This window comes from Haemaphysalis longicornis, unplaced genomic scaffold (assembly GCF_048455015.1).
Source record: "Haemaphysalis longicornis isolate Haplotype H1 unplaced genomic scaffold, Haemaphysalis longicornis Haplotype H1 scaffold_10, whole genome shotgun sequence".
Taxonomy (NCBI): domain Eukaryota; kingdom Metazoa; phylum Arthropoda; class Arachnida; order Ixodida; family Ixodidae; genus Haemaphysalis; species Haemaphysalis longicornis.
This window is the reverse complement of record NW_027526204.1, coordinates 108,133,043-108,202,584: the sequence shown is the minus strand read 5'-3', so window position 1 is coordinate 108,202,584 and position 69,542 is coordinate 108,133,043. Positions and strand designations below refer to the sequence as shown.

Here is a 69,542-nt window from a genome sequence, read left to right as displayed (position 1 = left end):
TTGAGACGGGCGGAGTAGACCAAGACTAACATTTACCTGGGCGAGACGATTAACGAGATGGAGGTTACAATTATAACAGAATGCGACACTGAAGTGAATCTTAAGACACAAAATTCGGCTAGGGCGGGAAAAGTAGCACGTGCAAGTTTAGTTAAAAAAAGAAACCGGTAATTGAAGAAACGTCTCACGTGCTGTGGACACTTGATGCGGACCGTTTAAAGGCCAACTGCACTCAAAATTTCGACTTCTTGAAAACCCTATTTCCGTATAGTCTGCTTAAAAAGAAAGCAACATGCAAAATACAACAGCTGAAATACGCACGTGGACGCCGCAAGCGGCCAGCAAAAATCGGCGATTTTGAAACCGAAACCGAGGAGAGCGCGGCCATTGCAGTGACGTTGCAGCCGTCCAGCGAGCGGCCGGACGGTCACCAGTTCGGGAGAATGTCTGCGCGCAAGCTCTACGCGCGCACGGGGCAGCAGAGCTCGACCGGTTCTCCCGCTGCGTGGCTGGCCAGAGGAAAAAGCCACCGTCGGCTGGAACGTCACAGGCGCGTCATGGCTGTTTACGCGATCCGCCGGCAGGTGCACAGTGGTCTGCGGCGGAGCCTTTTTAAACGCTTCTGACTGATTAATTAGGCGTTTCACAGGGCTACCACTTGTGTCTCAGCTTATTTGGGGGTACTTACTACGCATTAAAAACAAATTTGGCCGTGGTGAAATTTGAGTGCAGTTGGCCTTTAAACATCCTCGTTGCGGCGGCTGTTGGTAGCTCGGCACGGTATGACCACGTTGTCCAGTCGAGGCCGGCGATTCCAATGCACGGCCGTCGAGCAGCAAGTACATGTGGCTGGCGCTGTAACCTGGCTCCCGGCGTGCTCAACGACGGCCTCGACAGACCACGCAACCGCAGCTTGCGGGCAGCCCTAGGAAGCCTTGCTCCTCTGATTACGCTTCAGTTTATCCCAGGCACGATCTCCTCTTCCTCCCTCGTTTTCCCCCCGTTTTTCCCCCTCGGGCTATTCTGCTGGTTCCCTTGAGGTGACACCTGTCCGGCACATACCCACAAAAGGCGATTGTCCACGGTCTGCCGTGTCATCATCATCACTTCATCGTCGTCGACGCCTTTTTCCAACGCACACACCGCCTTTGTCACAATGTCATCTCACCACAGATGTTATCACGGGCCCATGTGATGTGGAATAGGGATGCGTGAGGGGCAGAACAATGTGGGCATAGAGATAATATATATGTGGGCATGCGGCAACGTAGGTGTCGGGAAAGATCGCAGACATGATGGCAGGGGTGGGGAACGAGCCGGTCTGGAGCTGCCGATTGATGACCGCCAGGGATCTGGATAGAGATGGGTGAGGAGGGGGAAAATGGTACGCTTCAAACAGTAACGGGCGAGAATGCCCTCGGTACGTGTGCAGCCTGTCCCGTAAAGTGAATATCTCCCTATCAATGGCGGCTCCATCGAGCCCTCGGAAGACCAAAGCTCGAGCAGCTTCGTGGGCCGCTGAGTTTCCAGGTAGTGCGGTATGGGCGGGAGCACAGACGGGAGTTAAAGAGCGGGATGGAATGTTCTGTGAATTCAAAAGGACTGATAAAGTTGCTGAGGAAGCTCTTCCGTAGAGAAAATTTAGGATGGCTGATTTAGGGTCACTGATAATAGTTGTTTGAAGGTGGGGACTGTGAAACATAGCTAACGCGATGGCGATCTCTTAATTTGCCTGCCGTTGGGGATGTCGTAGGTAAGGAGGCGGATGCGAGCGGGGCTTGTGTCGAGTCAACCACAGCGGCTAGCCTACAGCAGCCTCTCTGGTAGGATAAGTTGCTGCATCTGCGTATAGCGTGGGGGAGCCTGGAGGGTACGCCTTTTCAAGGACTTTCGTGCGAACCAGTCTGCGACCCTCATTGTGTACGGGGTGCATATTTCGCGGAAGAGGTTTGATTCGGAGCGTCTGGCGGATCGAAGGGGGAATGTTTACCAATTGCTGATAGTTGAATGTGGGGAGTGAAAGGCCTAAGGAAGTAAGCAGGTGCCGACCGGTGTGACTCTTAGTGAGTCTTTCTAATTGTGCGGTGCGTTGCGCCTCCACTATCTCGGCAAGGGAGTTGTGGACACCCAGAGCAAGGAGCTGGTCGTTGGAGGTGAGGGAGCGGTCCGAGGGCTACCCTGAAACATTTACGTATCATATGCCATCAATTTTGATTCGTTCGCTTAGTTTCATGGTTAGAAAGGGGGTCGAGTATGCTATTCGGGACAGGACAAAGGCTTGTTTGAGTCGAATGAGGTTGCCCTCCTTGACACCCTTATGCTTCGAAGCTATTCGAGATTATTAGTCTGGTAGTTTGGTCCCACGTTCGAGTTCTCGGATAGTGTCCAGGTTGTGTTCCTTGCTATGAAGGCGCAGACCAAGGACCCTGATGGTGTCGACGGTCGGTATGATGTTGCCTGATTGGGTGGTAATCGAGATGTTGGGGAGGGGTGTCATGTGTGTTGGGCCGAAAGAGGAAAAGCTCGGACTTTTGTGGAGAACAGAAGAGGCCGCGGCTAGATGTGTATATTTAGATTATTTGGGTAGCTGTTTGGAGGGTGTCCTGAATGTGTTTGTACGCACCCTTGCAGATCCAAAGAGTGATGCCATCTGCGTAAATGGAATGGCGGAGGTCCGGTAGGGTCGATAGTAAAGGAGGAAGGTCTTTCATGGCGATATTGAAAAGAGAGAGTGTTAGCACCGAGCCCCTGGGAGTGCCAGTGTTTCCCAAACTAATTGAAGACGTTTTAATGGGACCCAGGTGCAGAGGACTGCTAAAACTCTTTAGTGTGAGCTTCCTTCATTTCTTTTTTTGCTGTAATAGGACTTTTTTGCCCGCTCAGTGAACTTCATCATAATGTGCACACGCTCGAATTGCGGACCTGTTGTTACTCGCAGCGGTTCAAAGCGAAGTCTGTCGTTAGAGAGTTTTAGCAGTCCGTCTGTTCCATCGTTTACGTTGTTACCATGTTTACCGGGACCCGACTGCGCCTGCGCGCGCGGAACGGCGAGGAGGAAGGGCGAGGAGACGCACCTCACCGTGCCGAATGCACGGGCAAGGCGAGGGCCGGCCGCGGAACGAACCCACCCTACCGCGACGAATGCGCAAGTGCCCAGACTGGCCCCGGTCAACACGGTAACCACGTACAAAACGGAGAATAAGGAGTGCTAAAACTCTCTATTTTCTCGTCAGGCGCGACAAAAACTCCATCCTCGTCTTCGGTTTCAAGGCAGACGCAATATGTTGTCTCTATTTTCATTATCGCGTCCAGACGCAATGGCTGTCAGCCAGGCGGAGGCCTGCAATAATTAGGCATTGTCAGTTGGAATTTCAGCGAAGCGATCGATGGTCGACAGCCGCTTTGCAATGGTCTTAAGTGATTTAATCTGACCGTCAGCAGCTCCGTGCACGTCATTGACACGTTTCATATCAGTTAACATCGGGGCGGGATCGGCCGATTCTACCTTATCTAGTTTCCAGCGCCAGAGCGAAGACATCATTCCCGGGTTTGATGAAGCGTCGTCGCGAAAGCATAGGCAGCGTATTCAGAGCGCAGGGGGAAATCAGGTTAAAGGCTAAACCACGCAGTGGGCCAGGCGCATGCGCGGAGAGCGACGTGTTTCCGAACGCGTTTTTCCCCTCTGCTAAAACTTGTCCGGCAACGGTCGGAAATTGAAGGCTGCCGGACCAGTTTTAGGAGAGAGAAGACGCGTGCGGAGAGTCGCGTCGCTCTCCGCGCATGCACCTGCCCTTTATATCATCATTGCATCATTCCATTATATCATTTGCGTCTATTGTTCGAAACTGTAAGTTTCGAACAATAGACGCAAATGTACTAATAGGGGATTTATTGTAAGCAGTTTTTTCCCTTGGATTGGATTGTACTTTTCCGCATGATTCTGAACTTTGCATTCTGACACTGTTGTTTTGACTACTCGGAATTGAATTTTTTTTCTTCTTTTCTTGGATTGTGTCTGTGCCTTTCTGTACGTGACATCGTTGTTTGTATACCCCATGTACCACTCCTGCTTGGACCGAGAAGGTCTGCAGTATACTGAAATAAATTAACAAAAATCGTCATCACCAGCCTCCCTACGCCCACTGCAGGACAAAGGCCTCTCCCATTAATCTCCAATTATCCCGGTCCTGTGCTAACGGAGACCAATTTATCCCCGCAAACTTCCTGATCTCATCTGCCCTTCTAACTTTCTGCCGCCCTCTGTCACGCTTGCCTTCTCTAGGGATCAACTCTGTTACCCTTAATGACCAACGGTTATCTTGCCTTCGCATTACATGTCCTGCCCACGTCCATTTCTTCGTCTTAATTTCTCCGAATATGTCCTTAACACGCGTTTGCTCTCTGTCCCACTCCGCTCTCTTCTTGTCCCTTAATGTTACACTTATCATCTTCCGTTCCATTGCGCGCTGAGTCGTCCTCAATTTAAGTGGAACCCTCTTAGTGAGCGTCCAAGTTTCTGCCCCGTAGGTGAGTACCGGTAAGATGCAGCTGTCATACACTTTCTTCTTCAGGAACAATGGTATACGCTAGCTGCCATTCATTATCTGAGAAAGCCTTCCGAATGAACTCTACCCCATTCTTATCCTTCGAATTATATCTGCCTCGTGGTTGGGATGCGGGGTCACAACTTGGCCTAAGTAGATATATTCGCTTACCACTTCCACTGCCTCGCCACCTATCTCAAACCGCTGTGCTGTCCCGAGGTTACTGATCATTACTTTAGTTTTCCGCATATTGATTTTCAGGCCCGCGGTTTTACTCTGTTTGTCCAGTGCGGTAAGCACGCTTTGCAATTCGTCCCCTGATTTACATAGCACGACAACGTCATCAGCAAATCTGAGGTTATGAGGTATTCTCCATTAACCCTTACTCCCACCTGTTCCCAATCCAATGTTCTGAGTACTTCTTGCAAACGTGCTGTGAATAACATCGGAGAGATTTTCGGCCCTTTTCGACCACGTGATTCGGCCCTTTATATACGGGCTATCAAATATTCACTACAATGCATCACAACAATTTTGCCAGAGAAACAAAAATTGCGCCACGTGGTGTACTCGCACGGGTGTTATTGTATGGGTCCAAGAATCAGCAGCGAAACATCGGGCTATGGAGGAGGTATCGGTTCGAGCACTTGGAGGCTGCCCATCACGCCCTCTCCACGGGGCTCAACGCTGACGGGACTCTTGTTAGATGCGACGCTCAGAGCATCTCTTGTCGGCGGCCCTGTCCTTCCTGCGTACGTCCGTTGTTGTCCGCAACCACTCTCCCCTGTCCTCTCCGATAGCGAACACTCTCTCGCGAGGGGCATTGGATTGGATTCGATTGGCTTGGCTTAGATTGGATTGGATTGGATTAAAGTGGATTGTGTTGGATTGTGTTGCGTCATAGCCGCGGCACTCTCTCCGAGGTCTCCTCACCTTCGGGCGCGCTGCGCATATAACCGGTGTGCCGCTCTCCGGCGGCCTTTCGGTCGACGGTTGCCCTTCGCTTGCGCTTGAACCCCCCTCAGCGTCGCATCAACCAGGGTTCCCGCGAGGGGAGGTGGGCGTAATTTTATTCTTTTCTTTTTTTTTTGAGCGGGGAGGGGGGGGGGGAGGCTGAGCACGTTGAAGCTACCCCAGGGCAATGAGGCGCCCGTAGTAGAGGGCTGCATATTAATTCCAGCCACCTGGGGATCTTTATCATGCGCCGAAATCTTGCTAGTGATGGTGCAATACAAGCCACGTCGAACCAAGGTGTCTCGTATCGCCAGAAAAATCAGAAGTACCGCTGTATCAGGCGAACGAGGGGAGGAGCAAATTTCCCATAAATCTCCGCGAATAGAACTACAAGCAAAAGGTGGGCGTATACCAATAGTGCCGATCATCAAAGTCCTGGGACTACGAATTTAAGCAAATGGACTTAACACCGAAGCCACCAGGACACTAGAAAAAAGCGTGCTCTAAACGACCAGATTGATTTCCAGAGTCGCCAATAGACACCACGGAATCAAAGAAGCCAATCTAATCAGACTGATTCAGGCATTCGTCCTCAGTAGGGTGGTCTACGTAGCACCATTCCTCTCACTCAAGACAGACGAAAGAACAAAGATCAAAAATATGATTCGAAAAGTATACAAGCAAGCCTTAGACATACCCATAACAACGCCGACCAACAAATTCGATGCATTAGGGCTGCACAATTCGCTCGACGAGCTAACCGAAGCTGAACAAACCTCCTAGTTTGAGCGGCTCACGAAAAGTCAGGCTGGAAGATGCATGTGCTGCGATCCCTAAGCATTCATTATGATTCGCAGCATGGAAATATAGTTGGCGTTCCCCTCCGAAGCACGAGCACATTTGCACATTCCTCCTTTACCCAGGAACATGCACCCAGTGCATAACCAAGAGCGCAGGCAAGAAAGAGCCAAAACTATCCCCAAGCCCTTTGAAAAAATCAGGCAGGCGATATACGTCGACGCTGCTGAATACTGAGACCGCGCTGCCATGGCAATAACGGCGGTTGACCAGCACGGCCACCTGATAACCTTAGACTTATAATCTCTCAACTTGATAATCGAGATTATCTCAACTCGACCTTTAACCAGTGCACTCAGCTAAGCTAAAAAAAGACCCACAGAGTCACGTTCCGAGTCTACGCGAAAAGCAAGTCACATAGAGCCCTTCTTCCACGACCCTGAAGCGTGACCTAAACGAGAAACGTGCACCACGAATTGGAAACAATTTTATCTTTCGCCATCGCGCGCAGAAAATAATCAGCGGGGATAAGAGCCACATATCTCGCTGTTTGTCGCGAAATGTTGCCACAATCGCAACTCTGTGGGAAGAAAACACGCCGTTAGCCGTTATTTTCTCGTCCCTCGTCTCGTTTTTCTGTGCCATAACGAAAAGTGAAAAAAAAAGAAAAATCAAACGTCCCTTCGCCTAGCGACGACGATGGTTGAAACGCTCAGCTGTCTCGAGAGGGATTCGTTCGCTCTCGTTGGAGTTTGAGGAGTTCACAGAGTTCCGGTGACAAGATGGTCGTCATCAGTGAGACCAGGAAAGCTTCGCTTTAAATCTCAGCTGCTTCGACCGTGTTGGAACCATTTTTTTTAACCTCCTTGGTTGAAACCCCCTTGCCCGACGAAGTCCATTTTTCGGAAGCAGGCGGCGTTGGTACTGAGCATTTATGCAGCGCATAGTGACCCACCAGAATGGCTGCATCTGTTGGACGCGTGCGTCTGCTTGCCGGAGTTTCAAGGACGGCGTATTTTTGCTGCAGTGATGTGCATCTTCTTGGATGACTCATAGTTTTTGTAGGCTGTAATAAGTGCAGTTTTCCATGCAGTAAAGAATAAAATGTGTCAGAATGACGCAGTTGTGTAGACGTCGGTTTTATAACGCGAGGGCCCAGGTTCGATTTTGACCACGGGAAGCGTTTTTAGATGCGACTGCATCTCATTCACTCGCCTTGTCCATGCAGCGTCGGCGTTGTTGTTGTCCGTCCACACCCCTCCCCCATTCTCCTCGCCGCGCGAGCTGCGCTCTCCGCCGCTCACCCCCTCTCCTCTCCGATGCCCCTCTCTCGTCCACACCCCCACACCCCCCCCCCCCTAAACAATAAAAAAATGATAGTTAGCGGTGCCCGGTTCGGATCCCACGACCCTGTGGGCGGAACACGAGGTACATGGTGCTCTTCCCACTGCGCCACAAAACCGAGACAGAATGAAATGCTACGAACGCGCCTTATATCATTGACTCATTCAAACTACGTCAAGAAGCTACTGATACAACGCATGATGGGGCAATGATTAACACTTGGAATAAAATAAAAGAAGCTCCCACTTACAGCAACAATGATGGAGTAAAGGTCGTTGCGACAGCGAAGCCCCAAGCATACCACTTAGAGAGATTGACCAAGATTGGCCAATAAAACATAATAATAATCATAAAAAATAATAATCATACGCGTTCCCGACACGTTTCACGCGATTTCAGAATCAATCCAACGGAAACACCAAGTGAACCCCACGATGCGTCGCATCTACACAGGGTTCCCCTCGCGGGGAGGTGGGCGCAATTTTTTCTTGGGGCGCTTTACGTGCCTCCGCTGTATGTATGTATGTATGTATGTATGTATGTATGTATGTATGTATGTATGTATGTATGTATGTATGTATGTATGTATGTATGTATGTATGTATGTATGCATCTATGTATATGTGCATGTATGTATGGCACGTGTACATGTATGCATGTATGTATATATGTATGTATGCACGTAGGCATGTGTGCATATGTGCGTATGTATGTATGTATGTATGCATCTATGTAGTTATGTATGCATGCATGCATGTATGTATGTATGTATGTATGTATGCATGTGTGCATGTATGTATGCATGTATGTATGGATGTATGTATGTATGTATGTAAGTATGTATGCATGTATGTATGTATGCATGTGTGCATGTATGTATGCATGCATGTATGGATGGATGTATGTATGTATGATTGATTGTAGGGCTTAACGTGCCGACGCACCGCAGGCGATGAGGTGCGCCGTAGTGGAAGGCTGCGGATTAATTTTGACCACCTGGGAATCTTTGACGTGCACCGAAATGTAGAACACACGGGCGTTTTTGCTTTTCGACTCATCATAAAAGCGACCGCCGCGGCCGGGAATCAAACCCGCGCCCCTTGGCTCAGCAGCACGACGCCATAGCCTCTGAACCACCGCGGCGGGTATGTATGTATGTATGTATGTATGTATGTATGTATGTATGTATGTATGTATGTATGTATGTATGTATGTATGTATGTATGTATGTATGTACAGTATTTGTCAAAATTTTTCAGGCCAACCCTAAAGTACACAGGCCGCAAAAAATTCAATGTACAAGCTTACGTAATGAACGAAAATGAAACGTTTTATGCCGGAAAGCTAGAGGAAACACTGCTTTCTTACTGTCATAAAATATTTTGGTTAAATTTGAAGGTACAGCTTATTCGTTGAATTCTTTGTGGGCAAGAAGGCTCAGGATTGGCCTAGAAAATTTTGACAAAGAGTGTACGTACTGGCTCACGCGTCAGCTTTGTACGTACAAACGCCATACACCAAGAATTCAGCAATCGCGACAACAGCTGACAAGCAAGGGATCCGCTTTGCGGGTCTTTGACCAGAATAATAACAAATCGTTCTGATAAACCCGCTCGTGTACTTGCGCACCAAGTACAGCAACATGTTGTCGACACCGGCTTATCCCACCCGAGCGCATTTCACTGAGCCATCAGAGGGAGATCCTTTCAGAATGTTAAAAAGGAAGAAAAAAGAAACGTTCACAGCCGTGCACACAACTGTACATTCGCCTCATCAGCAAAGTAAAAGAAGGAAAATACTACTGACGATCACAGTGCAGCGTCGAGGGGCCATGCTCCTTTTTGTTTACGGAGTACCGTTCAGCCTTTGTTCTGCCAACTCCCACGTCAGCGAAGCCTAGGTTATTATTATTATTATAATTCTTTATTTCTACTCAAGGATGCGGGAAGCAGTAAAGGAGGTGAAGGCGTCTGCATCCTTGTTCGTATCCCGGTGGTACTTGCGAACGTGCACAGGGACATGACAGTCTCTTTTGGATGAGTCCCGCCCAGAGGAGGCGATGCCCCCTCCTGGAGGGTCTTGATGTTCGGCGGAAGATGGGCTCTTCTCTCCGCCGCGAGCACCGAGCACTCCCACAGCATGTGCTGCATTGTGGGCCTCGTTGACGCGTGACACGAGGAGCAGGTCACGGTTGTCGTTTCCCGGCAGTTCTCGGGGGGTTCTCTCAGGTGTTTGAGCGGCGGGAAACGTACGCCCGACACTTTGCCGGCACGTCAGAGTTCTGACTGTAGGGGCTACGGTGCCTTGATGCTCGCGTGCTCCGCTCGAGGTGCTCTAGTAAAGGAGCCACTGAAAGCCCCTAACGGTGCGTTACGAAAGCAGTCACGGTTCGCTACGGCCGCTTTCCCAGCGAGCGAGGCGAAAGCCTTGAGCATCAGCCATATATATATATATATATATATATATATATATATATATATATATATATATATATCAAGGTTGCAGTCGTCATTGCCAGTGCTATTCGGCTTTTTTTCGAAATATATAATAGGGCCGAATGACGTGTGCTTGTCACGTTTCTTTGATTCATTGATAAATAAGCGAAAATATAAGTCGAGAAAAAATCCGCCGTTTTCCGGGAGCGGGACTCGAACCCACATCTCCGCATAACCGGTGCGGTGCGTTAACCAATTACGCTATCCCCACAGCGGCTTCTCTCTCGACTTAAAGCGGGGGTTTATATTTACAAGAGCTCTGAGGCCGGTCAACTAGCGCCGCCCCTCGACTACCGCGGGAGACGTAGAACGTCTTCTTTCCCAGCGGCCGCCACGTAGAACGTGGTCGGAGGTCGGGGTTAGCAATTGGCATATCCGAACTGCTGGAGCCAGTGCCTCGTAATGCATGTAGCAGAACAGAGAGATACGGGACGAGGGACTCGGTAAAGATACATATCAAGGTTGCAGTCGTCATTGCCAGTGCTATTCGGCTTTTTTTCGAAATATATAATAGGGCCGAATGACGTGTGCTTGTCACGTTTCTTTGATTCATTGATAAATAAGCGAAAATATAAGTCGAGAAAAAATCCGCCGTTTTCCGGGAGCGGGACTCGAACCCACATCTCCGCATAACCGGTGCGGTGCGTTAACCAATTACGCTATCCCCACAGCGGCTTCTCTCTCGACTTAAAGCGGGGGTTTATATTTACAAGAGCTCTGAGGCCGGTCAACTAGCGCCGCCCCTCGACTACCGCGGGAGACGTAGAACGTCTTCTTTCCCAGCGGCCGCCACGTAGAACGTGGTCGGAGGTCGGGGTTAGCAATTGGCATATCCGAACTGCTGGAGCCAGTGCCTCGTAATGCATGTAGCAGAACAGAGAGATACGGGACGAGGGACTCGGTAAAGATACATATCAAGGTTGCAGTCGTCATTGCCAGTGCTATTCGGCTTTTTTTCGAAATATATAATAGGGCCGAATGACGTGTGCTTGTCACGTTTCTTTGATTCATTGATAAATAAGCGAAAATATAAGTCGAGAAAAAATCCGCCGTTTTCCGGGAGCGGGACTCGAACCCACATCTCCGCATAACCGGTGCGGTGCGTTAAATTGGTTAACGCACCGCACCGGTTATGCGGAGATGTGGGTTCGAGTCCCGCTCCCGGAAAACGGCGGATTTTTTCTCGACTTATATTTTCGCTTATTTATCAATGAATCAAAGAAACGTGACAAGCACACGTCATTCGGCCCTATTATATATTTCGAAAAAAAGCCGAATAGCACTGGCAATGACGACTGCAACCTTGATATGTATCTTTACCGAGTCCCTCGTCCCGTATCTCTCTGTTCTGCTATATATATATATATATATATATATATATATATATATATATATATATATATATATATATATATATATATATATATATATATACCCACGACCTCCGGAAGGAGGTGGTGGAGGTCCTGGGTTCTGGAGGTCGTGGGTTCGGATCCCACCTGGCGGGCATTTTTTCTTCGCTTTCTTTCTTTCCAAATTCTTTATCTGTTTCAATGACCTACCATATCCTCCCCTTTGCTTCCCGAGGTTTTCTTGACTGCCAAACTTTATTTCTGTCTTATATATATCTATATATATATATATATATATATATATATATATATATATATATATATATATATATATATATATATATATATTGAGAGAGAGAGAGAGAGAGAGAGAGAGAGAGAACGTTAATTGTGAGTTAGCAGTACTCTGGTGCGAGTTAGTTGGCTTGTGTTCATGAAAAGACGGTACAGCGCGAACGTAGCAAGACCGAGGAATGGAAACACGTAGTACACAACTGTTTAGGATGTTCTTGTCGGAGTGGTTTCCTCCTCAAAGGAATGCGTGAGCCGCCTCAGCATCGACCGCTCTCCCGGTGAGAGCAGGAGCTGATCCGAGAAGCAGGGGCAGCAGCAGCAGCCAGCGGCGATAAACCGCGGCAGAAACTCGGCGCTCCGCCATAATGGAACAAGAATTAGCCTGGAGCGCGCGCCCTGACAGGTGCACGTGGCGGCACGTGCGCAGGACGGGTGCACGCGAGAGAGAGAGAGAGAGAGAGAGAGAGAGAGAGAGAGAGAGAGAGAGAGAGAGAGAGAGAGAGAGAGAGAGAGAGAGAACTTTTATTGCCGCAAGGGCTAATTCGGGGGAGCGGTCGTGACCGAGGGAGGGAGGGTCCCCGGTGACTTTGGCAGCCCGGGTGACGATGGCATCTTGCACCCCCGAATCCGAGATGCCCAACGCCCTCGCCCAGTGCTCACCATCTCGATATGGGGGGAATGGGTTGTGGGGGCATTGCCCCAGGAGGTGATCCATGGTTCGGAACACCCCAAAAGCGGGTCAGTGGGGTAAATAGTACAGACCGGGGAACATGCGGTGCACGCGGGAGAGGCAAGGAAGTGTGTACGTTTGCACTAAGCGCCATCTTCGGCGTGAGAGAGCGTCACGTGCGCCTCACGCGGAAGGGAGCTGGGACTGCAGAGAGGCTGCCGTTTGAATTTCGGCCACTCTGCCGCCTGTCGGAGTAACTCGCGTCGAAAGGCGAAAAAACGAAGGCGAAGGAAGACACGCAAACAGGACGTAGCAGCAAAGAAGCCTTTAATCATCGCTCGAATTTCGCCAATCCAATTTTTGGGTCAAAATGTTGTTTTCAACTGGTATTTTTTGTGTTCTATAGCAAATATCAAGCACACGTTTATTTTTAATTAAAAGAGCACTGGCTATACCAGTTGTGCATTGACGTCTTGCCTCGAATATGTATAGTATTTTCTTTTTGCTCAACAATGTGAGAAGTATGTTTCCACATTTAGTGGTTCGGAAAGGGTTTGGCTGTGTAAACTTCTCGCTCAAGAATTGTCGGAAATTTTGGCAGACAGACAGACAGACAGACAGACAGACAGACAGACAGACAGACAGACAGACAGACAGACAGACAGACAGACAGACAGACAGACAGACAGACAGACAGACAGACAGACAGACAGATATTTTTGGGTTTAATTAGACGAAGAAAGACTGTCGTATTTCAAAACAAACACGACGCGTTGTATGTGGTCGTATACATTGAAGTCAGGGAGGCAACAGTGCAATAAGCTTGGCAGGATGAGGTTTAGAGCTGGGAGAAGAAGGGCTGTTTGCGTTGCAATATGTTTGTATTGCACCAAGGGGTCAAAAGAGTACAAACACTCGACGGGTTGCAGGGCAAGCACGATAGACCTGTGATTTCTGCTCCCTCCAGTTCCCCAGTTTTTCTTTCACCTCGTGTGCAACCTGTAAAGCAATGCAAACATGAGAGACGTGTGTTGACATTGTTTATAAAAATCATATTAACAACTGCTATTAAAAGAAGTTTCGAGTGACGGCTCAACAACCACCATTTGCTCTATTAAACTTACATTCTCTCTCTCGACGACAAAGTTAATTTTTTTAAATAATGATACGTACGTAGTTCTAAGCAGAAATTTGTCCCGGTGTTTTAAAATGTAACCTATGAAGTTTTAAAATATGTATACTACGAGATGAGCGGTTACAATTACTTTTACGCGAAAACCTAAGGAAGGCGTTGCATGTACTGCCACAGAACCGTGAGTACTGAAGGGCTATTTTTTTTTTTTCAACGTAATGAGATAGGGAATAATGACATCAGAAATACAAGAGAAACAGGAAACTGACTCCATAAGTCTTTTTCTGGTTGGCTCAAACATTTGTAATGTGTTTCTTGCTAATAAGCGTTTGAACAAGGAGAACCGGAAGCACGTACGTAACGATTATTGCGCCCACACAGAAAACACACGTGACCGCAGTTGCCTATTTCTCTCAAGGTGGCCAGGAGCTACGAAATTGTGGGGATCGTGCACTAGAGAGGTGGGCAGGCTCAGACTGCGGCTTCAGTGGCCCTGGTATACCGATTTTACGAAAGATGTGGCTGTGTGCGTACCAGAAAGTTATGTTGCGTGTTTCGTGAAAGATCTGTACTTGCGTGAATTTGTGCGTGGCTTTACACGTCTCCGCCGTGCGACCATGATTTTTTTTCCAGGGAACTTCGCTAGTGAAGCACTCAACAGGACGCGTTAACTGCGCATGCGCAACTCTGTCCAGATTCATGCTCGATTCCCGTTGAATTCACATCAGCAATATCGTATATCCGCCAACAAAGCACTCGGTTTTCTAAGACGTTACCTTCAGCATGGTGCGGAGCATGTTAAACTACTTGCCTTTCAATCACTCGTTCGATCCAAACTGCATGATTATACGAAACCCACGTCAGACATACTTCAGCGACGCATTAAAGTCCATTCAGAATCATCCCGCGAGTTTCATTCATTCGTCATAATCGCACCACGACAGCGTACCCTAAAATTAAAATCCTGTCTTCCCTGCTTTCTTCCGGGTCGTCACATTGACAGTATCCGCTTCTTTCACAAATTTTAATATGGTAACCCGCATTAGATCGTTCCTCCGGCACGCACTTTCTATCATTATCAATTCGCAAGAAGACCTGTGGCGTCTCCTTCAGACGAACACATTAATTCCGCTATACGCCACCGAATCCACTCTTCATAATACCCTTCCCCAGAATCCTGCATGTAACGCCCCCGTCACCCTCCCCCCTTTTTGGGGGGGGATGTCCTAGAGATTTCTGTCCCCTGATTTTCTGTGCTGAACAGTGGGCAGCTCAGACCTAGAAGTACAAACCTCCTTGGTCACCACAGCTGCCGATGTCATCACCCGGCACAAGCCAGCGCACACGACTGCCCCTGAGCCACATAAAACACAATAAAATAATGTTCTCTCTCTCTCTCTCTCTCTCTCGTCGCCGGCCCCTACAACGTTTCCGCTTCTCTCTTTCCTCAAACAGCTCGTGACCGGAATGGCCTTCCCCAAGATGTCGTATCTTTATCTTGTCCCATGAAATTTTCAGCCCAACTGAATACTTGCTTTTAAAATTGTTAGCTTGCTCGCACCCGATGAATTTTTGACCCACCCCCAATGCAGTAACCCACATGCAACCTGAAGTGATCTGAAGGTATAATTCAAAACAGCGCTAGCAAACGGGACAATTTGCTGATCGCGGAGTTTGTGCTGCTGAGCTCAAGGTCAAGAGTTCGATCCCTGCCTCGGTGGCCGCTTTTCTGATGGAGGCGAAAAGCGAAAGCTCCCGTGTGTCGAGATTTCGGCGCACGTTAAAGATCCCGAGGTGGTCGAAATTAATCCGGAGCCCTCCACTACGGCTCGCCTCATATTCCAGGTGCAGCTTGGGCGCGTTAACCCCACAATCAATCAATTGATTGCGAAATACCAGCTAGCCCAACTCGGCACCTTGGCTCAGTGTATATTAAAGCATACATCGGAGCTCAACATGCTCATACGTTGTCAACTAAAGGAAGATCTGCGTCGCGCCACACGCGCTCTCATCCCACCGTGTGTAACAGACCTTCACAGTGGGCTCGCTCGCTGGGAGGAGGTCCTGCTGCGTAGACTGCGAGTTGGGGTGGCCCTCTCTCCTGCGGTTACCCGGGCGTGGCCACCGCGATACCATGCCCCGTTTTCCACGACCTGCCCCTTCTGTACGGTTCCTGCCGAAGACGCCGATACCAAACACCTGCTATGGACGTGCCCTTCCCTGAGTGTAGCGAGATCCAGACACCTTCGCGGAACAGGCCTGCATCCTGGGAGACCCCCTGATCTCCAACGATGGCTGTGGGGGCCCCACCACCGCTGTCTTCTGGATTTCCTCCGGGAAACGGGTGCCAACTTGTACCTATAGGACTTTATTCCAAAGGGCATACTATCGCAAAAAAACAAAAAAAAAAACATGCTCATACATGGAAGTTTCAAGAATTGGAGCTACGGTGCGTGTTTGTTTATTCAGCATCACCTCCCTCACCCTCAAACCACACACAAAAAGTAGATGCTGCGAATCCAGCGGTACCACTATAGGCAGTCAACCAAGAACCAAGAACCAACAAAAATACAGTGTAAGCGAATCCATAGCTTCGCGGCAATACGTTAACCTCCCCAACTTCCTCCCAGAACTCCGATCCGTTTTTATCGACGAACGGGGCTGTAAAACAGGGCGCGGTGGGAGGGGGGTGCTTTAATATTGCAAGAATCGTGTAAGAAGACAGCGAATGTCGTTTTGTGAACCCGGTGAACATATGCCGAGGCAAGCGTCCCCTTCACGCTAAGCGAGTAATGCCCATTTTCTCATCTCTTCGTGTTGCAATAACTGGCCCCGACGCAAAGGGATCCGTACTTGTGTCGACGAGCGACTTTTTACGGAGCCCCTACCGTCGCGGACCGCTTTTGCGGCACGGGGAGAGGGCAGAAAGCAGGATTTTAAAACTCCGTTGACACTTCCCGCACCAACAGTTATTGCATAAGCAGCGCAGGAAAGCCGTAACTTTGACGTATCCTCGGTCACGCGAGCGCGACAGCCGGACGAGGGACGCGCACGTCCTCTATGAAAACAGGGTGGCGTCGATGCGAGCCGGGGAACGTCACACGCGATCTGTCTGGAAAGCTCCCAGAGGAAAGAAAAATGATCGTCGCCGGAACGCGGGGGGATTGCACCAACTTTGCCAAAGCGGAGCAGGTGAGCGCAATTCCGAGCTGCATACCACCCGGCGAAACGTCAGCCCAGCGGAGCGGAAAAGACGCTGTTACATTAGGGGTGTCGTCCGTCGTTCCGTCCGCACGTCCCGCGACTGACGCGTGTGCATTTCTAAAAATACGAGCGTGCAACATCAACATCTTCCTTCATTCGCGTCCTCTTACGCCCAGTCAGCTGAGCTAGCGAGGAGGAACAAACAACGGAACTTCACCTTCGGTGTTTACTTGCGAAAGCCGAGTGGCGGCGATGACGTTTCCCCCTCCACGCTGTCGCGTGGACAAGAGCAGAAGCAACAGCGGCAGTGTCGGTTAGATCGACCTTCGCGAGCGAGGCACCTGTACGGACTGTCATTGAGTGGCAGTGACCTGTTTTACCGGCGCTAACCGCTCGACGGCGGATCTCGTTCGACGCTGACGGAAGGAGCGCGCGTGGTCGACCCGCTTACATCACTCTCATGCCCAATCTAGAAGGACGGGAACGATCCGGCTCGCGCGATCTCTTTTCGGGGGCCCGGTAGGAGCGGAATCCCTGTCATCTTCACGTCGTGGTCAACCGTGCATTGCGACCCCGCGCGGTTGAATCATCTGTGCGTGCGGTGCCCTGTACTTCGACGCCGGTGGGTTGGACGACGGGGAAGAGCAGCTACCGATATTCACACGTGACCTGATATCTTCCGAGGCTGAGTCAATCGCCGGCTCTGCAACGGTAAAACCGTTGCGAGGAGGGGGTGCCGATAGCGAGTGCGGTTATCGATGCCCTTTTTCGAATCGGTTCGCTCGCCTGCGGGCGCTGGGAAAAGAAAGCGGCTGCTTCAACGCCCCACGCTCCAGCTCGACTGCCGTCGGAGGGAAAGCATGTCTACGACAAAGGTACGCTCGCTTGCCTGACTTCTCTAAACATGTTGCGCGTCGAAATGATTGCTTGCAGGTGCGCTTTGTAAAGGGGTAGTTGCATTCTTTGCAGTCTATATAAATGTGCTGCCAATGATAGTCGCGCTCAAAACTATTGCGTCAGTACCGCGCTGTACGCAAATTGCTTCACTTCGCTTCATTTTGCGACGAATTCTGCCGCCAGTGAACACCAAGTTAACCAACTTAGCGATTGTTTCAGTCTAGTGTAAGCTTTGGAAACCATCCCCGCGGCGCACTTGCACTAAAACGTTAACGACTTTCAGCAGGTGCATTGCAGTAAGGGTTTCTCAAAGCGGTTTCATGTTTTCTGGGTCATCCCTCACAGCATAACAGGTACCGAACTCGTCGCCCTTAAGTTGCGACTTCAGAGTCTTGCAGAATCATATATATATATATATATATATATATATATATATATATATATATTATCGTCATCAACAACAACAGCTTACTGAGGTCCACTGCAGGACGAAGGCCTTTGACCTCCAACCGCTCCTGTCCTGCGCAGCTAAAGTCCATTCTTTGCCCCCGAATTTCCTTATTACCCATAAATTATAAATACGTGTACCAGAGGTCTTTACAACGGTTAAGAACTGCCGTAGTTCGCGTGGGTTCAGCAAATATTTTGTTCGTACGATTTACTGCGTAGCCAAATGCCAAGCAGAATCGTTTAGCACTGCGGGAGAGTTGTTCACGAGGCAAGATTACCGGCAGGGTTATCGGAGTGCTACAAGTGAAAAATCGTAGCCTCTCGTTTTTCTGGGTGTTGTCCGTAACATACTGCCATATTTTTAACCTGCTTCTTTTTTTCTTTGCCTTGAGCGTTAACGTGGAGGATAGAGGTGCTCACACCCAAAACCTATTCAAGCCGCAATCTTATCTACCAAGCACGAGTTCATACGACGACGGAAGTTTCGCTTCATCTCATGCTCGACTATTTCTCCTGTTTGTTTTTACTTTTGCGACTCGAACGAAGGAAGAGTCGGAAAGATGGTCGACCTTATACAGTTGCCACTAGTACTTACAAGCTGCGCGAAGAGCATGATAAGAGGCTATCGACCGCATGGCTTGGCTTGACCTAGATATGGTTTGACTTTGTCCAAAACTTTTACGCAGCGAAAGGACATGGAGGAGTAATGTTTATAATAATCCTTAACATTTGCATTATGAAAACAGGTATTGATAGTTACCCGTGTTTATGTTCTTTTTTATAGACGTTGGTGAAACAATAGCAACGAAAATTTCATACCGGGCGACAACAGCCATGAAGTTGCTTTAAGCCTTTCAGTTACCGTGCCTCCATATGGAGACGCGACTTTCTTCGTCGTTTTCCTAGTGAAAACGAAAAGGGTTCATGCTGCAGGGCTGTGCGGCTGATGTTCGAGACCTATGGAAGTGAAAGGTAGCACCGTGTGATGTGGAATGGTGGAACCGTACTCATAAACATCGTTTCAAAATGGACGCCACCAAGTTTTGTGGGAGCTCCGGTGTGTTGCCGTCCTAAGTTCTCTTTTACTGTGGCGTAAATCATTTATAAAGGCTAAAAACACCTCTTTAATGTGCAGAAATTATTATTTCACCTTCTTGTTTGTAAACTGCCTCAGGATATTTAATATTTTTATAGGGAAAAGCAGGATTGAGTAATAGTGTCTCCGTATGAGGACACGACGCCATTTGCGTAGTAAGTATTCTAGAGAGACTGAACCTTTTTTTTCTTACCTCTAGACACTTGACACTAGCAAACCTCCAGGTATGAAATTTTTCTGCAGTGAATATAATGATTCGTGACTGAAAGGGTTAAGGGGACAGATAACCGATATTTGTCGAGCATATTTTCTTTATCCCCAATGAAGAGCCATCACTTAAGACACCTTATCCTGAAACGGTTTTGGTGATAGCACCGTAGCACTTTTTAAATCGGAATTTTTAGATGTATCGGCCATACGTGTTCGCAACCCTCCTCGACTCCACGTCTGCTTTCTATTTAAACGCGCCGTTTTATTTCGTACAAACCAGTTCTTGGTCACTAACTTTCTTGTTTGTCATGTAATTTGTGAACGGTGAAGTGGGTAATAAGAGTTTTCTTTTTTTTTTGTAAAAAAAAAACACAATCTGTGCAGCCATATGCCCGTTTCGATCCTACGCAACCTGGTTCCAGAACTACCCATCATTCCCATGCATCGACGCGTAAGCGCCGTCTCGGTGTTCGCGTTGACACTAGCGCCAGTTCCTCCTCTAGTTATTATTGTATGAAACTCTATGGGTAGCCGTGACGTTCACTTCAAATGGCCGAAGACGCCGCCAGGACACAAGGGCTCCTGACCGCCGTTTAAGAAGGAAGGACTCGTGAAGTCTCCCACCCATCTCCTTCCTTGCTTCATTTTGGTCACAAAGTCTCTCTCTCTCTCTCTCTCTCTCTCTCTCTCTCTCTCTCTCTCTCTCTCTCTCTCTCTCTCTCTCTCTCCGACCTTAGGATGTGCCAGGCAACGTCAGGCTGAATGTACGTCAGGATGCAGGTACCACTTCAGAGCTCAAATTAAGCGTAGTATTCAGCCCGACATCAGGCCGGAACAGAACATATTCACGCTCGCATTGCCATTCGCCGCCTGTTGGGGCCGCGCCGTATGATGGCAAGTTTTAGTGGATGCTGCGTGATCTCGCTACTGTTGTACGCCAATCAAAGAAAGCATTTAAAGGAAGCGTGTCCGACTGCTCGTCTAAATGTTACCTCAAGTTGCTCGTGCTGCAGGCCGCAGTACAGGTCTCCATTACACGTTTAAGTCGAAGGCCGGAATTCGCAACTGGCAAGCGCGCTTCCATCGCTTTCACAAAGCGTCGTGTGTCAAATTATGGGCTCACCGTTGCAGGCTGCACTGCCCCCTATGTTCCGCAGCACAAGTTCTTGGGAGGGATATTTGCCGGGTCACTGACTTGGTCACAGCACGTCCGCCATCTTTTTTTAATAAGGCACGCTCGATTCCTTCGCCAACATCTTCCACATGCTATCTGGTAACGCCGGCGGATGTGCAGTCCCGTCCATTCTTCGGCTGCATGATGTGCGGTGCGTTGGATTTCTACGTCATCATCGTCATCACCAGCCTAGCTCTCCCGAAAGGAAATGCGAGAGTTCTGCAAAGTATGCAAGCACATGTTCTGAGGGTGTGCATTGGAGTGCCAAAGACGTACCACATCCACAGGGAACGCTAGAGGAGTGTCGACGACTGGCACCTCCTGCCCTTGGCGCGCAGGAGCTCATTCTTGCGCGACTGCGCTTTGTAGCACGGCAGCAAGGTCGCACCTTAGCGCTCAGCTCATTCACTGAAGTGCGAGACCTTCTACCGTTGTACTAGCAGCACCCTGATACGACCCTGCAACCGCCTTGGATGTTACCTCCCATGCAAATTACAACCGGAGTGCCCGGCATTACCGGCAAACAGGATATCCCTTAATGTACTTCGCCTTGGAAGTGATCTCTCAAAAATGCAGGACAGACACCCATCTATACATGGATGGATCTGTGACAGCCACCTCATCTGCATCAGCAATCCGGTTTCCGTCCTCCCGTACCGCTTTCAGCGCAACGCTTAGCGACGGGAAAACATCCACGGTTACCGAACTTGCCGCTCTGCGCGTTCCTTTCACCTACATCTTCGAGCAATCAGCATGTCAATTGGCAACTTATTCACGGGTTCTCGGGCGGCGCTTCAGCGCTTAACACGGTACCCGGAAGATGAGCTTGTTTTCGACATTAATGTCTTGCACTTGCAAGCTCTAAAAGCGCACCATCATGTAGAGCTTCAGTGGATTGCAGCCCACTGTGGTATAACTGCGAGCGTCAAGGCGGACACCGCGGCATCAGTCGCGCAAGATCCACACGGGTCAGTGTTACCTATACGATTCATTAGGCAAGATAGTTCTGCTGTTGCGTCAAAGGTTGCCTGCAATTTTCAGCGGTCTACGTGAGCACCAGCCCCGCGAAATTACTCAGCAGCTTCACTCCATAAATCAGCACAGAACTAGGAGGCGTCACGGACTGTCCAAGCATGACGAAGCGGTTCTTCACAGCGCACAATGTCCCTTACACAAGTCATTTTCCCTTCAAACTGCAAGAGGCCACTTCCCCCCTCTGCACTCTTTGTGGCGTGCGCGAGTACTTGAATCACGTAAAATTTGAATGTGCGCGGTACGCAGTACCTAGGACGTCCCTCCTAGGGCCCCTGGGCCAGCCACTTTCTAGAGGACTAATGCTAGGTGGGCGAATTAGTGAGCGAATCATCGTCCTTATAGAGAAAATCATCATCAATTTCATGTCCACTCATGCAGCTGGTGTAGCAGGTTAGGCTCCTTTGCCAGGGTAACCTTATGAGTAACATTAAAGACCCCCATCTCTCTCTCTCTCTCTCTCTCTCTCTCTCTCTCTCTCTCTCTCTCTCTCTCTCTCTCTCTTTCTCTCTTCGGTCAATCGTGCGACACTTCCATAGGCTAAGCAATCCAATCAGCGCAGAAATATCGTAGAGACCAGAACAGTTCTTCATCACTGGCAAGTATAGAGAGAGAACGATCTTTAATGAGTCTGGCGATGTCAGCCGAGCTAAACCACCTGGCTTGCTACGCCAAATGAATGCTGTGACAATGATGATTATAATGATGAAGAGGAACACATGATTTGAACTACTTACAAAGTCTGATCAAGGCTTGTGGCTTTTAGATAGGCCAGTATAGCTTTTGTGGCATGAAAGGCACGTTTGGAAGAATTCTAGGGACCTAATACGTCTCTCAGTTCTAGCCCTACGGCAACGTTTTTAGATTAGGTCAGTTTGCAAACTGCGCCTCGAGAGGCGGTACCATTTTGTCGCCATTCCGACAGGTGGCGCTGGCGTTGCGTTGAGATCTAGTTTGAGGAGCGAGGCTCGCCCCGGCCATGTGTTTTCGCTGTGCTGTTGGTGCTCGCCTGCTCGTCACGTCTGTATTAACGTATTAGCTCTGTGCTGTCATCGTGCATACATATTTTAGTGGATCTCTGAAGTGTCGGTGCGGTTTGTTGACGTCCTGCGCGCCAGGCTGCCGTTCGGGGTATGCTTCGGAAGCGGCCAAGTCCGTGCAGCGGCATCTCTTCAAAGCGCCGAAGGGTCCTGACGGATTGAAGGCGTGGGAAATCGCGATTCCGCGGAAAAACTTCTAGGTTACGCCATAAACATACGTTTGTGACATTCATTGTGAGCCTTCAGACGTCGTCAACTGTTACGAACACGTCGTGAACGGTCAAAATGTAAGGATATCGTAAGGCAGGTGGACTCTGAGAGACCGCGCGGCGCCCCGTATTTTCCCTGACATACCTGAGCATCTTTCGCCACCAAAGACGTCAAAGTCATGCCGAAAACCATCCAAATAGATGACAGTGGTTCCCACCTATGTTGCGTCCTGCCAAAATGATGGGCCTTTGCGCGAGGAAACTGGCGTAAGTGGCGCGAGTGGTGTAGAAAGCGCCGATGTCAGCACGTACGTTGGGAACTGCATGAGTTGTGGTTCGCAGTTATGCAGGATGCAGGAATTCAGCAAATGTCCGACATTTCAATCGTAGAATGTGAAGGCTTCGTCTAGCCAGGTTATCTTCTACAAGCTCGAACATTCTGGGTGCAATTGTGCTGATTGAGAATGGGTGCAGTAGTCGGGCAAAACTTGTCGGATGAAGTTAATTCAAGAGGTTTACTTGTACCGCCGTGTAGCTACAGCGATAAAAATGGGAATATTCAGCCTCAGCTGTCAAGGCAGGATAATGTAGCAACATTTATTCGCTACATTGTTGCCTTAAAGATCAGCCCTTGGAACAAATGTTACCTGTTTCCAGACGTTTCATCCGCAACAACTGCCGTGAAAGGGCATGAAGCGTGTGTGGCACATTCACGGTGCTGTCAGATCAGATCCCTACCCGGCGCGGTGGCTAAGGCGCCGTGCTGCTGGGCGCAAGGACTCGGGTTCGATTCCCGGCCACGGCGGCCGCTATTCTGATAGAGGCGGAAAGCGAAAACACCCGTGCGTTCGAGATTTCAGCGCATGTTAAAGATCCCCTACGTGGTCAAAATGATTCCGGAGCCTTCCACTACGGCACGCCTCATCACCTGTGAAGCGTCGGCGCGTTAAACCTCTTATAAATAAATTAATCTGACTAGTCAAAACTGAGAAGTGTTGCCTATCTGTAGATTGCAAAAAGAAACGAGCAGGAAAAATCAACGCAGAAGACAGCATAAGCGATGGCTCAGCGGAAAAACTACCAGGCTAAACGCTTTAAAAAAACGGCATAAGCAGGGCCACAAGAAGATAAGTGAAGGCTAACGCTTTAAAAAATCGGCATATCAGGACTACAAGAAGATAAATGAAAGTGTCTGTGACCCTAACAGATAGTCCATCAGATTTACGAGCCAACAAAAAAGAATAGCAGTACGACAAACATTCTCATCCGAGAAAAAACGTTTATTTCTTTTAATAAACCACATTTATACCTGCCAGGGAAATAAAAAAAAAAACATTGGTTTAATAATTGGTTCAGTTTTCTTTGTTAACAGCGAAGCTGTTTAACAAATCATAATTTTTCGGGTCCGCAGTTAAAATACCAAGAATTTGCTGAGCGCGTGCACGTGAGCGCGCACGTGAGCACTTGGTTTCCAATCGGCTCACTTGATCAGTTTTGTTGGGGTTGTAAATATGTTCTTGTGAAAACGTACCTACTGCATTTGCTTCCACAGCATACATAAAAATGTCGAGGCGCCTTTTCTTGATTCCAAGTAGATGGCTGACTATTGTAGGCTTTCCCGCAGTTTCAGAAGTGTAAGACGTGTTCGGGTATGCTTTAAACATTATTGAGCTATAAGGGATCCCGTACTGGGGAAAAATAAATGGAAAAATAAATAAATGGAACGGGAAGCAGCCGAAGACAAGCGGACTGTGCAGTGTTTGCCTTGTCTTTTTTTTTTTTTCGTAAGTACAGCTTGTTTCTCGTTATAATGTCGATAAAATTGTAAACCCTCAGTCACTTAAGCGTTAGAGTAGAGCGAATTTTTATTTCGCATGTCAAAGAAGAACATTAACGGTGTGCGGTGGTCGTTCACCGGCGCCTTTCCAAGCAAGGAGTAGCAGACGACGCGCCGAGACCGATCTCAACGCTACCGCAGCGCCACCGCCTGGTCGGCGACAGCACCGGCCCGCGCCGCGGTGCTTGGAAGGCCGCGCTCTTTGCCAACTGACCTAATCTAAAAACGTTGCCCTACGGAGAGTGGCCGGCCCAGAGACACTGCAAGGCACTCTCTTTGCGTATTATAAAGTATCGTATACTGTAGATGTCTATGTCCTTTTTAAGCGTCCTCTGCAGAACATACCCCCCCCCCAAAAAAAAAAAAAAAAAAAAAAAAACAAGAAAAACACATCATCCCGACACAAAACAAAGCAGTGATCAATTGTCTCGAGCTGGTTACACAAGGGAAAGTTTACAGACCAAGGCACATTTGCTATTGAGCCATGTTTTAACAGGCATCGGAGATGTGTACAACTTGAGTTGGACTCAGCTGATAACGTTCCTATGGGACCTACCACTTCACGACCCACGGCTTTAAAAAACATCGTGTACCTATAGAAAAAGGTTTACAAATATATAGGCATTTTCCGAATGGTTTAGATTGGTTCTTTCAGAAATATATCACTTCGTTTTGCAATACAAAATAAAGAAGAAACACATTTTGGTTTGCCTAGTTTTTACTAAATGGCGCTAGCTGTCTAGCGAGTGAGAGTTTTCTGTATATATTTCAGTACAGAAATCACATATTTCTCAGATAAGCGAATTAGGCCGTTGTGAACGTTTGTGTGCATTTATAAATTATTTAGTATTCATGCACGATGATTCTTTAGCCCGTGGGTGATTAAGTTGGAAGTTTCATAGGAAGGTTAACAGGCGAGTTCCCTTAGAAAAGAAAGTTTTTGCAGCCGCCTGGATGCACATTTTATTGACTCGCTTCAACTCACTATTGTCTAAAATCATCACATATGGTTGGCGGTAAATGGGCACCGGAAATAAACTTTCAATTAAAATACCCGTCAAGTCTTTCCTGGAGAGACCGTACAAATACTCGAGAGAAAAACGCTCAATAAGACACTTGAAAGTGTCAGCAACCTCGCTAAGAAAGCCCCAAGGCGGCTTCGGATTTTCGGGGTGGGTTGGACTAAATAAGCAAGGCAATTGAGAACTCAATTTATGCTGAATAAAAACATTTAAAAACGGATGATCAGCCAGTTTGAAAAAGAAGAAACGCGTGATGTACAAACAAATGCATCAATCCTACACCACCAGACCTAAACGGGAGGAGAAGGGTGTTGCGGCGCATTGGGCTCCCACTTGGACCGCCATACGAAGGTAGCCAACGCTCTATGAAATGCTTGAACCTTATTTCATGCACAGATTAAGACCTGCAGAACATAAACAAGTTTGGAAACAAGAAATACATCATACCGTTCTGCATGCCCGCGCAAATATAGACAGCTCCCGTCCCATCAATGCCTGCGCTTTACGCGTCACAAGTGTAAGCGCAGAAGACCAATGAGGTCCACTGTTTTGAATCTGATGTACAGGAACCACAAAGTACTGTATTGCTTCAGAGACCCGTTTTATGCCTCCATATTGTCGCTGCTGCGTACCCCACCAGCCCTTCCAAAAACGTCTTGATTTTTTAAGGTTCACCTCCCCTCCACTTAAATCGCAAAACCGCTGTGTCAGCGTCACTGCCTCCAAAACACATTTCTTGCCCGAACAAAAAAAGGCAACGTCATCTGCGCAGGTAAAACTTTGACTTCATAGTTTGTCAGGGAGAAACCATGAATGACACTGCTTTGGAGAATACTAATTATGCTCAGGAACCCAAGGTGCAAACCGAATAAAAGGGGTGGTGATGGGCAACCTTACCGTATCATCATAATCGTCGTCATCATCATAATCATCATCACCACCAGCCTATCTACGCCCACTGCAGGGCAAATGCTTCTCCCATAGATCTCCAATCACCCCGGTCCTGTGCTAAGTGCGACCAATTTATCCCCGCAAACTTCTTGCTCTCATCTGCCCATCTAACTTTCTGCCACCCCCTGCAACGCTTGCCTACTTTAGGCATCCACTCTGTTACCCTTAATGACCGATGAACGGTTATCTTGCCTCCGCATTACATACCCTGCCCACGTCCATTTCTTCTTAATTGCTACTAATATGTCCTCAACTCGCGTTTGTTCCCTGGCCCACTCCGCTCTCTTCTTGTCCCTTAATGTTACAGCTATCATCTTCCGTTCCGTTGCTCGCTGAGTCGTCCTCAATTTAAGTTGAACCTCTTAGTGAGCCTCCAAGTTTCTGCCCTTACCGTATACGGATGACCTAATGGGAACAGGTCTAGAGAGTCTGCGGTTTACGATCAATCTGGTCGTGCAGCTTTTGTAACAAAGAGATATGCCTTCATACAAGGCTTCCCCGAACCCAGCTGACTCCAGAACAGCAAAAAGGAAAGGATGGCTAACCCTGTCAAATTCTTTAGCAAGATCATTTTAAAGGAGCGCAACCTGTCCCGCACCATCGGATACGCACTCTATTGTACTGAGCGAGCAATATGGATGTTCGTCTGAATGCTCCGCACCTGAATCCCGCAAGTCTGGTGCGAACCTATCATGCCTGCGAGCCAGCACCTTCGCTAATACCTTGTAATCCACGTTACACAGGGATATCGGCATGTAGCCATCCACCGTTTTCTACTTTCCTGCATTGTCACTTTTGGGGATCAGTACGGTATAACCTTTTTAAAATGTAGGAGGCAAAACGTCAAGTTCATAGGCCTTCGTAAATACTTCATGTAAGGCAGGCAGACAGACTGCAGACGGACTGCAACAGACAGACTACAAAACAGACACACTACAGAAATTTTTCTTGTCGTCATTTTCCACTGGGTAGAATACTATGCTGGAAGTCACATGAACGTACTGAAAAGATAGACACAGATAATCATCTAAAAGAAGCTGATTCGCTGCACTGCTTGCCTTCAAAAAAAAAATGTTTGTTGGGACCCAAAGTGAACTCAGCCACACCAACAGCGTAACGCGCAGAGTCCCGTTCTGTTCGACGATTTTACTAGAGTGCACTTTCACGTTTCTAGCGCAGACGTTTACGCTCGACGTTAAGATGACTGTGCCTGGTATCTGAAAATATCTTCCTTGCAAGAATTCAGGACCCCCTTCAAGTTGGCTCAGCCCAGTAAGTGTGTTTTATGCAGAACTGAGCGCGGATCTATATATATTATAAGGCGAGCAAAAAGCTGCAATCCTGCTTGAAAAATAAGAAGAAAAAATTCACGAATGGGAATGACGCAACAAAGGGACACATTCTGTGCTGGCGGCGGGAGCTGACTTCTCTGAAAACAACTTTCCAAATATATTCACAAGGTGCACGAGGCGCCTAGCAACGCGAGCGGAATTTACATAGCCAATTGTATCGATAACAGCCCAGACACGCGCGTGATAAGAGTATCAGGCGAGGCCGAGATACGGTATCTGTCCGCGACGCAGCGTGATGGAGGGCTGACTGACACATGTATCTCTTCTGCCCGTATGGATATCACATGCCTCAATTATTTCAGGCGTGCTCTGTTCGTTGCATCTCTCCCTGCAGGTGGTAGGAGAGAAACGGGGAATAGCTAGCGCACTAGTGGTATTGAACGAACAAATGTGACCTTCGTCTGTAGCCCCAAGGTCGCGTTATTTTAAACGTTTACTCAGACCTATGGCCCTGCAGGAATTTAATAAACACGTCAAGGTCCTATCCGGTGGCACGGGGTTAAAACTATGCCGCGTGCATCAACCAACAGTTGTCTCCTTACCAGCTGCTCTAAAGTGAGCGCTTAAAGTTTAGGCGCTCGCCTTGTCGTCCTAGCTCGCTCGCTCGACCCAAGTATATAGAGCACCAAGGCGGCGTCCCGGGGTAACGCTGTTGTTTGCGGCGTACCCCAAAGGCTTCGAAAGCCAAGCGGTTTATATAGTCATAAGCGTTCGAAACTCGTGAAACGCTGGCGCTTGTCATACATCTCCCCGTTGTTTAGCGCAAAGAAAACTGCAGGTACATTTGAGGCAAAATATACATAATTAACCGGCAGCGCCCGCGTTCCTTTAGTTAAGGACGCCCGTTGGGTTGTTTTTTACGATAGTAAACGCAAAATGTGCAGTGCAACGCCGGCACGTGCTGGGAGAAAAGCACAAAGAGAATAGAACTCCCGCTGGCACCGATTCAGGCAGGGGGCGCGGCGCGCCAGCACTGCGAAGGTGGAAAATTTGAATTGCATGGGGTGGTAGCAGTGAGCGGATAACGGCGGTACAGCCAGTTATGGCGAATCACTGCTCTGCACTTCCGACAGCTTTCACATTGAGTGGAACAGCTTTAATTTTTTTCACAGCGAGTTGTTTTATGTCTAGCCTTTTCGTCCGTCTGCTGTCGGTCGTGCGTCACGACAGGATGAATTTTTGAAAGGCCAGTTTACGAATGTTAGTAGGCGAATTTTGCAAGTTGCGACGTAGATAACCCAGCGAACGTGATGCCTTGGTGCATAAAGACGTGATATGTAGGACCCAAGAAAAATCGGCTGTAAGAAGAACACCAAGGTACTTGTACGAAGAAGTATGGGAAAGCACAGTGTTATTTAGGTGGTAAGAAAATTCCGAATTAACATGTTTACGGCTGAAGCACGTACATTACCTCGCACTTGGTAAAGTTTAATGTCATGAGCCATTTGTTGCACCAATTACAAAGAAAGTTAAGTTCTGCTTGAAGTGCTAAGTGATCATCAGTAGTGTTAATGGGACGGTAGATAATACAGTCATCTGCAAAAATACGCATGCAGGAAGTTATCGGGGTCAATAAGTCGTTAATGTAGATTAAGAAGAGTAAGGGCCCAAGGACGCTGCCTTGCGGCACACCGGGAATAACAGAAGACAACTGCGAACTCTCCGAAAAGAAAGGATATATATATATATATATATATATATATATATATATATATATATATATATATATATATATATATATATATATATATATATATATAGTACAGCAGGACATACGCCGCAGAAACACCACTTTTAATTTCGGAGCAGCGAATGCAACACTATTTACCGGAATATATGTACGTACAGTGGAGTATCGTTAAAAGAAACGTCAAAAGGCCGGTAAAATAACGTTGTGCTTATGTCAGGAGTTTCGGTGAGAGAGAAAGCAGGGTCAGCACCCCATGATACGAAGTTTAGGTACTGAGGATAACGGTACACTGGGGGCACAAACTTTATTGCACAATGCTGAGTGTACGGATTGTACTTATTCGCGAGTACTTCGGACAAGGGGGTTTGGGGGTTCGAACACACTTCGAATTTTTTTTCCCAGGCAGCGGGTCAGCGAGGTTTAGTGTTCCTTTCGGCAAAACTCCTCCTTTACGATAACCCATCACCACTCCTTCCTCCCCCACCCTCGAAAAATATTTCTGGCAACGGCCCTGCTTCGGACATTTAAAGGAACCCTGCAACACTTTCGATAAACGCTGTCCTGCTTTCTTTGTGTCTGGAAGCACTGCTAAAGCTATAGTTATCGCCAGCACGGAGCGGCACTGCGTGATTTGTTCGTCGTACCAGATACGCCTTCCGTTTCTGCTTTGTTTTTGTATCTTTTTTTTTAAGTTGCTATCGAAAAGCGTTCATTGCTGCAACAGAAGAAAAACCGGCCAACAGCCGCTGCAAGGCCTTAGTAAGGTAATTCGGGCCGTGGAAGAACGTCAAGATCGGGAAAGAGAGAAAAATGTTTTGAGCGAGTGTAGAAGTTATCTGATGGATATAGGGCAGTAATTTTTGGCTGAGGTACTTTGCGACCTACGTTCTGGGTGACTACGTTCTGCAAACATTTAGTATTTCAAAAAAAAAAAGTTGAAAGAAGTGCTGCAGGGTCCCTTTAAAAAAGTGTCAGTTGTCCACCTATTCAGTCCAACTGTAAAATGTTCTGAGAATTGAGATGGATTGGCTAGTGATCGATGACTACATTTGCTTGTTCTAGCTCTCCCAGCAGTTGTTTTTGCTTTTATTTGCGCCATTCTTACGCTACAGGCTTCGCAGGAACAGTTCAAAACCTTCTCGTTGTTGGAAAATTTCCAGCATTTTGCGCCGCCGATTCTACCTGGGCACGTGGTATTTAGGCTTTGGGTGCTTAGAGCGCCGAAGGTATACCCTGAGCTACGAAGCGTGCCGTAGTGGAGGGCTGCGGATTATACTTTCGACCACCTCGGGATTGTTAAATCTCGACACACGGGCGTTTTCGCTTTTTCGCGTCCCCCAGAAAAGCAGCCACCGCGGCCGGGAATCAAACCCGCGTCCTTGGACTCAGCAGCACAAGCCACCGTGGCGAACGGTCTTCAGGCTTTAACAAAAACATTAAACCTGACGGCTTCCTTCACCCAGTTGCAAGCACACCGCGACTATACTAGCAGGCGATGCCGGAGCAGGTTGCGGATTGATTGATTGATTGATTGATTGATTGATTGATTGATTGATTGATTGATTGATTGATTGATTGATTGATTGATTGATTGATTGATTGATTGATTGATTGATTGCCGATGTCCGCAGGAGGGAACATATACATACATCTGCCACCCTTTCGTCGGAATTGAAATTCGTATATATAGGTGACTTCAGGCAGCCTGGCTCATGCCGAAGAACGTCTACAAAGCACGTTTGCGACAGACACCCGCTCCCGCTTTTCTTTTGACTCACCACCCGTACTTTTTTGTCCAGATATCCGGGTGTCGCCCTCGCAACATGATACCGGCCCATGCGTCAGCCCTGTCTGTGTGTAAGCAGGCCGCAACTCCGCACTCAGCTCTTGGGCGCCCACACCTACCACCGCTAATCGCTCTGCTATCACCGACAACGTGGCAACAAAAGCCGACATGCTTTGTCTGTCGTTCAGATTGGCCTGCGGCGCCTGTACCATAAGCGCAGCGTAGGGATTAGAGTCCCTGACTGCCTTACCTGCGGTGGGCCTTCAGACGATAGCGGGCAGCCTATACGAGCCGCATTGAAATGACACGACGAAATGGGCGTGTTTTCCGGCATTGCAGTAATTAAGTTTTAATTAATGTAATGCTGGAAAACACGCAATAGAAATAATTTTCTGCGAGTACAAACACGAGTATTAATTTTGCGCTAAGTGCGCTTCTGTGGCTACCGAGGGACGGAACCGGAAGTGGAGGAGACCATGAGGTCGATGGAGGGATTAAAGGGACCCGGCAACACTTTCGATGAGCGCTTCCACTCTCTCCTTCGCGTCTGGAACCACTGCGAAAGCTATAGTTATCGCGAGCACGGAGCGACGCTGCGTGATTTGCTGGTCGTGATTGGCTGCTTTGTTTTTGTGGCTTTTTTTTTAACGTTGCTGTCGAAAAGCGTTCATTGCTACAACTGAAGGGAAACCGGCCAACAACCGCTACATGGCCTTAGTGACGCAATTCGCACCGTCGAAGAACGTCAAGACCGGGAAAGAGAGAAAAACCTTTCGAGCGAGTTTACAAGTTATTTGATGGGCATAGAGACGTAATTTTTGGCTGAGGTAATTTGCGACCTCCTAATCTAAGTACTGGGTGCATTGGGGGACTACGTTCTGCAAGCATTTAAGATTGGAAAAAAGTTGAGAAAGTGTTGCAGGGTCCCTTTAAAGTCAGGAAATTCGGAGGCAAAAGATGGGATAGGGCATGGCAAGACTAGAACAGCTGGAGGAGAGGTACTTGGAATAGGCCTTCGTCCTGAAGTGGACAAAAACATGATGATCATGGTGATGGTTACGGTGGTGGTCATCATTATAAAAATGATGCTGAGGATGAGATGTACTCCATTTGAACTGCTTGGTGCTGGGTTGTTTTCTCGGTGTGAGCAGAGCGCTGTGACTAATACAGACGCAGTTTGTAGTATTTTACATGTTTACGTGCCGGCTCAGAAGAGAGCTGACGTACATGTCATGAACGATGAAACGCGAACACAAAAAATATGAACCAGAACAATTAAATAACGCCATTTTCTTCTCACCTAAGTGAAATTGTCGCGTGGATTCGTTACAATAAAAAAAGATTGAGAATGTTTATTTCTACATATACCACGATCCAGCCATGATTTTATCGGCCCTATCCATACTTTTAGATTTTGCATGTTCCGGTTCATATTTTCGTGTTCTTATTTCATTTGTCCAAGACTACGAAAAAAAAGGGTCCTTCGTTGCCGTCAATTTCCTGATATAAAGCCGCGGTTTGAACGGCCGTTTTAAAACGCACTCAACTGGACTTAAGAGAATTAGATGTATAAGTTGTGCTCTCTGCTACACAAAATATCCCCGCGACAGTGCAATCCACCCAGAAGGGTGCACGCTAAAACGCATGGCGACGTCCATCATTTTTCACGCAGTTTGTTTGACGTCGCGGCGGTCGCTTATAAGCAGGTTAGGTCCGAGAAATCACAGAAACGGTTCGTGTCACGTTCAAAATACTCGCAGTAACGCGCTCTCTGTGCAGCGCAGAGGAACAGCCGACTGCGATGATGAGGCGCTGGGAAACACAGAGAAAAAAAGTTTCCCCGCATTTCCCCGAGGGGAAGAATGTGAAAGTGCGAATGCAGGAGTTGAATTTGCGCGGTTCGGTAATGTTCGCGAAAGAGAGATCACACACACACACACAACTACAAAGAAAGAAAGATGCATTTATTCACAGACACCTATTTGTGTTGTCGTTGTACTTGATTGCTAGAGCGGATATCAGCTTTGAAATTTCGTGTCAGTACTCCTTTAAGCGGGTGCATTAGCCCTTCTCACGCCCGATTCCTGGCCAATCCCCCACGTGGGTATGTGCCATGCACAGACACCTATTTGTGTTGTCGTTGTACTTGATTGCTAGAGCGGATCTCAGCTTTGAAATTTCGTATCAGTACTCCTTTAAGCGGGTGCATTAGCCCTTCTCACGCCCGATTCCTGGCCAATCCCCCACGTGGGTATGTGCCATGTCAGCGGCCAGGCAGCGCGCGCCCATCTCCCCCCGTTGCCAAGGAAGAGGAGGAGCGCGCGTACGCGCAGCTGTTGCTATGTGGACGGACGGCGGTCAACGGAATTCAGGGTCGCTTATAAAGTGCATTCGCACTTAATATGTTTTGAGATGAGGTTGAGAGCAATGGATCATCGAAGGTGGGCAGCTAAGGTTTCTGGGTACGTATACTTGAAAAGCGTGGACACGCAATGGTTAAGGAAGACTAGAAAGCTAACGATGAAATACGGAAAAAACAGTGGAGAATCCAAAACAGCCAAGGCAACCAAAAGAGAGGCAAGGCAGAAGGAAACGAACAAATGCAGAGAGAAAATGGAAGGTGAAACGTCGTTAGAGATGTTCAGGGCTGAGAAATTGAACATCAGAAAGGAAATTTTCTACGATAATTCCCAGGGCAGTGTTTTTTGCTTTTTGAGGCTAGAGCAGGTTGCTTGCGAGCTAAGAGCTGTGTGGGGAAGTATTCACAAAATGATGGGGTACGCGTGGTCTGCGGAAAAGAAACAGAAACTATGCGGCACATAGCGTTCGAATGCGAGGGTATCCATCCGAATCTACACGAAGGAAATATTCGGCTTCCAGAAGCCGTAGGATTTAACGGTAGCAGAGAGGAAGTTAACTTCAAGGCTGTCGAGGCGGTGAAAAGAAGATTAGAATGCTGGTGGATGAAAAGCAGAGAGGGGAATATTGCCTAGGACAGTTACCACCTGTAACGGGAAAAAAATGTATTTTGTGCATAATAATAACAAAATGTATTTTGTGAAAGGCCCTTGGAGGTAGTACTCCCACGACAATTTAAAGTTTCTTTAGTACAGAAAATTTAGGCTAGAGACGACCCTGCGCTGCTTAAGTTTTTGAAGGTTTGCCGTATTATGTAAATTGAGTATGCTGTGACGGGAATAAACAGAATCAATAAAACGCAAAGCTCAGTTTATAATTTTCGCCGCTTCTCATGACTGCGATTTTTTATAGCCAGATGTGGCATATGTATCCAGATACATAGGTTACTTTATTTTTATACAACTTTTTATCTTTTTAGTTTTCATCTCTTTCTTTTCGATATTGATGTACACTTGCATTATTATAACGATTAAATGTGTTAGTCCGCCAAATACGATGTCTTTCAAAGAAATCCATTTATTTTTTATTTGTGCTTCCGCGGCGTTTTTCACCGCGGCGTTTTTTTCCGCGGCGTTTTTTTTGGGGGGCGTTTTTCTGGGATTTTTCATTTTATAATTTTTTGGTTTGTTAATTTAAAAGATTTGTTAATTGGTAAGACGAATTGTAACCAAATTTCGTCGTTTCTAGATTCAAAAAGTGAAGACCAGGTTTGAAAAGTAGTCAAGGACTCTGGATGTACTGAGCATGCTATCGCAGCGGCTAGGAACAAACGGAAATAAATAAAAAAACAATAAGAAAATGTTTTATAACGTTTTATAAACTGGGTACGTTATTCCTGGAACGGGCTAAATAGGAAAATACCAAACGGGAAGGTTCTTTCGCCCCGGGTTGAAACGGGACGGAACAAGCGGGAAGGGTGAAATGGGAATGGGTTCAAACGAGAACCTCCCCTAAATAGCGCTAGCATTAAACAAAGAGTATAAAACATAGGTATATTAGTCCTTTTTGGTAAGATGACACGTCATCACCCCGCTACAAAGGGGAAACCAATAGCAATCAATCAATCAATCAATCAATCATGTTGTGTACCTGGGTAAATCTCAACGAGCTTAAAGGTGGGTGTCTGGAGTCACGCTTAGGACCAGGAAACGAGCGCCAGAAAACAAGTATCAGAAACAAGTATCAGAAAACAAGTATCAGAGCGCCAGAACGAGTATCAGAAAACAAACTCGGCTGGCAGGCATCATAGCCAAAATAAAAGCAATAAGCAAAATTAAAATCAACAACATCTGACGTCGTATAGCCCTGGCGAAAACGGGGCTGGGGAGTTAACGCTGCTTCGTCTGTTCACCTATTACTTTTTTAGAGTTAGCGATAAAATTAGAATCGTTGCTACTGAAAAAAAAAAACTGCCTAAAAACACTGGTTCTATACTTGCATTTTGTGTTTATACCCGCCGCAGTGGCTCAGTGGCTAAGGCGTTGTGCTGCTGAGCACGAGGTCGCGGGTTCAATTCCCGGCCGCGGCGGCCGCTTTTCTGATGGAGGCGAAAAGTAAAAACGCCCGTGTGTACGAGATTTCGGCACACGTTAAAGACCCCAAGGTGGTGAAAATTAACCCGTAGCCCTCCACTGCGGCGCGCCTCATCGCCTGCGTTGCGCCGAGGCGTTAAACCCTACAATCAATCAAATCAACCAATTTTTAGGTTTATGGTCCCTTTGAAAACGAAGCAAAACGTTTGATAACATCGTACGCTCAAGATTTGAGCTGCATTCTGCACCCGCTAATTTGAGCACACGTTCGCGTAATGTAATTTCTGCGCAACCAGTCCAGGTGTTATCTATGCGCCCTCAGTCATCACCAAGTCTTATCACCGCTTCAATGCTGTCTGGACTTAATTTAGGCACCTAGTTGCTATGAAAAACGGTCCCTATCTCCTAAAGCTCTCAGCTACTGATCCAGACGATATGGAGAAGCTGCAGTGCATAGTACCGTTAGATGGCACAGCTCACTGAATTCTGTTTGTTGGAGATAAGAGGTTCGATGCGGCCATGTTTTCGCTAAGATTAGGTCGAGCACTTTAGACGCCGCGGCGCGCTTCGACCTTGGCCTTTAGAAAATTGCTTTGCTAAGTGTCTCCCAAACCTCTTACCCGTATCACTGCTTTTATCTTCATGAGGGCTATAAGTGGCAAATAATGCTAGACAGTTCAAAATCAGTTAGGGGACAGGCACTGTGAGATAGGCGAAAATTAGATAGATGATGTGCTGATTTGCCGCTGAAATTTATGAGTACGAACTGGACAATGCGCCAAAAGACAATCACTTCATCCTAATCACTGACGTAGCAAAAGTGAAGAAAGCAAAAAAAAAAAAAAAAATTAGCAGTGGCTTAGCTCGTCTATGCCAGGATATACGTAGCGTGAGCGAAGGTTCAGCTGGTTATTCTTAGGTTTCCAGGTTGTGTGGGATTAGCTGATTATCATGCTTACTGCTGATAAAACGATTTCCAATCCAATCCAATCCAGTCCAGTCCAGTCCAGTCACTGCTCCTCGCGCATGCGCAGCACGGCAGCTCAGAAGCCACGCGAAACGGCTATCAAGCGGCTCCGGCGCAGCGTCAGACTTGGTTACTGCGCAACGGAGGCGCACAGCTGGGCACGCGCCGGCTTCAGTCTTCGCTGCACATTTCACTTTCGTGTTTTACCGATTGCTATGACAGAGGAATCAAACAGTTTTTTTTTTTTTGGGGTGCTTGCCGCGCCTTCACTTATCATCGTCACCGTTTTTGTGAAACCGATTATGTAAAGTTGGCTTTCTTGCAGTGCGTTTCGCGGCGACATCGAACGCCATCAGTGAGGCATAGGAAGCTTCGCTTTAAAAGTTCGAGGACAGCTAACCCTGGATGCGAGAACGTTAATGTTCAATCCAACGCCTGAGACGTTTTGCTTCCGACCTGTGTTCTCGAAGGCCTCCGTCTTCTTGCCGCAATTGAGACGATCTGCTTGTCCATACGCTTCGCCCGGTCACATTGGGAAATAGCTGTTTGCCGTTCCCACTTGCCGCTGAAGTGCCCAAGTTCTTTTAAAAAAGCTTAAGGTACGTCCTCACTTGCGGCAGTGATTTCGCGCCGCGCCGCGCGCCCAGAAACGCCGCCGCTTTTTAAGGCCACACTACTGGGAGCGCGCCCGCGCAAATCGGCGGCAGCTGCGGAGCAAACCGGTCCTCGCCCTCTCCGACGGGAAAGCAGGGAAGAACGGGTCTGCGCCAGGGGTTTATGCAGAATTTCGATTTTGGGGGGGTGTCGGTGGGATGTTTGGGGGGGGGGGGGGGGGGGGTGTATAAATCTCTTGGCAGGGTGCTTGTGGTTGCGGAATCTTTTTGGGGTGTGTCGAAGTTCTTCTGGGGGGGTGTTAGGGGGGGGGGGGTGTATAAATACCTGGGACTCTGCGCGCTCGCCGGCTCTCCGCGCCGGCCGAGCTCCCCAGAGAGAGCACTGACCTCGCAGCTCACGTGACCCGGGCGCTGATTGGCTCGTTGAGTTTGGCACAAAGCGCCCTGCTGGAAAAATGGATACAACATGGGGTACAAGAACCATCTTTGTGCGGCAGAGGAATCTTGCCGCGAAAGGGCGTTTTGCGGCGCGCGTTTGTGCGCGCGTGGCGCCGCAAGTGAAGACGTATATTGTTTCAGTGTTGGAGACGCGGACGCCAACGATCGCTCAGTCGGCCATTCAATGCTTTCTCATTAAATTGTTTTGGTAGCCACTCTATGCGCGTATTGGGAATAACTAATAATTTGGTGACAAGTGGGAGTAGCGCTGTGTTTACAAGTATTCCCAGGCTTTTCGCACTCGGGGTGCCCCAAAATGCGCCAAATTAAACTTGGTACGTGTGGTTCAAATTTGGACAACACGCAGCTCGAGCCACTACAGCAACTACAGTAGGCCACTGCCTCGCCAGATGGCGACACCGGCCCAGTGTCCTATGGATCGCTCCACAAGGCAGCGTAATACCAGTAATACTTTCTCCGTTAGACGTGCCGTAAGTTCTCGCAAGTGGAGACCGCCTCAACGCACATACCTCACCAACAACGGGTTGAAGGCGTGCTTAACCAAACATTTTCGCGTGAGGTATTTCAATGAAGACAGCCGTCTTTGAAAAAAGTGACTGCCTCCCTTATGCTCACCTTGGCGTTTTCGCCTGCTGTATTTTCTTTCTGTATTCATTCAACCAGTGTCTCAATCCTAGTAACACACACACACACACACACACACACACACACACACACACACACACACACACACACACACACACACACACACACACACACACACACACACACACACACACACACACACACACACACACACACACACACACACACATGGGCGTTAAAAACGGTGTTTTTGGGAACAAAGTAGAACTCAATAAGGCATTAACATTTATTTCTCCTTTACAAAACGCTTTTGCATCGTGATTCTTCGCCGGTGTCTTGAAATGGGGAGTGTGCGCCGTTTAAAGTTGGCGCTCTCTCACAACAGCAAGTTTTAAAATTGGCGCACAAATAAACTGGCGCGAATTCTCGTTTCATTGTAAAAGAGTTGGTCCGCACCATAGAGTTTTATTCTAGAGGGAAATCTGGCGCCACTGTCTAGGGCAGCGGCGCTTCAGCGAGCGTTCCGTTATGTACCGGGCAGGCACGTTCCATTTGTCCTTGGCATGGCTCATGAACACACTGAAAAGCTGCCTCTGGCTGCAAAAAAGCAACAATACTACTTACTCTAAAGGATTATTCAAATTTGTTTTGTGATTGTAAAATTGAAGCTCCAAAAAGATTTTTTTGTCAGGCATTATTTAGAAGCTTCATGCAAGATGAACAAGAAAAAGATTCTACCTTTTTTGTTTATTTTGGCTTCAAGACAAAAAAGAAACCATGTGGCTAGCCAAGCCAAGTAGGCGAGGAACGTCGCTAGCTGCAATGGCGGCGCCCACGATAATAAGGCTAGAATTCTAGCCACCTTACCCACGACGTCCAGGGATTGCAGCCCAGATTTCCCTTTAGTATATATTAGTATGAAACTGTACGCTTCGCATGGTAGGGCTCGGTATTATTTTTTTGTCTGCGGCTGTTACAGCAGCGGCAGTGCACTGCCGTGAGTGCGCAGACGACAGTGCAGACGAAATCGATACAACCTCGTGACCGTTCTCTCAATTTCGGCTTGCTTTTTTGTGTCTTTTGTTTATCGTCTGTTGCAGTCGAGGCGGACGAGGCCCGCAGCGTCGGCTGCCTGCGACATCATTGCACCGCCGAGCGGCTGGGCCAACCGCTACACCAGTTGGTTCGGTCGCGCCCACGCAGCAGACGACGCCGCCTCGCCGGAAAAGTCCCTCTCGTCTTTCGAAATAGGTTCGTTAACCCGCTTCCGGATATCCTTGCTTTCGGAACATCGTTTCTGCTTCGAACGCGACCAGTTCCTCAAGAGCTTTTCACAAAATCCTTCTTTGCACCCCGTTTAAAGATACCCAAGCGCTCAAAATTAATCCGGAGCCCCCCAGCATCGGTGCGTTAAAACCCAGAATCAATCGTCATCTACTTCTTTGCAACCCCTCCTTAGTTTCCCCGCAAACATAAAAATTAAACCAAAGCAAATACAGAACGGCGGCAAGCCACATTTAGGAGGTTAGATTAGGTTAGGTTAGGTTAGGTTAGGTTAGGTTAGGTTAGGTTAGGTTAGGTTAGGTGAGGTGAGGTGAGTTGAGGTGAGGTGAGGTGAGGTGAGGTTAGGTTAGGTTAGGTTAACTTAACTTAGGTAAGGTTCGGTTGGGTTGGGTTTGGTTGGGTTAGGTTTACTCCGATACGTGACAATAACTGACAATATACAGGGCTAATTGTTTGATCGATTTTCTAGTATAGGTCGTGGCTGTCTATATGTCGCAGCGCATACTCCTGCTGTATGAATGTTCCGCAGATACGAAGAACAGCGCGTCCACTTTATCTGTGCGCTAGGGTGTTAAGGCAGTATGCGAGACAATTTCGTTGCAACTTTAATTATAAGGTTAGTTGGACATGCATGGTGCCAGGTTTTAACGCGTAGACTTTCATAGTTTTTTTTTCTTTCTTATGTATAGGCGCAAGGTCTCGGATAACCTCACGTTTGCGTTTAGGCGCACCCTTTCTCTAACGGCGACACAGCAGCAGCAGGGATGCATGTGAAATGGACGTACAGTCGTGAACAAGTGGAACGCGAACGCGAGAATGTGATCCAGAACGCACAAATAGCGCGATTTCTTTCCATGAGAGTCGAAATGATGCGTGGCTTAGTTACAAAAACAAAGCTGGGAAGTGAGGCTTTTCTTATTGCCGTCAAACATGCATAGCGAGCCATTATTGGACTTCCACGAGCAGTAGTTTTTTTTATTTTGCGTGTTCTGGTGCATGTTTTCGTGTTCACACTTCTTTGATCGTAACTGTTTATGCATGCAGACATGCACACATACATACATACATGCATGCATACATACATACATACATACATACATACATACATACATACATACATACATACATACATACATACATACAACATACATACATACATACATACATACATACATACATACATACATACATACATACATACATACATACATACATACATACATACATACATACATACATACATACATACATGGCAGCACTGCAAGCCAGAAACAAAGTGGCCCCCAGACGCTTCCGGGAGCACGAAGTGTCTGCACTCTTAAGCTTAGCTGACTTAGTGACGCTAGGAGGGGCCTTCGTCCTACAGTGGACCTAAGTTGTTGATAATGATTATGATGAATAAGTGCGCGTAACAAGCCAGGACAGGAGAACGAAGCTCCGCCCACTTTACGGTGAGCTGCTTCCGGCTAGTAGAAATTGTAGAAAGCACGAATCGTAAATCCGGCGGCCATATTGGCCACCTTTCCGCATCCGCTAACCCATAAAGTAGTAAAGCTTTATGAGCCTATACCCATACAGTAGTGAAGATGATGGTTTGCTAATGCACACGAAACTGAAATTTGCGCCCCTTTAAAAACATGTACTCGACTGCAGGTGCAAGATACACATCTCGCATTAGTATACGAGGTTACACCGTCCTGTTCTTTTCAGAAAGCACCTAAACATGTTCTGGCAATTATGTTTCGTTATTCACGATTTCCTGCATCGAAAAATTGTAGTGCCAGTATGTGTGCGGGTAGGCGACACCGGTTTTTACGTGCTTGCCATTTTCTGCATAATGAAGCAAGTACTGGTACAATGAGTGATATATTAATGCGTAGCACTCTTTGCTGACTACCCCCGCATCCAGGACCGTGTAACGCCCTGCATTTCCACAAAAATGCGGATATCGCGGAAGTTTCACCTGTAATCGCTATAATGGCGTAAATGGAGATCACCGGTCGCGCGAAATTTTGAGAAACTAAAGATAAAAAATATATAAAAAAAATTAATGAAAATGGCGAAACGTGTAACGCCTGCATTTCAAGAATAATGCGGATTTCGTGAAAGTTCCACCTGTAATCGCTATAATAGCGTAAATGGAGATAATTGGTGGAACGAATCGAGATAATTGGTGGGACGAAATTTTGAAAAATAAAAAATAACAAGAAAAATATAAGATAATTACGGAAAATGGCGAACCGGGTAACGCCCTGCATTTCCACGATAACGCAGATTTCGCGAAAGTTCCATATGTAATCCCTATACGCCTCGAGCGCGGCCTGTAGGGGCGCCACTGAAATCCCCCTAGCGGCCCGTTTCGAAAGCAGGCGCGGGAGTCCCCGGCCCGTTCCGCCCTGTCGCCGTTGCTTTTTGGCTCGTTCAAGACAGCGATTTACCGTTTGTCCGCGTTCGAAATACCGAATAACGTGGAGCAGGCACTCTGTTTGCAAGCGTGGAGTGTTCACGAGAGTATAAACGTTTATGACGCGATAGTGAGATCTATATGAGCACCGGGCGTGTGTCACAAGGCCGGCGTCCCGAAGCCAGCATTTGCATGCAGCTGATTGCAATTCCGCTGCCCTGAAATTTAGTGGCAGTGTCTCCGTATGCGGCCGTATACACACTATGATGTAAATCGACTTTGTGCACTTACAAAATCCAGCGGAGCACTCATACCTGACAGCACGTAAGTTACGCCTGCCAATATCACATATCAGATATTGATCAGTACCATGAACAAGCCAATAGGGCATAAATTTCACAAACACTGTACCAAAGAAGTACGATGGATAATGCAAAATAACACCCCGGAGTCAGCACACGACGACAAATTTAATGATGGGTCGTTTTGTCCCGATGTGAGCGCTCGCAAAGATTCATCTGTTACATTTATCCTCCACGAGAAGCGCGAAGATGGGCTTATAGAGTAATCCGCGTCCGTGACCAAACTCTTCTTCGAAACATCGTCATATGACACAGGGAGACTGCAGAATCTAGCATAAACCGAAATCAGAGACCCTTATCAGATACGACACTCTTCCAACGAGCCCGTGTGTACGAGATTTCGGCGCACGTTAAGGATCTCCAGGTAGTCAAAATTAATCCGGAGCCCTCCACTACGGCATGCCTCATCGTCTCCGTTGCGTCAGCGCGTTAAACCCTGCAATCAATCAATCAACTCTTCCAACGACACCTCATATCGCTTGTGAACTGCCTACCCTGTATTCTTCAAAAAAATGCGTTCGCCGAGTGATCAGCCGTTCGTTGAAGACAAAAAACAAACGAAAAGTGAACACGCGGCTTGTGTGTGTGATTACTAAAACGTTCAGTCGTTGATTTCGCTCCGCATTTGTAAACAAGGATAGTTGAGCGTCCTCCTCCTCAGCCCCCCCCGCCCCCCCCATGTCTAGCGAAATATCAGTGCATTTCGCATCTAGTTCGTCTGGTGAAGAGTATACCTTGCTCAAACAAACGTCTTTAGCATTTCAGAAGCTGCACTCGGTTTTTTTTTTTTTTTTTCATTCCCGTACGACTATTACATTTATTCCTGACTTGCCGACCATTCATTTTCCCGTGGTTTCATTAACATATACCTTGGTTCTTACTATAAGGCATGAGTGGGCACATATCTGACAATGCACAGCCTTTGAGTGTACTTAACATTTTCGCGTGGCTTATATTCCCATTATAGGCACAAGTTTTTGTCAGCTGTTGGGTTACATTCCCGAAACATATTTTTCTACGACGTACATATTCGAAGCAAAGCCACATTTGTTGTCTGCGCTGCAAAACGAACCAACCTCTTACAGTGCCAATATCAGGACTAAACGAGGCGACAATAAATAGAATTCACTTGTGCTGACGTGTTCGAAGGTGACAGCGGTGATATGCTGCTGCCGTCGCCGACGCCCGCAAGAGCGGCCAAGACGCGCGCAGAACCGCCTCCCCCGGGTAGCTCTTGTTGGCGTTAGAGCGCTCTACCAAGACGCAGCTGTTTTTTTTAAGTGCCCTAAACATGCAGTTAGCTTACAGACGTCACCATAACAAGTTGTTTAGTGCGCGGAAAGGCAAAGAGAAGCGAAAGAGAACCAAAACACTGCATGACCACCTATCAGCCACGCAGCGCTAATCCCGCTAACGCCGCGGAGAAGCGGCGACAGGCGGCGCAGCGATCGCGAATCTCGAGGCGTATACTAAGGTAAATGGAGATAATTGGTAACATAATTGATAATAGACAACAACAGATAATTGATAACAACAATATTTGATAATTGATAACGACAATATGAAAAAAATTACGGAAAATGACAAAACGTATACCGCGTGGCCTGTCCACAATAATGCAGATTTCGCGAAAGCTCCATCTGTAATTGTTATAACAGCGCAAATGGGCATAGTTTGTCTCACAAAATTTCGAAAAGCTAAATAGTAAGAAATATTCAAAATAATTACGTAAAATGGCGAACCGCGTGGACCCCCTGAATTTCCACAAAAATGCAGATTTCTCGAAAGTTCCGAATTTAATCGTTATAACGTCAACGGAGATAATTGGTGGGACGAAATTTTGAAAAACCAAAAAATAAGAAAAATATTAAAAATTACTTAAAATGGAAAAACGTTTAACGCATGGTATTTCCACAACAATGCAGATTTCGCGAAAGTCACCCGTAATCGCTATAATAGCGTAAACTGGCATAATCGGGCAAACGAAATTTTAAGAAACTAAAGTATAAGAAAAGTTTAAAATAATTACGGAAAATGGCGAACCGTGTAACACAAGTTTTATACAACCTCCTTGGTAACACCCCGCATTTCCACAATAATGAAGATTTCGCAAAAGTTTCACCTGTAATCGGTATAATACCGTAATTGGAGATAATTGGTCGGACAGGATTTGGAACAAACAAAAAACTTGGCTGAAAAAAACTGGCACTCAGGAAAGGCGGCATAAGAATGCTACGCATTAATAATTCTCTTTATTTCTGTAGAATTTTTTGTATTATCGGAACTGCACTCTTCTACACGTATTCCCTATCCCCCTTTGGTGTTCCTTCGTGTAGAAATACCTGTGCATTTATATTCTATAAAAATGACTAGAAAATCCTTAGCTGTAGTTAACTCTTATTTATTCAGGGCACGCGAGGGAGGTCACGTGGGGGCGTAATACAGTCGCATTAAAGTTGCATGGGTTATTCACTTTGACTACTGTAAAAAAAGATTTTTCGTTCTTTTTATTTTTGGAACTCTTTTATTCATACATTTGCCACTCCCACGGTGATCTGGCGTTATTTCGTAATAGAATGTCACTTAATTTTGTGCGGGAACTACAACTCGTCGATCAACGCATGCAAATTTACTTTTATGACCCAAGTGTTTCGAAGGTTGGGGGAGGGGTGCGGAAAAAAAAACAGCTATTTCAAATTTCAAAGTTGGGGGGGGGGGGTGAAATATTCATTTCAATTTCACCCCCAAACCTTCGAAATTTCAATTTCCGAAAAATTCAGCCCTGGCTTTTCCAACTGAATCTTTAATTATTCACCATTTATTTTATGCAACAGCTTTTAATACACTTGAAACATCCTGTACAATGTAATAATTAAGACTGTTATTGGTTTGTTTAGGGAAGAGCAATAGCGCCCTCTGGGCGTCACTCAAAATTCACTTGCAATCGCCTTAACGCGTGATGCAATCGCCAACAATAATAACATTATAAGTAAATAATTTACTCCCCGTACAGAACAACAAAACTCAAATGATAGTAATGTGTCAGTGACAAGTTATCAGAAAACGAAAGAAACAACGTGAGTAGGCAATTAAATACCACCCTTGACAGACTTGACGTGTGACATAGGGAAATGACTGTCATATCGAGTCTGAACTCGTATAAGTGTACCAGGACCAGGGGGAGGGGGGGGGGGGGTGCGCTGCTTTTTGACAACATAGGCGCTCGAGCTCCCCCTGACCCCCCCTCCCCCCATCCGGCGACCCTGGAAGCAGAGACATCTACACGACTTCAATGCACGCCTAAATGTGGTGCCGCCAATTGGGCTTGCCTCTTTAGAAAGAAGCACGCCATGTTTCCAAACAAAAAATAAAATGAAGGAGGAAAGTTGGCACGACGCATCCATCTGGCGTACATCTCGCGGAGTCCCGTGACGGGCGCGGCCGCTCGCGTCGTCTGCTTCCACTCTCGATTTCTCCCGCGCGCGCTTGGCAGACGATACGCGTTTAGCAGACGACGCGATTCTCTTGTCGTCTCATTCCGGCCTCCACGACCGCTCACTTTCTCTTCTCCGTCCCCCTACTCTCTTGGCACAGACGACGCCACATTCCTGGAGTGCCTCGTCAATGACGTCGGCAGCCCGGACGACACCCAGCAGCGTCACTTCCTAGCGAAGACACCTCCCCGACTCGACGGCGTCGTTGTGGCCGCCACCACCGCCGTCCGGCCCTCGTCGCCGTCGCCGGTCTTGCGAAAGGCCAAGAAGAAAGTGACGTTCGCCTCCAACGGGGCGGCGGCGTCCAAGGCCAAGGCGAAGTCGATGCCAGACCTGCTCGAGCCGCCCGACCTCTCGGCGGCTGAGACCCAAAGTGCCGAGCCCAGGCCCGAGCCCAGGCCCGAGCCCAAAGCGACGTCTTCCTCTAAGAACCCGTTCGTGTTTGCGTCCTTCATGCCGTTCTCGACGAAGCGCACTAGTTCCTTTACGAACACCGGTCCACCGGTAGTGGATCAAAGATGAAGAGTTGACGGGACTTTGTCCCCTTACAGACTGTGTACATAGTGAACAAACGCTTGAACTACAGTGAGTTCTTTACCATGGTACCTGTTGTTACAAAATGCATCGTTTGGGGTGTTTACTTCGGTGTTTGAATTAAAAGCACGCGGTGCGTGTGTTTCGCTCCTCTGCTGGGTTGTTTGAATCCCGCGTAAGTGCAGCGTCGTGCGGTTTATTTTGGACGGCGTTAATTCGCGTCGTGTTTGTTCAACGACGACCCGATTCGCAGGTATACGTACAGAATGATGCAGGTGAGGGTAGCGGGCCGACTGCTCGTTTCCGTTGGTCCCTTTCGATAATACCAGCAGCCATCGAAGGCAGCGATCATATGATTGAGAGAAATCTGCCTATTACATGTCAGGTTTATCATTATTTGCCCAGGCTTGTTTGGTATGGTAGGGGGGTACACACACGCACATATAACAGAGTTACGCGTGTTTTTTAAGTGCAGAGCACTTTAGGCGCTCGCTTTGTCGTCTTGGCTCATTCGTCGCTCGACCCATGGTCACCAAGGCGGCGTCCCGGGGTAGCGCTGTTGTTCGCGGCCTACCCCAGAGGCTTCGAATGCCAAGCGGTTTATATAGTCATAAGCGTTCGAAAGTCGTGAGACGCTGGCGCTTGTCACACATCTTCCCATTGTTTAGCGCAAAGAAAACTCTAGGTACATTTGAGAAAAAATACACGTAAATAACCGGCAGCGCCCGCGTTCCTTTAGCTAATGACGCCCGTTGGGTTGGTTTTTACGTAAACGCAAAATGTGGCAATGCAACGCCGGCACATGCAGGGAGAAAAGTACAAAAAGAACAGAACTCCGGCTGGCGCAGTTTCAGGCAGTGGGCGCGCGAGCACTGCGAAGGCGGGAAATTGGAATTGCATTGGGTGGTAGCAGTGAGCGGAGAACGGCGCTACAGCCCATTGAGGCGAATCACTGCTCTGCACTTCCGACAGCTTTCACATTGAGTGGAACGGCATTAATTTTATTTTTTGCTTATTATGAAGAACAATGTACACACACTTTGTCAAAATTTTCTAGGCCAAACCTAAGCCTTCTGGACCACACAGAATTCAAAGAGTAAGCTTTACCTCTAAATGTGACAAAATTATTTTATGATAGTAAGAAAGAAATGTGTTTTCTCTAGCTTTCCGGCCCGAAACGCTTCAGCCTCGCTCGGGGCGTAAGCTTGAACATTTAATTTTTGCGGCTTGCGTTATTTCGGCTTGGCCTACAAAAGTTTCACAAAGACTGTGCGCCTATAAATTCGAGGTGCCAGTAAAGATGGTTGTGGTTCGTTTCCCCGGAGTCCGGTGTCGATCAGGAACCCAATCGGCCGGGGTCCGGTTGATTTGGCAGGAGGCTGGCAGGGCGATGGTGTTGAAGTTCTTGGAGATGGCGGTCGAATTGACGAACTCGAGGCGTTGAGGTTGATTAGGTGAAACGGAAGTTTATATACAGCTATTCACAGTAGGATAACTGAGTACATGAGTAGTAAAAAGAAAAACTTCAAACTTCAGCTAGACGCTAGCTCCAAGTGCGCACAAATCACTTGAGCTTCTCAACTCCGCCTAACTCTCCTATCCTCGGAGCGTACACAAACCGCTCGAGAAACGACGGCTGAGACTCTGTCTCGCCGCAAGATCCGTCTAGTTGCCCGGTACGGCGCTGTACCCTAAACCTCCGACGCGATCTTAACCTCTAGCCTAGGGGGCTCACAAATCCCAACCTAGCTTCAACGGTCGAGACTCCTTGTCCCGCCGGGAACTGCCCAGCTCGGCGCTCAGACAAGAACGATTTCCAACGTCCAAGTTCGGCCTTATAACGCCTCGAGATCACCCTCTCTCGGGAACGCACCTGTAGCGTTCGTACACGCGTAAGGAAGTGCCCAAATTCACGTAGACAGCTGTCACTCAGCGCGCTACGGAATATTCAATGAGGCGCCGCCATCTTTGGGTCAACGGCACGCTCGCGGACGAGCAGGTGCGCGCGAACCCGCGGGGTGAGAGCGAAAGGCGGCGACAGTGCACTGTGCCGCCCGGGGCGCGTTAACAATGGTGTCTCGCGCGGCGCGTGCTTCGACGCCGGTAATTCCACCACCTCCGCGCGGCACGTCGACGGTTCTCGGGATCCGGCGGTGCCGTCTGCTTTCTCAATGGGGGATTATCCCTGTGGTATTCGGTAGACCAGACAATCCGTCTCCCGTGCGCGCCGTGACGAATTGGCAACGGCTGCGGCGTAGAGTCCACAGTGCTGAGCCCCCAGACAGAGTGGCGGGTTCTCACGCGCAGCCCGGGCGCCTGGCCGCTGATCTCATAAGTGGACCTTACAGTGCCTGTCTAATCACGCATCGAACTTCCATAAGGTATCACCGCCTTTCAGGTTTTTGTATAAGAACATTTTTATACGCAGATCTGCAAGCATTGCCAAGTGCGATACAAGACAATCAATTCTCTGACGCAGGCTGCGTACTGTACCTAAAGGAGCCATGAAGACAAAATACAACATTGTTAAAGTCGAAAGAACTAGCGTTTAACAACTCGATCCTCTCTACTTCAGCCGCAAGAAACGTTGTATAATTGAAAAAAAATTAATTTAAATTTCGCGCCAGAGTAACGCATTATGGGCCAGCAAAAAAAAAAAAAAAAAGAGCCTGACAACTGCACGTTAACACTCAAATGATAAGCTCAACCGGAACTAGGGGCTCCACTACAATCTTAGCCATGTTTCGTGGTGCTGGCTTAGATCGGCGGCCGCCAGTTGGACAAACACGATTCCGTGACGTCACCGAAATTCTGTGACGTCACCGGAAAGTGTCTGAGGGTCCGCCACTGCATCATCTGTTTTCTGTACTGTCTCAACCATTGGTTTGACGTCTGCGATCAAAACTGGTGCCATTATTATCAAGACGAAGCAACCTTTTATTAAAACAAACGTGTTTTGTCGTCATGGTCCCTTTAGACGCTTACGGATGAGCGGTGGAGTTTAGAAATTTTCCGAGCATTGCTGACCAGCAATCTAATGGCCTTGAACAAGCACAGCGCGCGATATTGCCCACGCTATGCTAGCTCGAAGGTATGGCCGAATATCACATTATAAGCACAAATTTGTAACAACATCCTGATTGTGTATACAAAGTCGTCTACTGTATGCGGTAGCTTGAAAATGTACCGCATACCCGCCGCGGTGGCTCAGTGGCTATGGCGTTACGCTGGTGAGCACAAGGACGCGGGTTCGAATCCCGGCCGCGGCGGCCGCTTTTCTCGTGGAAGCGAAAAGCAAAAACGCCCGTGTGTTCGAGATTCCGGCGCACGTTAAAGATCCCCAGGTGGTCAAAATTAACCCGGAGCCCCCTACTACGGCGCGCCTCATCTCCGGTGTAGCGTCGGCGCGATAAACCCTACAATCAAATCAATAAAAAGAAAATGTACAGCATACGGGCTATTGGGGAATCATAACCACAAATATAACTATCATCATCATCAGGATGTTATTTGTGAGCCAGGAGTAGAATATTTGCGCTCTTGTACACCCTCCAATTTAGGAATGTATGTTTTTCTGGAGAAGAGGCCATTGCGCAGGTAATCAAAGCCCGCCCTTAGTGCAAGCGTTGCTTAAGCTCGTACACAGTCAACGTGGAAGACATCCAGCGTGAGGAGTGCAGCAGCCGTTTTTCGGTGCTGTCGTCATGCTTTTAAAGCTATTGCGCAACGCTTCCTTCCCTTGGAAACGAACATGAATTTCCTGTGTGCTCCTATCGCGGGCGCCAGTGGAGCCAATATCAGACCAAGCAGAACAGTTCCGCTTTCATCATCGGCAATACCTTCCGGATCTAGCTGTCTGCCGGTATGACACCCGCCGCGGTGGCTCAGTGGCTGGCGTTGCGCTGCTGAGCACGAGGCCGCGGGTTCGATTCCCGGCCGCGACGACCGCTTTTCTCATGGAGGCGTAAAGCAAAAACGCCCGTGTGTACGAGATTTTGGCGCACGTTAAAAATCCCAGGTGGTCAAAATTAATCCGGAGCCCTCCACTACGGCGCTCCTCACCGCCTGCGTTGCGTCGGCGCGTAAAACCCTGCAATCAAAACCAGACTGCCGGCTTGTGCATAGATGCGTGGCGGTGTAGCCCTTGCTAAAGCGATGGTTACCGACGCTTATTAGGTGCCGAGTACCTTAGGACCGCACAATGTCCGTTCGTGTCCGGGCGCATAGCGTTTACAATCGCAAAAAATCGCACAGACACCAGCAGGATTTGAGCCTGTGTCTGATAGACCAGGCAGAGTTAGTGTCAGTCGTCTTACCCATTGGGCTACGTCCGTGAGTTAGAAACCCGAGAGTCAAACGGATTACTCCCTCGCCTGTAACGGTGCGGAGTACCTTAGGACCTCCCAATGTCCGTCCGCGTCCATCCGTGCGCACACCACCATCAAGCGAAAACCAAGCGAAATTCGATTTGAGCCGTGAGTTGAAGTTTCATTTAGGTACAACTCACAACTCAAATAGAATGACGGTCGGGTTGCAAATCGGATGTCACTCGGGGCGCAACTTGGATGTCATTTCGAGACCCCGTACTCCGCACTAGATGTCATTTCGAGACCCCGTACTCCGCACCCTCTCTATCATTCACAGAGTGGAGACGCTGCCATTTTCAAACACTACTGAATAGAAACTGAATGCAGGCGTACTGGCTAGGGACAGTACACCGGAATAGCAAGGGTTTGTTTTTCTTTTGCTGCCATTTGATATTGGCATTCTTTTGCCCTTTCGTCCCGTTTCGTTGCCTCTGTCTCGGTTGTACATTAGCGGATGGACGTAGCCTTGCAAGGGAGTGCCGGCGTTCGCCCCCCCTGAGCAGGACCTTTGAACAGTGTGATGATGTGGCCGAAAGGCGAGGAGTTGCAACCCCAAGCAGCAAGACCCCCGGGCGATCCCCAACGGGGTGTGTGCCGGAGAGGCCGAGCGAGAGGAAGCAGTCGGGTGTGTGGATCCGGCGGAAGGTCTGCGGTGGAACGTCTGTCGCTGTGCATGGTACCGGTAGGGAAGACGCCAGTGCCGGGTGAAACGACGAGTTCTGGACGCAGCCCAACAGGCTCGGCATCCCGATCGGCGTCCGGTGTGGGCGTGACCCTCGTTCGAGTTTGGCGCCGCCGCCCGGTGGCGTATTTCCAAACGCTTCGATGCACAGAGCACCCACGTCACATGTTTGTTCGCGCGATGGAGAACGCTAGTTAAACCTGGTCATTGGCTGCACCGCAAACCTAAAGCGACCTAAAGCATACTAAACCACCATTGTCAACAAAAATCGCGCAGATTTGAGCTTAGAGAAAAAAACCAATAAAAAAAACTAATAGACTTGCTGGGGCTCGAACGTAAGCCACCAGCGCCAGTACTGAGTACTGTACGTCGAGGCTACTGAACTTTTTTTTTTCTTTACTGCGCCTGCTTGGCGACAACACAAAACACACTGCCCAGTACACAAATTAGTAGCTCCAACCACCAATCGGCTGAAGGGAGTGGCTTAGAACATCTTAAATTGCGCTAGAACATCCAGAATAGGTAACCACTCAGGTTCTTCCGGCATGACTCGATAAACTTATCTTATATAAGCAATGCTTTCAATAAAGTACTCTCGCACCGTGCGAGCATCCTCTTCGGTATTTTGAACCGCCATGCGAGTTTTCCACATAGAATGCAGACTAAGTGCCATGAACATATCATAGGGCACGCCTCCCTCATTGTTTGCGGGCAAAAAGCGAATACCACAAGGCGTTAATTGTAAGTCTTTTTTCAAGGTTCGTTGGAGGATGTCCCAGTGGAACACCGCATCCCAACAGTCCAGAAAGATGTGGTCGATTGTTTCCAGCTTTTGGCATAGTCTACAGTTAAGTGTCCATGGGTGTACATATAGTACTTTTTCCTGCAGCCAGGGTTTTACCGGTAGCGTGCCGCTATGAAGTTTAAATAAGAAAGATTTAACAGATGAACGTACTGGCATTCGTTTCACTCTTTTTAGAACATCTTTTCCTGAACCCACTGCATACAACTGACGATAAACCGGAACAGGTAGACACACATGAATCATATCTTTGTACAAACGTTCCCGTGGTACACTACGCAAATACTTCGAGGGAAACCTAACCCTTAAAATCCTAAAAGTATCCACGACTTCGCTCAAGAACCCACGCACACGTACACATCGCATTTCAGAAGTTGAAACTACATAGTCTGGAATAACATCACGTAGTCGGGCTTGTACCACAGTACGTAGAAAGCAATCTCTCTGATCTCTCAGAAACATAAACCTAGAAACTATTTGTCGGATAAACAAATGTGTCAGTCCCAATCCAGCACTTTTCACCGAGCGAAACAAATTGCTCCCAACTTGAGCCCCACAAAAACACCGCGAACACTCTGTGCAGCTTTTGTATGTTCCTTCTTGACATACAAATCGCCTGTCGGACGTACCATACCTTGACAACGGCAAACACATTACATACTGATGCACGGGCAAACATGGACGGATTCCCCCCCCCCCCACCATTGTGTTAATTTCTCTTTAACTCTATCAGTTTCTCCGTCCCTGTACTCTCTAGCGTCCTGGTAGTTTTCAAGTGGGATGCCCAGATACCTGGCCGGAGTTGTCGTCCAAGGCATGTTCTAGAAAAACACTGGCCTACTTTGCCAGTCACCGTGCCAAAATCCTATGCACTTGTTCCAGTTAACTGCAACCCGAACTGTGGGCTCGTTTTAGCAGGCGCTCAAAAGAATAGCGCGCGCAGTGACATCACACATGTCACGTGGGTGCTCTGTGCAGCGAAGCGTTTGGAAACACGCCACCCGGTGGTCCATGTAGCTCCGGGGCAGCAGCCGAGGCCCGGCCCACGTCCCTCCCGTCGGCGAGGGCGACATCGAGGGATCGCGCTACGACCTACGAGGCGATGCCGCCGCGTCGACAGTACCCGTCCGCATAGAAAGTCCCATGTAGGACGTTTCGATTTCTGTGTGTCTATATAGCTTCAGTGTCGAGTGAACCGTCCCGTGCAATGATATCGTTCCTTGTGTAATATCGATGTCCGTTCGTTTGGCTTCCTAATATAATCCCCTGCGTGTACCAATGCCCGACTCCCTGTCTCAAATCCATTGAAAGAAACCTAACGTGGCCCACTCCTTCACAAATATAGCTATTCGTGGCAAATCAATATTCAAATAGGTTTGTATTCCTCAACAACTGGAGGACTCTCGTAGTAGTCCAGTGCTGTTAAGAAATAGGATATCGTTAAAAGAGGCCCGTGGGACCACTCCAACGCGTGCTCTGGGAAGTTCACTAAAAAAATTAAAGCCTTTCCACTCGATGTGAAAGCTGTCGGAAGTGCAGAGAAGTGATTCGCCATAATGGGCTGCAGGGCCGTTATCCGCTCACTGCTGCCACCCAATGAATTTCAAATTTCCCGCCTTCTCAGTGCTCGCGCGCCCCCTGCCTGAAACTGCGCCAGCCGGACTTCTGTTCTCTTTGCGCTTGGTTTAATTTCCTATGCTGAAGCCTCTCTGCGGCATTTCGAACACGCCATTTTTCTCTTGCGCGGCTGAAGCCTCTCTGCGGCATTTCGAACACGCCATTTTTCTCTTGCGCGGCTGGAGCCTTTCTGCGGCATTTCGAATGCTCCATTCTTTTCTTGCGCGGCTGGAGCCTTTCTGCGATCGGCATTTCGAACACGCCATTTTTTTCTTGCGCGGCCGCTTTTTTCGCGTACTATCGTAAAAACTAACCCAACGAGCATTGCTAACTAAATGAACGCGGGGGCTGCCGGTTATATACACAGATTTTGCCTGAAATGTACCTGCAGTTTTCTTTGCGCTAAACAACGGGGAGATGACAAGCGCCAGCGCTTCACGAGGTTCGAACGGTTATGACTATTTAAAACGCGTGGTTTTTCGAAGCCTCAGCGTGACTCCCTGACCCCGGTACAGATGGGTTTACTTGGGTCCGTTATCTCGCTGCGCCGCCCGATTCCGGCAGTCGCATCGACCATTAGCGAGCTAAGACGACAAGGCGAGCCCATAAAGTGCTCTACACTTAAAAAGTTTGACGCCACCTGGTACACTACACAATGGACACAGGAATGATAAGGTAAGGTTCAGCTCATAAAGCCACGCCGGTGTTCGCCCTGAATTTGTCCGGATGCGGAGCAGCAGTGACGCCGCTACAGTTTTCATTCCTTCGATAACGCAAGGTTGGTATTGTGTACGACAAAGGGACTACAGATTTTCGGTAATGGTCGTCACTAGAATCCGCCCTTCATCTGAAGCCGTTTTCGAAAAACAAGTACTAAAATTGCTTGCCGCGCGGCAGCAGTTGAATCGTCTGCAGACCGAGACGAAGGACAGGTACGATACCTTTCAGGGTATCACCAAATATTATAGAAATTGTAGGAGGGTGCTGGCACCGCCTCACCCCGAGCTAACCAGGGAGGAAGCGTCCACGTTCAGACAGCTGCAGACGAATTCACTGATGAACCCGGTCGTCATGAAGCACATACAGCCAGAACTCTACACGGACGACACGTGCGTGTTATGTAACAATGCTAGGGCCTCGACCGCCCACTTACTCTGGGACTGTGAAGTGCGACGTAACGAGGCGGCAACCAGGACAGACCTACCGCCTTGGATCCAAGAAGCAGTGCGCAGTTGTGACAAGGACACCCAACTACCAGCCGTCCAGCAGGTCCTGGCGGACCTCGAAAAGCAGCACCGGAGCGAAGGCTGCGGGGCGACGCCCTCCCTTACGGGGCAGCGGCGTCCAACCCCGTAGGGAGTAGCGAAGGGGTGGTCCGAGTAGGGGTGACGTCGGGATCGACGAGTGGCTACGTCCGGGCGCAGTGTACACACTGTGTCTGTTGCAGGCATTCAACAGCCTTTCCTTCCTTCCTTCCTTCCTTCCTTCCTTCCTTCCTTCCTTCCTTCCTTCCTTCCTTCCTTCCTTCCTTCCCGTCCAGCTTGACAGCACTCCAACGTGTAAGGGTTATATATACCCGCAAGAAGCGAGCAACCGTTTTCACTGAGCTCCTGCATGAGACGTAAGGTGTGTGGCACATCCTACCTACGAGAGAGGAAGACGGGGGGAGAAAGAAACTATATCGGGCGAGGCCGAGCCCTAACGAGTGTTCCTTAGGTGGGGCACCAGGTGATCCGGAGCCCTAGCAGTCACCAGGAGCTTCAGCTCGGAAGATGATAACCGGGTTCTGGGAGAGTTGTTGGGTGAGACGAGGGATGTAAAAAGGCATTCACATATGGCGTCTGGTGTGGTTCCTCCAGCGCCACATGCTTGGTAGTTTGGGTGAGGGTACAATGTGAGATGGACATGGTGGAGGACGTGTCTGGTGGGGAGGGTATGGAAGTCTAAGCTGCAAAAACGAGCTTCACTTAGAAAACGAGGAGCGTTGAGGAACTTGAGGGTCGTTACAAAAAAGAGCGATGAAGACGACGGCAGTAAGGGGGGATGGGGGCAGATGTCAATTGACCTTCAAAGCAAGGAAACCGAGGGGGGCGGGGTGCTGAAGTGTGCTTCCTGATCAGTGCGTACCGCAACCAACTTTTGGTACCTGGATTTTCTTCGATGGGAGGTACAAGTTCCGCTTTCGCATGAGCTTCACTAGAACCATGGCATGGTTCAGCTTGAATACTGTGCTGTGAAGTGTGTGGTTCAATGATATCAGTGGTCAGCTACATAAAACGTCATTCCTTACATTACTACAAAGCTGTGAGGGCCCCTGTCATACGAAACTGACGTGGATGTCGAACAGGCAGGGCATTACGTTGTGTGAACGACGTGAACATATTTTCTTCGACCAGTAACACAAATCCAAAGGACGCGTGCCGTTGGACGTGTGCCGTTGGTTCTTACTGTTTTACTGTTTTGGTGACGCGTCGCTACGCCAACACTTTTCTAAGCGAGCGGCGCGATTTGCGTGTTTTGAAAGCGCGATGCCTTCGTTGCAGCCGCGCTCACCGTTGTTCTAAAAAAAAATAGCATTGGCTTAGCTAAGCTATGCCAGGATATACGTAACGTGAGCTAAGGTTCATGTGGGGCCCTATTCTCTACTGCACAAATTGCCGGCAATTCGCCATGTTTGCCGGCAGCTGGGGCCCTATTCTCCAAAGCTAGTGAGAAACTCTATGCTATTCTTTACTGCACAAATTGCCGGCAATTCGCCATGTTTGCCGGAAATTTGCCGGAGGTCTTTTTTCATGGCTTTCAATTTTCGGTCACGTGCTTCCGGTTGACAAAGCGGTTGTGTGTGCTGTCATTTTGACGTTTTTTGACGTTTGCGGGCACCAGTTCTAAAGTTTGCCTTATTTCTCTTTCCCCTTATTTCTCTTTTTCCCTTATTTCCCTTATTCTTGGCCGGCAATGAAACACCAGACTAAAAGCACTAGACAAGGCCTGTCTTCGCTATTCAACAACAATAATGAATGTAATACACGCCCTCTCTGTGATTGGCTGAAAAGGCATGGCGTAATTTAACAGTTGACGGGAACGATTACGTCGTGCACTGGCAACTTCAGCCTGCGTAAAAGTGACGTAATGCTACGTAACAGCTTGAAAATAGTGGCTGTTTTTGTCACAAAATACAAGCAAAATAGGGCAAAAAATTGCCCCGGCTTTCGGCGCCGTGAAATGTCCGCCAATTTGCAGCAGGCACGCTGTTTAAAGCATGTTTCCTACCGAAACAAATTATAGTTTCAACTGCTTCCAAGTCAGCGATCATGGAGCCTACAAATAACGTGCAGTATTTTGCTTTTATGTTTGGCAATGAAATAAAAATTACTTGTTTGGAGTAACCGCAACATAAGAGGGCAGTACAAGCCTCTCCATGACAAAGAGAACCCAATGCATGACATTTGTCCATACTTGTCCTAGTAAGCTGTTGGGTCACATGATCGACTTCAAGAGAAAAATAACAAAGAAAAGCGACTCCTTGGTTCATTACACCGCTGATTGAAGTCGAGATCGACGAATGAGTGAATCGGCGACATCAGTGCGCTCCGCGGTTATCAGGCGTAGCGCTTCGCTGCTCTTATGTGTCATAGAAGCGATGGTCGCGGCCGTGTTTTGCTGATATCGCGCCATAAACTTGTAACATAACAGCAGACGACGGCGTGGCGGCGGTGGCGGCAGGGAAAGTGATAACGCAACAAAGCTTGCATTTCAAGATTTCAAGATTTATTTAAACATGAAATTTACCATTCATTTGTGTGTGTGCAGTTGCTGAGCTAAAAGCTGCAATAGCAGCTTGACGAGGCCCAGCAAACCGTTACATGGCAGTAACGACCATAAAGACAACATAAGAGAACATAAAGACAACATAAGAGAACATGATATACATAATCAAATATATGGAATTTGCAAAACAACACGACCGTTAATCTGATTAAACCATCTTTCACTTGAATGGCAGATTACATACATTGTTGGGCTGGTTTTGCTTTCGAATGGAAATTATACAAAATCAATCCCAACCAGCAGAACATTACAGGCAAAATAAAAACCAGGCAGCACAAACATTTACAACTTGCAGAGAGGAAAAAACGAAAAGAAAGTCTGCAACTGTCGTGATAATTACAAACTTGTCTACAAGGTCACAAAATATTTTCGCAATTCCCGAAAATTAAAGTTTGCCGTGTGCTTATATCTGTTTAGAAGGGAGGGGAGATTGTGTTGTAGCGATTGTAATTTATAATTGGTTCGGAACTGCGGGATGAACCAAGCATCAGAACTGCGGGTGCTAGCCAAGTTTTCACTTTGTCGCAAAGAAGCCAGGCGAGTAATATAGTCTCTGTATTGGGGGGAAGAAAAGGAAAAGGAGCGCAAAATTCGATATTCATACATGAGGTCCACTTTCACAATGTTGTACATGGGAAATAAGTTTTCCGTTGTGTACAGATAAGGAACGTTGGCGATTAAACGGATGATCTTTTTTTGTAACAGCAATACTTTCATGATGTTTGTTTTCGTTGTGGTAGCCCAAATTAAACTACAATAGTTGATATGCGATGCAAAAAGCGCGTAGTATATGTCAAGTTTCACCCTTCTTGGGAGCAGCGCACGACAGCGAGACAGCGCTCCAGTCGCGGCAGAAAGTTTTTTACATATGCTGTCTACATGAGCATCCCAACTAAGGTGAGCAGAAAAAATGACGCAAAGAATTTTATGCTGAGACACTAAGTCAATTTTGCTACCTGCATATACAAGCGAGTGTTGAAATTTAATTGGTTTATTTCTTGCTCTGAAAATAATTGCCTTTGTTTTTGCTGTATTAACTTTTATTCTATTTAATCGTGACCATAATTGGAGCTTCTCTAGCAAGTCATTACATTTAGCAATTGAGTTATTTTCGTCTTTGTCAGAAAGTAATATGGTGCTGTCATCAGCATATATGATAAATTTAGCTGTTGTATCTACCTGAACAATATCATTAATAAAGGCATTAAAGAGCAGTGGTCCCAATACGCTCCCTTGAGGCACACCGGTTGTTATCGGTAAAAACGATGATCGGAAGGGACCTATGCATACACACTGATTCCTATTGCTATTGAAGCAGCGAGCCCAGCTATGTTACTAAAAGCGACTGAAAGAAATAAATAGATACGGTAAAACAATTGTGTGATGTTCTTTAGCTCGTCATCCGCCTTTCGCTCGCTTTTGGATAACGTTACTCGATCGCCTTGTGGGGTTGAAGCCAAATTTAACCTCCAGAAATGTGTTTTTCTTGTCAGCCTCAGCTACCGTCTTAATTTTTATAGTACATGCCAAGTGTTTTTACATCTTTCTTGCACAATATTTGATACCTTGGTAGCGATCTTTATGAGTGACTCGTCAAATTGCACTGCATGTCGTCATAGCTATAGGTGCAGCACGTCACTGATTGCTTACGTAGTGCTTACGCAAAAAAACATGGCGAATTGCCGGAAATTTGTGCAGTCGAGAATAGGGTCCCTGGTTATTCTTAGGTTTCCTGGTTGTCTAGGATTAGCTGATTATCAAGCTTACTGCTCCTAAAACGATTTACAATCCACTTCAATCCATTCCAGTCCGGTCCGGTCCGGTCCAGTCACTGCTCATAGCGCATGCGCAGCATGGCTCTTCAGGAGCCACGCGAAATGGCTATCAAGCGGCTCCGGCGCACAGCTGGGCACGCGCCCGCGCCAGTGAGTCTGCCGTGGCTATGACGTCACTCCTCTGGAATGCGCAGACCGGCGAATGTGCAGACCCAATTCTATACACACCCGTACTCCAACTGGATTCCAATCCAATGCAATACAATCCAATTTAATCCAATCCAATCCAAATCTAATCCAATGCTCTTCGCGCTTGCGCAGCACGGCCCTTCAAGGTCCACGCGAAACTGCTCAACCTCGGCCAGTGTATACCTTACGCTACAAAAAACATGCGAAGCGTGCATGCGCACGAAGCTGCAAGACAGGATAGGAGAATCCTTCTCTCCACTTCGACGAGCAAGGGCCAACCTTCTCCTCCTTTTCAGCGGCCAAGGCAGGAATAACGGCCTGGAAAGCCGCGTTTAGATCGAAGGAAAGCACCCCAAGCTGCTAAGCAGCTTCGAGTGCTTTCGAATGTTCCTCAACACCCCCTTCTGTGGCAGGTGTAAGGACGCACTGCCTATCCTGTGGACCAGACCACAAAATAATGCTCAGATTTATTCTGTGGTGCAGACCACAAGGTTATGTCCTGTTTGTAGCTGAACTCTACAGGATGGTAATGTCACCGAAGTCAAAGGCAGTAGTAGAGCCTCGGGTTTTTGGTGCTAACGCCCTGGGTTTGAGTCCCAGCAGTTATGTGGTTTTTGTAGCGTTAGCTACACTGGCCGAGGTTGAGAAGTTACGCGTGGCTCCTGGAGAGCCATGCTGCGCAAGCGCGAGGAGCAATGACGTCACACCACGCACAGAACGTTGCTCGTTGCCTGGAGTCTCTCACACACCCCACGCGCCCAGCGTCTTCGCCGACCTCCGTTCCGCACGTGGCGGCCCGGTCCACTTGATGATCATGCGAGGGGAGGCCGGGTGTGCAACCGATGGCTCGTGTTTCGCAACAACACCGGCGTGCGCCTCAGGAACCAGCTTAGCTCTGGGGCGATTGCTGACGCTGCCCCGGAGCCGCTTGATAAATATACATGTGTCACATGACGCGCATACCGTGTGTGTGTCATTGAAGCAGCAGTAAGCATGATAATCAAGCTAATCCTAGACAACCAGGAAAGCTAAGAATAACCAGCTGAACCTTAACTCACGCTACGCATATTCTGGCATAACCGAGCTAAGCCACTGCTATTTTTTTAAGTAACTTGTGTTGATTGGTGTCTCTTAGGTTGCTTTAGACGAATAAGGATCAACTATATCATGGTACGGTCCACAGAATAATCTTGAACATTACCCTGTGGTCTCGTCCACAGAATTTGCTGCACGTCCTGTGTTCATGATCATCATCATCCAGGTGTCCACAGAAAAAGCACTGCCATGCGAGAATAACGGCCTCGAAGGTCGCGTTGCGATCCTAGGAGTGGCTTTCACCGTCAACGTATTATCGGCAGTCTGTTAAGAAGGCATAAATCTTATTTGAAGTCCCTTCATGGGACATTCCTACGGATCGGATAAGAACAGTAAGTCACAGCGTCGTCCAACTCGACGTGATTTATACAAAAACCGAGGGAAGAAAGCAATCTTTTTAATTACAACGAGGGTGATTCCGCAAAGAAGAAAGTTGATTTCGTTACTTGCAAGAAACGTTGCGTTTTCCCGCCAGTCGATAAAATCAGCAATTGATACACACAGCCACGACCCTTCGCGGGGCGTTAATAGGTCACTGTTCATACGCGTTCACTCAGTAAAGTTACAGAAAATAAAATTAAGTAATGCGCAGTTTCGAAAGCAATAGATCCCATGTCAACGTAATGTTGTTCGCTGTACAAGCCTAAAGCACACAACACGCCTTTGACAGAAAAGAGGGTTCCGAAATTCTTGCAAACTAATGGGGTCGGGCCAGAGGGGCTGACAAAGCGAGTACAAGCAAAACAGCTAAGCAAATCATTACAGAACTAAACATCGGACACCTTTTGTTGGCACACGGATGGCGTGGCAGTTGGATAAGCTAAAGAACCCTATTGCGATAGTAACTTGCGCATGGGACGCAACTCTTCGTCAACACTCGACATTAGAACAGGGACACACGTCGAGGCTATAGGACCGGTCCACATCACCGTTAGCCGTTTGTGCATTGTTCGGACAATCAAGCAAATGTATATTCAACAAACATTGATCAATTTAAGGAAAAAAACGAAGTTGTCCACAAGTGAGCCCATCTCGCGGTACACCGCGACCGACCCAGTTGAGGGCAGCTGCGGCGCCCTGATCACGCTGCTCTAGATGAAGGGACACCTGTCGATGTTCAGCTTGGTTTGCCCGCGGCATTGGAAGGCTTGGAAGAACTGGTGGATGTTTGCGATGGACAGGTGGCAGCGCAGCCGAGGCAGCAGCTGCTTCGCGCCCTCGTGGGTACTGCAAGTGAGCAGGCAGAACCGTATAAAGAAGGCCTGGTCATGCTGGCGTCTCTCTCGGGATCGCTGAGTTCGAGCGCGGTACTTGATCCGGTACCTGCGCAAGGGTTGAGTCAGGGGGAGCTGGTTACGCAGTTACTGGTTCGATGATCGTCTAGTTTGGCGGTGACCTAGTCTGATTATCGATGATGAGGTCAGTGCCCTCATGACTACGAGTTAACTACACCGAGTGTGCTACCACCCACGAGTACGCACCCGTTGGAGTGCTACGTACTACAGTCAAATCTCGTTATTGCGAACCTCAGAATAACGTGTTTTTTTTTTTTTCAGATTAACGAACATTTTGAAAATCCCCTACCAAATCCCCATCAATTTCCACGTAAAAAAATATTTCATTACTAACGAATTTCAGAACACCGATTATTTCAGAATAACGCATCAAATTTTATCATCCTCATATAAAACAACACTTCAAAATAACGAATTCCGAGCGTACGAAATTACTCGTGTTGGTGTGAACGACGACTGGGAGGGCAGAGGTTTGAGCATGCCGAATGAGGCACGCAGCCTCACCTGGGGGCACAGGGGGTGTGATAGGTGCTGGGCGTGTAAGTGGTAACTGTGCAGGAAGTGCGGTGCTGAGTGCGAACAGTCGGATGGTGGGCATGTACAACTATCATCATCAGCCAAATAAATGCGCGTTAGCTCTATCGCCATCGCCTGCGCTTGGGGGGGGGTCTCGCCGCCATGCTAGCGAGTGGCGGCGAGAAGACAATGAAGAATGCGATGCATGGGATGAAGTCGCAGAAAAGCTCGCCCTGGACGCTGCAGTCACCTTTGAATATTACGTGCAGTGCGACGATGAAGCATGCACGTTTGCTGAACTGACGACTGAAGACATCGTCAACACCGTTCGCCGCGATAGCGGAACCAGAGACAAGGACGCCGAGAGTGACGACGACGTCGCTGAGACAGGGCCCGCAAGCCAAGGCGAAGAAGCCGTGTCTAACGCCGATGTTTTTCAGTGCGTAGCAAAAATGCGCACTTTACTTACTAGGTGCACCAATGCCACCGAGGCAGTGCACAAGAACGTGGACAGCTTCGAATCGTTCGTCTTGCAGCAGTTGAGTGGCACACGTCAGGCAAAGAACACCGAGTTCTTCAAATAAACGTGCATCCAGAACCGCGTTAGAGGCTAACGCGATTGTGCACGTGTTGCCAGTAAAGGTAGGTGGATGCTTTTGTTACGTTCACAATTTTTACCGCGCACTTTTTATTTTTTTCATTCTAACGATTATTCAAAATAACGAACTATTTTCAGCGGTCCCTTGAAATTCATTGTATCGAGATTTGACGTACTTTACTAGTATCGCGCGTGAGCACTCGTGAGTACTCGCGGAGTGCATCGTACTGTACTGTCGTGACTACTCGTGGAGTGCATCGTACTAGTATCGTAACTACTTGTGGAGTGCACCATACTGGTACCGTGAGTACGCACACGTGAGTGATCGTGGAGCTTTGATCGTATTAGTATTGCGAGTACACACTTGTGAGTATTCGTGGACGCATTAGTATCACGAGTACGCACTCGTGAGTACTCGCAGAGCACATTGTACTAGTATCGTGATTACGCACGTGTGGGTATTCTTGGTGTACATCTTAATACGCACTCTCAGACTTTCTACCTCTGGCCGTTGTTCAGCTCGACCTAAGGAAGGCATTTGATCAGGTGGACCACAGATTTTTACTTGATCTTCTCAACACTGCGACATCGAAGAAACAATGATCGCGTGGATCAAAATATGCTACGAGGACATTTCTACTACCGTTGTAATAAATGGGGCGGTGGGCACGCTCATAGACATCCTTAGGGCTGTACTCCAGGGTTGCCCCCTGTCGCCCATCTTATTCACACTTTACCTGGAGCCACTTGGACGTATGACCCTTGCATCGAAGGTGATAAATGGCCTCACGCTCGGAAGTGAGGAGCCCCGTGTTCTCGCATACGCCGACGATGTGGCCTTCGTTTGCACACAAAGATCACAAGTGGGCGAGGTAATCAGGCTAGCGAATCAGTTTTGCCGTTTTTCAGTAGCAGAGCTAAACCTACTTAAGTCGAGGGGAGCCTGCTTGGGTGAATGGGCCACCTAACCAAGTTGCCTACTTGGAATGGCCTGGGAAGAGATGTCCAGTTACTTGGGCGTCGATCTCAACAAAAGCGCCGCAGTCACAAAACGATGGAAACCCAAGCTGTCAGCGGCGGAAAGAAAGCTGCAACCGTGGAGAAACAGACACATCGCTCTATTCACGAGGGCCCATGTATGCAACGCAGTAGCATACCCCGCGGTGCTGTATGGAGCCCGCATAACAATCATTGACGCAGGCTCCCTGACCAAGCTGCACCCGTCCTGGGCGGTGTTCCTCTGGCGTCCCACGTATGAACCCATGCGCCAGTCGAACCTCTTTTAGAGCCTGGAAAGGGGTGGGTTGGCTCTCGTCAACGTGGAGCTCGAAATGACAGTCCAGCGACTTCTGTACTTTCTGGAGTGAAGGGACTCGTTCCTCGGGGCAGCCACGCAAAGCCTGGGTGCCAGACTTTTGGCACCGTGGATCGCCAGCACAGCACCTCCCTGCTTCGGCACACGCGCCAACGGATTCTATAAGGAAGTTGCGCCCTGCTCGAGCATCATTTTTCTTGGGAGTACCTATTCAAAGCAAAGCTCAGGAAACTGTACTGGGACCTCGCGGAGAAGGTCCTGCCGCCCCCTCTCTATCTACAACCCCTATCTCCTGAAGACGTATGGAAAGCGGTAAGAAGTCTCCCTGTGATCACAGGTTCAAATGACTTATTCTTGAGCCTCCACATGGGAGTGCTGCCGGAGAAGGCACGTTTGGAGGATAGAGGTTTCTTCCTCCATGGCGGCGCGGGCTGCCTTCTCTGTGGAAAACGGGAGACGGCAGAGCACGTCCTCCTTGAGTGTAACACCACGGCCGTCTTCGGAGACGAGCTGCAGACTGCGTTCACTGAGCGATGGGACCTGTCGTGGTCAGACCTGCGGCGCCTGAGCGCACCTACAAGGAAGAGGGCGCTTCGAGACTGCGTGCTTGTTGTCATCGGGCTCCACTCTCTGTGGAGAGCCAGAGTAGACGCAGTGGAGTGCGCTAGGAGCCCCAAGCCTGCCTGGCGGCACTTTGCGGCAAAGGATGAATGGATCTCCTCCAACACTGCGACATTGGGGAAACAATGAACGAGTTGATCAAAATATGCTACGAGGACATTTCTACCAGCGTTGTAATAAATGGGGCGGTGGGCACGCTCATAGACATCCTTAGGGCTGTACTCCAGGGCTGCCCCCTGTCGCCCATTTTATTTATACTTTACCTCGCGATGGGGGAACCAGATGCCGACACAGACCTTCGCGACTCACTGCAAAAGGGATGTCAAGCCCTGGAGAAGTTCAAAGCGAAAGAAATTCAACGCTGGCAATGGCTGTGACTCGCGCGAGGTCCTACCAATGCGTTCTCTCAACGCTGTACTCCACTTATCAGGCGTCCTTCACATCGACCAAGAGCATACACCCGCCTGTGAACTCGGTTCTTTTCCAGCGTTCTCTCTTCAGTTCGTTTGATTTTACGGTGTTCGGCAACGTCATGGTTTCGTGCTTGTGATTAATTTTACACACGCAGTCATGTGTTTGGTATTTTGTGACTAAGCGAAGACTCGATCGATCCCTTGAACATGGCCGAAGGTTATGTCCGGTCAGTATGTACGCGAACACTTGTCAATGCCTTGTTCGTGCCTACATGTGTATCATGTATTTATGTAAATCTGTGTAAATAAATGTTCTGCTACAAAAAAGCCCCTGTAGCGCTGTGGTATAGTACCTGGTTTTTAAACGAGAAGGCTCAGTTTCGAGTCCCACATTGCGACATTTTTATAGCTTTCAGAATTTTTCGGTCACCGTGATTTTCTTAATACTTTTTTACTCTGGTTTTTACTATATCAAGAGATCGCCGCACAGGACTGTTGAATTACGTTTAATATAGGTTGTGTTCTGTGTCATTGGGCTGGGTTAGATTAGGTTTATTGCAGCTGGACTGAATTTGGGTAGGTTATGACGCGTTTGGTTAAGTTACGCTAGGGTCGGTGAGGTTGCGTTATGTTAGTTACGTTGGGACGTAATATTATTCAGCAAATTATAGGCCAGCCAGCTTTTATGGAAACTGCCGTCAGAATTTCCCGGAGGTAATTCTCACGGCTGCTCTGAGATTGGGCGCAACCTTTCCGTCGCCACATCCCGCGACGAGAGAGCGCTTGCCTGTCGAAGGCGATGCGCGCCGATCGGACCCAGATGAAGGCGTCGTCGCGCAGTTCCGGGGCCATCGACAGGGTGGTGTTCTCGAGATGGCGGTACTGCTCCTCGAAGCAGCGCACCGATTCGGCGTACGCGGACGCGGTCTGGTCCGTCCACCAGAGCGACTCGATCTTGTCCGCCCTGCGGGCCGCGCCTGCGGGTCCGATGGCCTCGCTCAGCGTCTTGGCCACCAGCGCACCGAGGGTGCCGTAGTTGAAGGGCTCGCCCGCGCCCTCCGGGTAGAAGACCGGCTCGTGCATCATGGTCGCCGGCATGAACAGCTCGCCCCGCTTCTCCAGGTACACCACGTCGCCGGCCAGCTGCAGCCTGCACTCATTGCAACAGAGCGGCGCTGCTACCAGACTTTCACACTAGAGGGAAATCTGGCGCTGCAGTCGCGGGCTGTCGTGGGCGTTACTAGAGTGGACTGTAGCGTCACCATTGCAGTTACGTTTCTCGCCTACTTGGATTGGCTAGTCACATGGCTTCTTTTTGGTCTCAAAGCCAAAATCATCAAAAAAGGCATAGAGTTAATGAAAAAAGGTCAACATCGTTTTTCTATTCATTTTGCGCGAAGCTTCTAAATAAGCCCTCACAAATAAATCTTTCTGGAGCTTCAATTTTATAATAACAAAACGAATTCGATTAATCTTCTACAGAATATTGTTGCTTTTTTGCAGCCAGAGGCAATTTTCCAGCCCGTTCATGAGCCAAGGACAAGTGGAACTTGCCTGCCCGGTACATGACGGAACGTTCGCCGAAGCGCAGCCCGCCTAGAAAGTGGCGCCAGATTTCTCTCTGTTAGTATATATTAGTATGAAACTGTATGCTAGACCCCTCCTCATCCCATCTCATCAAAGAGAACTCGTAACTTTTGCTAATATTTATTGTATTGGCAGGAATACGAACAGCGCTGAGTGTAAAGTTATTATTCAAATTATACGCTCAGCTCTCTGCTCATTTTCAATTCGAAATAAAGTGTTCCTACTGGTTCGCTGTTTTACATATAGTAGGGATTGATAGTCATTGTTTTGTTGTTAATTTTTGTAGATATTTGTACTAGAGTGTTTTTATTACATTTCCATTTATGTTCACTCGCATATTATGGAATATCAAATCTACATTATTGCTAACAAAAACGTAATTGTATTGATATTTATCCTAAAAACACCCTTTTACTCGATCTCCTGTTTGCTGTACTTTGTGAAATCACGTATATCTATTTTTGTAGGTTGCAGTCTGTGACCTTGGTACCTCCTTCTGTATATCCTAACCATGTTCTCAGCCTACTGTTTACAATAAAATATTTTAAATGCGAATGCATTTCTTAGTCGGGGGTTGTCGTGCGTTGGCCGGCGTGCGCCTAGCAACAGCTGTGGCGCGTGGCGCGCCTAGCAACCGGAGCAGGTGGTAGCTCGGGCGGGAGTAGCGGAGGGCAAGGGGAGAGGAGGAGCGCGCTCGGCGTGTGAGGGCGCTCGCATCGCTGAGCTCGGGCAGAGTAGCGGAGAGTGAGTGGAGAGGAGGAGCGCGCTCGGGCTTGTGAGGGCGCTCGCATCGCGGAGGTCGGCGGAGAGAGCTCGCGCGCTTAAATGCGAATGCATTTCTTAGTCGGGGGTTGTCGTGCGTTGGCCGGCGTGCGCCTAGAAACAGCTGTGGCGCGCCTAGCAACCGGAGCAGGTGGTAGCTCGGGCGGGAGTAGCGGAGGGCAAGGGGAAAGGAGGAGCGCGCTCGGCGTGTGAGGGCGCTCGCATCGCGGAGCTCGAGCGGAGTAGAGGAGAGTGAGTGGAGAGGAGGAGCGCGCGCTCGGGTTCGAGGGGCCTCACACGTGGGTACTTGTAGTGGTGCTCCGAGCGTTTATCCCCACGTCCTGGCGAGCTGAGCTTTACGGACGCTTGCATGACCTTTAGATAAAACAATTATCAGTGGATGAGCTCGTCTATGCGTACCGTGAGCTAAGGTTCAGCAATCCAATCCAATACGATCCGATCCAATCCAATCCAATCCCATCCCATCCCATCCAATCCAATCCAATCCAATGCTCTTCACGCTCTCGCAGCACGGCCCTTCACGGTCCACGCGAAACTGCTCAACCTCGGCCAGTGTAGCTTACGCGCTACAAAAACCACGGTGGATATCCGGCAGCCCATGACTCGAACCTGGTACCTCCCGCGTACGGGACTAGTGTTGTTATGCAACTCGCCCATCACAGCCATGACCACCAGCGCTGAGGCCATACTGCGCATCTCGCCCGTTATTTGCCAGCCGGCAGCGCAGCCGAGTCCAATCTCGTTGACGATGTGTGCTACGTGTACGCTGCACGCGAAGCGTGGGGATGTAAGCGTCATTTCAGCCACCCTTAACGTCAGTCTGGCAGCGACGCAAGCGCAAGTTGGGGACTTCATCGTCCTGCGCTCCGTTTGGTACGCACCAGCGACTGCAATCCCTGGTGATGACCACATGCGTGACAAGACAGACAACCGATCTTTGGTGAGTACGTTTCCTCTGTCTGAAATGAAATGGCGTCACTTAAAAGACCTTAAAGGGGCCAAGCACAAAAATAAAAGTTTGTCGTATTCGAAAGATTTTGTGTTTCATAGTGCCCCCACCGCTTGTCTGAATGCAAACGATGTTTTATTCGTCGAGAAATTAATCAAAGTTAAAATTATGATTTTTCGCTAAATCGTGTGTTTTCGTGGTCTGCAATGACAACACAGGAACCGACCGCTCTGCTGGTGGTTGCGAAGCCTTGTTTACGGTTAGTGAACCTAGATGGCGTCACCTAGATGGCAAGCCCTTTTCTGCCTTTGGTTTGTTTTTGACCGTATTCAAACCTGGCTTGTTTTTGTTCAGGGACAAACAATCGTTTCGTGAAACGTAGTGCTCGCTCGACAAATATGGTCACATAAGACACCGTTGCTT

General features: G+C 48.3%; 1 protein-coding gene across 2 annotated transcripts; it reads left to right on the top strand.

Annotated features, from left to right (window-relative positions):
* The first annotated feature begins 16,639 nt into the window (after positions 1–16,639).
* On the top strand, positions 16,640–46,836 carry LOC144159078 (uncharacterized). Of its 2 annotated transcripts, none has more exons than XM_077690340.1 (3): positions 16,640–16,775; positions 39,710–39,860; positions 46,254–46,836. In XM_077690340.1, exons 1-3 carry the CDS (start codon positions 16,644–16,646, stop codon positions 46,673–46,675), a joined length of 705 nt encoding a protein of 234 aa, XP_077546466.1. In that variant the 5' UTR covers positions 16,640–16,643; the 3' UTR covers positions 46,676–46,836. The 2 variants fall into 2 exon arrangements, with proteins under 2 accessions (XP_077546466.1, XP_077546467.1); XM_077690341.1 differs by lacking the exon at positions 16,640–16,775 and adding an exon at positions 16,824–17,662.
* The last annotated feature ends 22,706 nt before the right edge of the window (positions 46,837–69,542 follow it).

What these genes read in the sequence shown, in the direction of transcription:
- LOC144159078 (XM_077690340.1), top strand. Translation starts at nt 16,644, where the DNA reads ATGAAAACAGGGTGGCGTCGATGCGAGCCGGGGAACGTCACACGCGAT. An exon ending in ACTTTGCCAAAGCGGAGCAG is followed by an intron (nt 16,776 to 39,709) that starts GTGAGCGCAATT and finishes CGTCTGTTGCAG; the next exon opens with TCGAGGCGGACGAGGCCCGC. An exon ending in CCTCTCGTCTTTCGAAATAG is followed by an intron (nt 39,861 to 46,253) that starts GTTCGTTAACCC and finishes CTCTTGGCACAG; the next exon opens with ACGACGCCACATTCCTGGAG.